The sequence below is a fragment of the Conger conger genome, chromosome 4, assembly GCF_963514075.1.
Source record: "Conger conger chromosome 4, fConCon1.1, whole genome shotgun sequence".
Taxonomy (NCBI): Eukaryota; Metazoa; Chordata; class Actinopteri; order Anguilliformes; family Congridae; genus Conger; species Conger conger.
The window spans coordinates 8,622,783-8,688,612 of NC_083763.1; the positions used below are offsets into that span (position 1 = coordinate 8,622,783).

The following is a 65,830-nucleotide window of genomic DNA, read 5'->3' on the forward strand; positions in this document are numbered from 1 at the left end:
GTAGGGTTATAGCACAGGCTTTGTCGTGATAGTGGTCTATTTAGGACTATAGCATGGGCTGAATGTCGCGATAGTGGTCTATGTAGGGTTGTAGCACGGGCTGAATGTCGCAATAGTGGTCTATTTAGGGTTATAGCATGGGCTGAATGTCGCGATAGTGGTCTATGTAGGGCTGTAGCACAGGCTTTGTCACGATAGCGGCCTATTTAGGACTATAGCATGGGCTGAATGTCGCGATAGTGGTCTATGTAGGGTTATAGCACAGGCTTTGTCGCGATAGTGGTCTATTTAGGGCTATAGCATGGGCTGAATGTCGCGATAGTGGTCTGTTTAGGACTATAGCATGGGCTGAATGTCGCGATAGTGGTCTATTTAGGGCTATAGCATGGGCTGAATGTCGCGATAGTGGTCTATGTAGGGCTGTAGCACAGGCTTTGTCGCGATAGCGGCCTATGTCACAGCCGTCGCTCTCCCCTCTCCTCTCTGCAGCGGTGCTGGCGCAGGTTCCGGACGGCGAGCCGTGACCGGGCCGCCGTGATGATCCAGGCGGCGTGGCGGGGGTCCCGACAGAGGGCCGAATTCCGCCGCCAGCGGTACTGCGTGAAGAAGATGCAGGCGCTGGTCAGGGGCCACTCGGCACGGCGGAGGTACGCCCCAAACCCTTCAGCTGTTAGAATGACCTTTAACCCCGGTCTGTATCAACCTCTGTTACCTCTGTATCACATCAGACTTAAACCTTAAACCTTGGCTGGGAAACTGGGCCAATGTGATTTTTACACTGTTTTAAAAAAGAAATGAAATATAAGAAAAGTCCAGCATCTTCATACCAGATGTTGATATGACACTGTGTGTGGCACTACCCCTGTCCTTAATGAGTATTCTGTAGTTTTGCTCTGAATGTGCAATTGACTGCTGATGGTCTTACACCTTGCAAGATCATCCACAAGTGTGTCTACAACAGCGGTGCACCAATGACCTTCTCGTTACCTTAGTTACTGTTTTCTGACGGCTCTATAAACTACGTCGGTTCGCTCCCGCGTTTGTCCACTCAGGTGCCAGTCCTTGCGTGAAGAGAGGAGGATCGAGGAGGAGGAGGCTGCCAGGAAGAAGGCAGAGGAAGAGGAGGAGGCGGCCAGACTGGCGAGAGAGGCCGAGCGGGAGGCCGCGGAGAAGAGGGCGAGGGAGGAGGAAGAGGAGGAGGAGGCGCGGCAGAGAGAGGCGCGGGAGAAGGAGGAAGAGCAGGCAGCTCTGGAGCCCACTGCTGACGGCGAGCAGGACAAAGAGGAGGAGAGAGAGGAGGCGCAGGAGGAGGTCCCTGTCCAGACTCCGGATGCGCTCGCAGAGGAGGGAGCTGCGTCTCCGCAGCCTGAGGAAGAGGAGGAGGAGCCGGAAGAGGAAGAGGAGGTGGAAGCGCTTCCTGATGCCCTCCAGCCGGCTGAGGAGGAGACTGGGCCCGTTGCCGAGGTGGAGGAGGTGAGGCCAGCCTCTGCCCCCCTGGCCGAGGAGGAAAGCTCGGAGGTGCGGCTTACCCAGCCAGCCCTGCCTCAGGAGAAGGAGAGGAGGCGCAGGACCCCGCAGCCCCAGATGTGCGCCTCCTCCAGGAGCCAGGAGAAGCGGGAGCTGCGGAGGCAGCGGGGCCTGGAGCACAACCAGCGGGAGAGCCAGCGGGCCGCCTCCGCCGGCACGGAGGACCCGGCCGCCAAGGGCCGGGCTCAACCGCGCGCCGACAGCAAGGAGCTGGACCAGTACACCTTCATCCCCTGGAAGAAGAAGGAGACGAAGTCGGCCTCCCCCGGCCCCACCCGGCCCTCCTCCCTGCCCCTGGCCCCCACCTCCCGGCCGGAGAGGAACGGGCACGGGGGCCCGCCCAGCCCCTCCTCCGTGCAGCGCTACACGCACGCCACCATGAAGGAGAAGGCCGACCACTGGAGGGAGAAGAGGACCGAGGCGGGACACCTGGACACGCCCGACCCCAGGGCCTCAGAAGACCGCACTCTGCAGTACGCACTGCGTCTATACCACTGTTACACCGCTGTTACACCACTGTTACACCGGTGTTACACTGCATCTACTCCACTTACACTGCTGTTACATTGCTGTTACTCCACTGTTACACTGCGTCTACTCCACTATCACACTGCTGTTACACTGCTGTTACACTGCTGTTACACTGCGGTTACACTGCGGTTACACCACTGTTACACTGCTGTTACACCGGTGTTACACTGCATCTACTCCACTTACACTGCTGTTACATTGCTGTTACTCCACTGTTACACTGCTGTTACGCTGCGTCTACTCCACTGTTACACTGCTGTTACACTGCTGTTACACTGCTGTTACGCTGCGTCTACTCCACTGTTACACTTCTGTTACACCGCTTTTACACCGCATCTACTCCACTGTTACACTGCGTCTACTCCACTGTTACATTGCGTCTACACCCCTCTCTCATCTAACTTACACTACTCTGCTGTTACACCACTGTTACACCTTATCTACACTTTAACAACATTCGCTTTTATGTTTCTGTGCATCTAATTTTGCCGTTCTCTAATTCAGGATCCGAGCAATGTCCATGGATAACTTGTCCGGACTGAACTCTTCTGAATCTGACAGCTCTGGCGCTTCTCCATCAAACAGAGAGGTACTGAAAACCCGAAAACACCTGGCTCCGACTCCCAGGACCTCCCCTGTCCGTTCCAGTGTTCCCCAGATGCTCTCTGTAGTTAGTCTCCTTCAGTAGCTGTAAGCAGGGTTTCCCTGTTCCTCAAAGCAGAATTACCGAGTTAGCCGGATGGCTGCACAACGTGAAACCCGGAAACGACTCTGTTCACTTCAGTCCGTGTTCCAGATCGGGATCGGGGCGGATTCCGGGTTTTACTCAGTGCAGTTACCCAGCTCACTCGGTGATCCTGCTCTCATAGTCCTGTTCTGTAGGTCAGAGTTTTAACCGTGCCTGAGTTGTGTCTACAGGATGGGGGGGTTCGGGAGGGGGGGGGAAGGGGTGTAGGGCCCGTGGGGTCTCTGAGGAGCCCGCGTCATGTCTTCATTGTGCTTCTCTGGCCCTCGGTAGGTCACGGGGCGGCGCAAACGCCGCAAAAACAAACGGCGGCTAGCCTTCGCGCGTAGCCGCCTGACGTTGCAAAACGACGAACTGGACGGCTCCCTGTCCCACTCCATGTCCTTGCTCCCCATGTGCATTGGGGGGTCGCCTCGGCCGAGCCACGACCCGCAGGTACCGCCTGCCACCCCCCCCCGCCTCGCCTCGGGCCAATCACGGGCTGAGAAGACTGGGCCGAGCCACGCCCCATCCTGCGCCTCACCCCTCTCCCCTGGGCTCCGCCCACCGCTGACCTTTGACCTTTTTGATCCCAGCGTTCACGCAGAGCCTCTCCTCAGACGTGGCCAATCGGGCCCCGAGCTGTGCCGACTACGGCTGTATCCACTGGAGCCTGTGCAGTGGTTTTGGCGGTAGAAGTCGCTGGGAAACTCGCTCTAGTCCTCATTTGGCTTTTTTTTTTGTTCCATTTAACATTAGCTGAACGTTAGATTAATTTTTAATAATTCAGTTTGACTTTTGACTAAACCTTGCCATGTACCAGTGGTTATTGGTTGACGGAGGAGGTGGGGCTTTGCACAAAAACAGCTGAAAAAAGGTTGAAAAGCGGCGGATGCAAAGCTGAATTTCAGACGAGGGGTCAGGGGTCATGGGTCAGGCGTCAGGCACTGTGAAGGTGTGGCAACATCTGGGCTTTCTCAGTGATCGGGTTTGGTCTGGTGGCGAGGAGAAATGGAGAACTGCGTCGGAGTGAATTCCGTGCGGCTGTCCATGGTTTGGCCGTGTGATTTAGCCCAACGAGTGATGACCACCGTTGGGTGTGACTAACCACAATAAGGGTGGGGCAGTGAGGCTAACTCTGGGTGTTGGTTGGGGGTCTGCGTCTTACGGAGGTACTGGAGGGGCCTCTGACAGGCCGAACTGGGTAAACTCTGATGTCTGGGCCCTGCTATCTGTGGGCCCCGCTGTATCTTCTCTCATATGGGCTCTTGCTCTGTAGGCTTTTTTCAAAGTGCATCTCCCTTGCTTGCTTGAATCATCTCTCAGTCTCTTGTTCCCTCTCTCATTCTCTTTCCCTTTCTCTCTCCCTTTCCTTTCCTATTCCTCTTTCTCTCCCTATCCTCATTCCCTCTCTTTCACTCCCTTTCTGTCATTCTCCCTTTCTCTGTCTCCCTCCTCCACTCTGTCTCTCTCCTCTCTCTCTGCCCTCTCTCTCCCCCTCCCTCTATGTCTCTCTCTCTTTCCCTCTCTCTCCCCCTGTCTGTCTCTCTCCCCCTCCCTCCCTCCCTCTTCCTTTCTCTCCCTCTCTGTCTCTCTCCCTCCCTCTCTCTCCCTTTCCCCCCTCCCTCTCAGACTCTGTCCCTCTCTCTTTCCCTCTCTCCGTCTCGTTGGGAGTGTGTGCGCGGTCCTCACGCTGGTGTGTGGCTGTGTTTTGTGTGGCTCCTGCAGGTTGTGTCCCCCTCAGAACTCTGCCCTGACGGGGCAAAGTTCAGCTCCCCCAGGCGGAGGACCAATGAGGGCTCTGGTTCCCACGACAACGCCCAACCACAGCCGTCCACCCCAGAGAGGTACGCCCCCTTTCCCAGTTCCCTTTTTTGGACAGCTCTGCATACTGGTGACCCGGAAAAATCACACCGGGCAGCCTACATCCTAGTGACTTAGGTGCTTGACTGGGACCTCGAAGGTTGGTGGTTCGAGCCCCAGTGTAGCCACAATAAGATCAGTGCAGCTGCTGGGCCCTTATGCCAAGGCCCTCAACCCCACATTGCTCCAGGGGGAATTGGTCTCCGCTTAGTCTAATCCACCGTGAGTCTCTTTGAATAAACGCGTCCGCCAAATAACTGTGATGTGATGTAACTGAGCGCATCATCGTCTCTCTACCCTTTCAAAAATGTCAAGAATGTCTGTCATAGTCCTTTTCTGTTGGTCAGTGTTTTAACCTTGGCTGAGTCTGTTGTTACTTTTTGTCACCTGATGTATCTCGCGTTCCTTGTCACGGCTTCTGGCAATGCAAATGCGAATGCAAATAAAGCGCTTTGCATTTGCATTTGAGAATGTGACCCGACTCGGACACCGTGGCGGTTGGGATGCTGGGCGCGTGCGAGGAGTCGCGTGAGAGAGCGTTTGTGCTGTTGTTCTGGCTCCGTCGTCTGTGCGCGCGTTCCAGAGAGCGCTTCGTTAATCGGGCGGACTGCTCGCCTCCACCCGCCACAGTGTCCCTCTCCCAGGAATTCTGGGTAGTGGTGTCGGACAGGACGGGTCCCTGGGCAGTCACACTCCTGGCCGAAAGCTTTTTATTCCCATATATAGCTGCACCAGAGAGGCTTTTTCGGGACACAGTGGATTCCTAAAATTCCACTTTTATTTTTTAAATTAGCTCAGGATTGGGTGTCCTGCTCCCCGGTTATGGGGCTTTTTGGTTCGTTTATCTGACCGGTGCATTAATTTGTGAAATTAATTTGAATATGTCGTCAGCGTCTGTGACAAACCTACTTAAATCCCAGCTAAACTGATTGGAAATGCCTGCAAAGTCTCTGCGTACCTTCTTATTGCTCTTGTATAATCCACTGCACTGCATATGTAAAGCTATGTAAATGGTAAATGGTTGGCATTTATATAGCGCCTTTATCCAAAGCGCTGTACAATGAATGCTTCTCATTCACCCATTCATGCACACACTCACACACCGACGGCGATTGGCTGCCATGCAAGGCCCCGACCAGCTCGTCAGGAGCATTTGGGGGTTAGGTGTCTTGCTCAGGGACACTTCGACACAGCCCGGGCGGGGGATCAGACCGGCAACCCTCCGACTGCCAGACGATTGCTCTTACTGCCTGAGCCGTGTGTGTGTGTGTGTGTGTGTGCGTGCGTGCGTGCGTGTGGATTTCATTGAACAATAATTACAGCCCCAGTTGTAGCATGGGGAGTGACATACACAAAAATCCTTTATGGTGCAGTCTGTATAACCTAGTGGCTAAGATACATGACTGGGCCCCAGAAGGTTGGTGTTTCAAGCCCTGGTGTGGCCACAAGTTGTTGAGCCCTCACAAGGCCCTTAACCCCACATTGCTCCAGGGGGGGGGGATTGTCTCCTGCATAGTCCTACTGTTCTACTGTTAGTCGCTTTGGATAAAAGCGTCAGCGAAATGACAAAATTATAATCATTATAATTATCATGTCTTCACGGGTGACGGATAGATAATAGCACACGGAGCGTGGGTTTTTGCGTGACCCTGCTGGCGTTTTTTTTGAACGTCGGTTCCGTTTCCTGTCTCGACAGATCGGGGTTCCTGAGGAAGATCCTGAAGAAGCTGCCGCACAAAGAAGCGCAGACGCCCGACGACGGAGACGTCACGCTGGCGCAGAGCCTCGCCGAGAGAGGAGCGGAGGGTAACCAGCCCGCTTCCTGCTTCCTGTCACCGGGCCTCACAGCCCACAGCCTGGGGCAGTGCCGCCCTCTAGTGGCCGCTGGTCCAATTACAATCAGACTTCACCGCTTTGCTCACACTTTGCAACAGCGCTACTCAACTCTGCGTCCTGCGGACCGCGCGCGGTGTCTGCATGAATTTGCGCCTACGGTGCGCTACGCCCAACTGACTTCACTGATTAGCTAATTATCTGAACCGAGCAGGCAAAATAATTTGTGAAATCGGGTGGCGTAGCAACAGGACTTGCAGGACTTGGTGTTGAGCAGCGCTGCTTCGCAATAGGGTTACATTAATTGGCGTTAACTAATGTGGTTCCTCATGAATTAATAACACACAAAATACTCTAATCAAATACAATAATGCACAAATACACTAAACAAATACAATAATGCACAAATACACTACTCTTAGATCATCTTTCAGGAAATAAATGTCATGGTGTCTTGTGGGTTTTGTTTCTATGGCAGCTCCAAAACCTTGTATATTTGTATATGCTCTACCAAACAAGAAAATGGAATGGTCCAAAATAATTATGGACACTAACAGTAACCTCTCTCCCTCCCCCCCCCCCTCCCCCCCTTCACACACACACACACACACACTCTCTCTCACACACAAACACACGCACACACACACATACACATACACACACTCTCTCACCCACATGCACATGCATATGCTCTCTCACACACACACACACACACACTCTCACCCACACGCACACGCATACGCTCTCTCTCACACACACACACTCTCACCCACACGCACACGCATACGCTCTCACACACACATACACTCTCACACACACAGAACCGTCGGGCAGCCGGACCCTGCGGAGGTCACGTGACACCATCAAGATCTGCACACGGGTCTCTGAGCCGTGGAACGCCTCGCTGGACCGTAAGATCACCAACGTCAACGAGCTGCGGCAGCTGGACGAGTTCCTGGGGAACCAGGTGGGTGGCGCTCTGCGGAGGTGCTGCGTCTCCTCACGATCTGAGGTGCTGCATCTCCTTGCGTTCTGAGGAGGTGCTGGCTCTCCTTGCGTTCTGAGGAGGTGCTGGGTCTCCTTGCGTTCTGAGGAGGTGCTGGCTCTCCTTGCGATCTTAGGAGGTGTTGGCTCTCCTTGCGATCTTAGGAGGTGTTGGCTCTCCTTGCAATCTTAGGAGGTGCTGGCTCTCCTTGCGATCTTAGGAGGTGCTGCGGCCGGACCTCTCCTTTCTCCTGTTTTTCTGTGCATTGCTTTCTGTTTCGCCAGAAAGTTTCAATGTGTTCAAAGAGTGGACTCATGGCTCTCCCTCCCTGCTTTCTTTCTGGGCAGGCTTTACGGGAAAGTCTCTGCTTGACTGAACATCTTTGACTCTCTCTCTCTCTCCCTCTCTCTCTTTCTTTCTCTCCCTCCCCCCTCTCTCTTTCTCCCTCTTTCGGTCTGCAGGTGAATGACCTGCGTTCGCAGGGGAAGGATCTGTTGGCAACGGAGCAAATCTTCCTCATGGCCACCAGGGACTTCAGGGAGATGATCAAGGGCATGTACTCGCTCGTGGTGAGTTCTGCGGCCAATCGCAGGGCGCCACGCGCAAAACCGTTTCTGAAGTGTTGTGGTCATAGGAGGTCAGGGTGTTAAATTACGCCGATACACAGATCATGGTGTTCACGGCATACAGACGAGTGTGTGGAGATGGCACCTGTGAAAAATGAAGCATTTTCTTTTAAGCCTTTCAGTCCTGAGTGCGCCATATTGCACTCTCCACCTTATACCCTTTCAGCCAATCAAAATGGCAGCTATACTATTGTTTTGAGCCTGGATTAAAATCCTACTAAATTCTCTCGACTTTCTCAACTGCCCTTGGGATTTGTGCAGAGCCACTTCATACGGGGCTTGGGGACCGACGGGGTTTGAAGTTGACACTGATGGAATGGAGATGACGGTGGCCCGTCTTCCTCTTGCCCTCACAGAAGCCGCAGATCGGCTACAAGGCGCTGATGAGCAGCTACGAGACGAGGGTGGCCCACCTGGCGGGGAACAGGCCCGAGACGGAGAGGCAGCTGGTGGTCAACCTGTTCCAGTCCGTGCTGGACGGCTTCATTCGCGGGGAAGTCAAGAAGGAGGAAGCCGCGGAGGCCGAGCCTCCTAAGGTACCCTCCCGTATAGCTCCACCCACCATGACGGGCATTGCGCCAGAGAGCTGCAGAAGTATTCATCATATTTATGTGTGTCATATATATTCAGTCTTCGCTATTCTTCATAGGACACTGGCCACCACTGTTAATGAACTAAACACGCTAAGGTTTGTAGATCAGTGGTAACCAGCCCTGTTCCTGGAGAGCTGTCTGGTGTGTTTTCTTTTCAACGCTAATTTGGCGCACCTGATTCTGCTAGGTTATTTCGCCAACGCTTTTATCCAAAGTGACTTACGGTTGATTAAGCAGGGGGCAGTGGATACACTGTGGCTTGAGCCCCACTAACCTTCCTGGTCCCAGTCACGTAGCTTAGCCATGAGGCTACAAGGCTGCCCCTAATTAGCAGCTCAACTAGGTTTATACATTTTAAAACGAGAGGACGGTCGATCTCCAGGAACAGGGTAGGGTTGGTTACCACCCCTGCGGATGTTTGTTGTGTCGCTGACGCCCTTCCTCTCTGAACTGTGTTTCAGCCGGCGAAGGCGCGAAAGAAGAGGCGGAAGAAGGACAAGAGCGTAAGTGTTCCATTTTATGGTTAAGCAAATTTCAGTTGATTAGACTAAGCAGGAGACATATGATGATGATAATGTAATTTAATGTAATGTAATGTAAATGAATGAATCAATGGAGCTCTTCTGAATGGGCAACCTGTTTTTGTTCAGATGGAGAACCCGTTGGACCACATGTTCAACACGTACCAGGTGAACATCATGCAGTCATGTGACCACTGCCCCTTCTACATCTGGGGCATGGAGAAGGCCTGCATGTGCACCTGTGAGTACCCGCAATGCCCTGCTCCCTTTCACAGTGGTTCGGAGGTCTTGCTCACTCTGAGCCTTCCCCTGTGGGGAAAAATAGTATATTGAAGAATGCCTTGAGTCAGTGGTCCTCACTCCTCGTCCTGGAGAACTGCAGGGTGTGTGCTGTTTGTTTTTGCGTTAATATCAGGAACCAATTGAGACCCAATTAAACCGGTTAACAGTGTAACAACAAATGCCAGCACATCCTGCAGCTCTCCGGGACCAGGGGTGAGGACCACTGCCTTAAGTATACTGATGAGTGTATAATTTTTTTCCAGACTTGAAGACACAGTTCCTTTGTTCATGCTTTCTAAGTGTACGTTTGGCTTTCTTTCCCCTAGCGTGTAAAATGGTGTGTCACAGGAAGTGCCTCTCTAAAATCACCATGTCCTGCTCCAAGAAGGTACGCATTCTTAAGCTCTTGAAAATGTGAAAGCTTTGCGGTGGTCATTTTTTGGGGACGCGTGGCTGAGTTTTTGGTTTTTGTGTTTGCGGCCCGGAGCAGTACGAGGAGTCTGACGGGCAGCACTTTGGGGTGAGCGTCTGCCGGCTGGTCTGCGAGAAGACCCCCGTCCCCGTCGTCATGGAGATGATGCTGGAGCACGTGGAGATGAACGGGCTGTACACGGAGGGCATTTACCGCAAGTCCGGCTCCGCCAACCGCATGAAGGAGCTGCACCAGCTGCTGGAGGCCAGTGAGTCGCTCCCTGCCCTGCGCCTCCTCCTCAACCCCCGCACTCCACTCCCACCTCCTCCACCTACTTACCCTCTTACACCTCCTTAACCTCCTCAACCCCCGCACTCCACTCCCACCTCCTCCACCTACTCCACCTCCTTAACCTCCTCCACCTACCCCCCTCTACTTAGCCATGTCACCCTAATTACCCTAGTCACCCTCCTCTACCTTCTCCACCTTCTCCACCTACTCCACCTTCTCCACCTACTGAACCTTCTCCCTCTCCTCCCCTGCCTCCCGCGGTAGTGGCAGCAGTCGTGGGATGAACGTGTGGGCCTCTCTAACCGCCCCCCTCTCTGCTTTCAGACCCGCACACGGTGTGCCTGGACGACTACCCCATCCACACCGTGACCGGCCTGGTCAAGCAGTGGCTGCGGGAGCTTCCTGACCCCCTCATGACCTTCACCCACTACAGCGACTTCCTGCATGCCGTGGGTGAGTCTCCAGGAGGGGCTTTTGCAAATGTAATGGGTAAATGGTCAATGGACTGCGCTGACGTATCGCTTTTATCCAAAGAGTTTTATAATTCATGGATGCCTCTCATTCACCCATTCACACGCACACCAACGGTAACTAGCTGCCATGCAAGGCACCGACCAGCTCATCAGAAACAATTGGGGTTTGGTGTCTTGCTCAGGGACACTTCGACACATCCAGGGCTGGGGATTGAGCCAAACAGGACAACCCTCCTACCAGACGACCGCTCTTACCTCCTGAGCTAATGTCACCTTAATCCTGCTGGATTGAGGTATCAGGGCCTCGTGCGTAGATGAAAAACAGGAAGGTGTTTAGCATGTGAACGCCAGGCTGTTCATTCTGACCGACTGCTACCCCTCTGCAGAACTGCCTGATAAGCAAGAACAGCTCCAGGCCATCTACAAAGTGTTGGAGCAGCTTCCCCAAGCCAACTTCAGCACTCTGGAAAGACTCATCTTCCACCTTGTCAGGTGGGGCCCGTTCCTTTGTTCCTGCATCACATTATGTTTAGTGTTCGTGCTCGTGCACAGTCAAATAAAAGTCAGGTTCACCGTACTTCTTGGCCAAAGCACTGGGCTCAGAACTGGAGTTAGGTCCCTGGGCACACTGGACTGTGGCTGCCCACTGCTCCTAATGAACTAGGAATCAGTTCAATGTTGAGTACAAATTTACCCCACAGGGTTCAATAAAGTATGAAGTATGTCTTAAATATGAAGTTGTGTGTTCCGTGGAAGAGTCTGTGTGTCTGTGGTTAGAGTCTGTGGTGACTCCCTCTGTCCCATACAGGGTGGCGAAGGAGGAAGAGCACAATCGCATGTCCCCAAATTGCCTGGCCATCGTCTTCGCCCCCTGCATCCTCCGAAGCCCGGACACCGATGACCCCCTTATGAGCATGAAAGACGTTGCCAAGACGACCACGTGAGTGTTCCGCTCGGTGGAGGATCTGTGTCGAAATGTGGCTGGTGCTTTAAACGGATGAAGCAGGTGGAGGAACTGTGTGCAGCATGTAGAATTCATAAATACAGTCAGCAGTTGGGCTTCACACTCAAGATAGAGGAGTTTCAAAAAGGCAGCGATAAGTTAAGTGGCAACTTTGTCATAAGCTTGTATAAACTTCCTTTGTTCGCGGGAAATGTTTTTCATTATGAAATTATGAAAATGTGGCTTTACAAAGGCGTTTGGTTGATTTCAGTTTTAAATTAGAATTCGGTACATTTGAGTTTGCTGCATTTGAGTTTAAGCTACAGTTTGGTACATTTGAGTTGAAGTTGAGCTTCGTTCATTTGAGTTTGAACTACAGTTTAGTGCCTTTGAGCTTAAGTTAGAGTTTGGTTCATTTAACTGACACTACCGTTACCTTTTGGCGCAGGTGCCTGGAGATGCTAATCGTGGAGCAGACCAGGCGGTACAATGAGAAGATGGAGGAGATTGAGCAGCTGGAGTGTGCAGAGGCCCTGGCCGTCAAGCAGCTGAAGCTAAAGAGGCAGAACACGGTAATATTCGGGGTCAGGGGACACCCCAGAACCTCAAACCCGGTCTCCCCTGTGCTGTTATCAGAAACACCTGTATTGTCTCATTTCTGTGTGATTCAGGTCATTTAGCCAGCATCACCGGCAATGGGACCGCCGTCCAACTAACTGCGTGTTACTGTGTACTGTGGTGGTGCAATCAAGTTTTTCTTTGTTCGGCAAGAAACAAGAAAAACTATTTGATCGGGGAAGGGGGGGGGCGGGGTGCTGTGCTTGTGCTTTAGCTTGTCCAGTGTTTAGGCGGGATTCATAGATGGATCAACAGTGCGTATCCTAGCAGCCCCGCTGCCGCGGTCTATGAATGGTGTTGGCCCTGCCGTGAGAGTAACCATGTGCCCCGTTTCCCCGTTCTGCTTTCTGTTTTTCTGTAGCACTGGCACTTACCGCTCAGGTTTTCCTCTCCTTGCATAGGAGCGGTGGTAGGTACCCACGTTGCCTTGGTTCCCATTTTCCCCGAAATTTCCCCAAAAGGGCCTCCTCTACTGCAGTTTGCCATCTTCACCTTTTTTTTTCCCCGAATGCATGATCTGGAGACGTTAACCTCCCCACCCCATACCCGTTACTAACCCGTGGCCTGGTGCACGTTTATTTAGATTCTGTTTTGTGTTCTTTTTGGTTTTGTTTTATTTTGAGAAGGGGGGATTCTTCAGAGAAAAGAGAAGGTGTTGGTAAATCCTACCCTGTTGATGTGGCTCCTATGTTGGAATCCATTTTGTGGGGGGGACAGAAAACGGCCATTTTCAAAGCTTTTTCAAGCATAAAAGTGACCTTCATGCTGCCTGACTGAAATACATTTTTACAAAAATAAAATACAAATAAAATAAATGTTTTACCTTACTAAATTCCTTGGCAAAAGTGCATTCTTCATATTCTTTGCTTGTATTTAAAGCTTTGAAAATCACCAAATGTATCCTCTTGTTCGATTTACCTGCTATGTGGGAGGTGTTGTAGAAAGCAAGCTCTACATTGTTCTTTGAATGGCTTTTTTTTTTTTTTCCTTCCCAGTAGCACTGTTTCATTCAGGTCACATGACGTGCATTTTGGATAACCGTGACATCGTTCCCTGCTCATAATCTGTCTGGCTTTAGTCACCTCTAAGACCTCTAAACTCTTTACGGTATCGGCACGGAGCCACACTGGAGTTTGATTTAACCGGGGGTATGACTCACCTTCATCTACTAACCGCGGTGGTGCGGTCGGCACCAGGGGACTGACGCGCTCTCTGCTTCTCTCCCCCCAAGATCCACGAGAAGGCGCGGCGCGTCGACCTGAGCGCGGTGCCGGAGAACGAGCCCGTGGACTCGGACACGGAGGGGGAGCTGTCCCTCATGGAGCGCATCAAGTCCATCAAGCAGGAGAAGTGAGCTCAGAACCGGCACTTCGCGGGTCGGGTTGTGGTGGGGGGGGGGAGATATCTAGCTGGTGAATGAGGTGTGCTTTAATAAGGTTGGAATGAAAACCTACGGGACCGTAGGTCTCCAGGGAACAGGGTTGAGCAGACCTTGGTTCAGGGGTGATTAGGGACGTCGTTGGCGGATTTCTCCACACCTCGTTCCTGGAGATCTACCAATCCTGTAGGTTTTAATTTCGACGCTAATTTGGCGCACCGGATTCTACTCATTTTCAGCTGAATGAGATCTCTAGTTGTTGAGTGGGGTGTGCCTTGTTGGGGTTGGAGTGAAAACCAACAGGACGGTAGATCTCCAGGGTCAAGTCCTTTGCAGCCCTGCTACATGCACAAAACCAAACATCAGCCAAGGACATCCTAACTTTTTTTCACAGGTTTTAGTAGTCCTGGACAGCAATAGATGTCATTGGCTGATTTCAGGTTTTGTGGTGATGGCATTTGGTTTACCATTGGCTAATTACATTTTCGGAGTTCACAGCATTTGGTCGCCAAATTTTGGGTGCCATTTTGATGGATTTAATATTGGGATGGCTGCCATCAGCTGATCTTCTCTCTTCGTGCGGCAGGGAGGACTTGGCCTGCAGGCTTCCTGAGCTGGACCAGCCCGGTTCCGACCAGGAGAACCTGGACTCGGAAGCGTCCGTCAGCTCCGAGAGCCTGCTGGAAGATCGGCCGGTGAACTCGGACACCGAAGGTCAGTATTAAGGTACAGTTGCCATCTTTTTCCTTCCGTTTTTGGGTCTGGTTCATGCTCTCTGTGTCCTCTTCTCCCCCCCCCCGTCTCTGGTACAGGTCTGCAGAGGCCGGTGGTGGTGCAATTAAAGAGGGTGATGGTGCCAACTGCTCTGTAGCAGGTCCTGAAGCTCCAAATACCGGGTGTTTTTTCAAGCACGAGTGCATGCGTGACCCTGTGCCGTGGTTAACAAGCCCACCTGGGTCAAACACGTATTTAAAATACTTTAACACTTCAGTCACTGCTGAACTTTGGCAGGTCACTGAGAACTCTCAACCAAGTGGGTTAAAAACCCAACACATTGAATTGAACTGGTGGGCGGCAACTGGTCACCCCCAGACCTCAATTTATAAAAGAAAACATACAGTGGCCACTGAAAGTTGTTGGTAATCTGTTGGCAATTTAGGCAGGTTTGAAGGGTTAAAGTATTTCAGATAATAATTTCACCCAGGAGCTTGCGGGGAAGTACTAATCCAGGGTGCACGTGAGAGGGGAGGGTGGGTACCGGCATGGTCTGTGTTTAACGAGACGAATGCGTTTGTGTTCTTTTCCTGGAGTTGGGCTGGGGTGTACCCTTCCTCTGGCCCCCATTCCGGTGCTGCGGGGGTGGGGGTTACGGTCGCACGGTCGCTAACCTGGTTGTCCTCACGGCAGGGAGGAGGACCGCGTTGCAGCGAAGGCTTTGGCCGGCCTGCCGCCCCGAACCCGCCCACCCGGGACCCCCATCGAAAACGGCGAGCTGGCCGGCCGCCGTGACCCGGGAGCAGCTGCAGCGCCGCCATCCCATCATCCCCGGCACCGTCAGGCTGCCCCACGGGGTGGCCTCCCTCGCGCAGGCCCCGGCCGCACGCTCCGTCTCATTGGTCAAGAGGCGCGACCAACCCGCGCGCCGCAAAGACAGCATCCAGTCCCTGTACATCGTCCCGGGCCGGGGGCTCTACCCCCCGTCTCCCCCCCCCTCCTCCTCGTCCCCCGCCTCGCCCAACGAGCGCCAGGCCGGCGGTAAGGTCGCCCGGCGCTTCTCCGACCCCGACATTCCGTACATCGACGACGAGGCCTAGCCGGGCGGCGGACCCGGAAAGCCGTTTCCGCGCCGCCCGCGTCCGCGCGCCTCATTGCGACAGGATTGTGATTCACGACAATAACGAGAACCCTCGTTGTCTCACCAAGCACTTTTTCTATACTATAATTGTAAAGTTTTATGAAAAGACGGATTGAAAATTGAGCTGCATTTTAGGCAGCGACTAAGACATTATTAATATTAATATGGACCTTTTTGTTTTTTTTGGCCGTCTTTTTTCAGAAAGGGACTAATGTTACTTACAGTGAGGCAAGTCGAATTGCACCTTTTCTTTACTTACCTTGCATTGACCACTGAGTCAGGGGACCAAACTGAGTTCTCATCTACTAAATTGTGCCTTACTTTTTTTTTTTTTTCTGTATAAATGCATTGTCTGCTTATTCATTTTAATTGGCAGAAGTGGCAGGGTTTGTTTTCCATGCTGTAGGTACAACTGAATCGACTTGTTCCTATGTTACGGTAATTTTAGTCTTAAGACGTTTTTTTCCCCTTGTGTTGCTCTGGTGCGTTGTCTACGATGGTCTGCCTGGTTCCTGCCGCCCCCCCGCCCCCCGTTCACCGCTGAAAGAAGAAATGACACGGACAGATTTCATCACAGGCAAAACGGGATCTATGGTGGGAAAAACCTAGCCACGCCTCTCACGGATACGGAATGACCAAACAAATGGCGATTTGCTGCTTCTGTGTCTACATCGCTTGTGTCACAGTCCCGCTTATGGAAAGGGAGATGGTTATCTGTTTAAAAAAAAAAAAAAAAAAATGTGTTAACCATCCACCCCTTTTCATTGAATTTCCCACGAAGACAATTCAGCTTCTCTCGTGTTCCTTTCCGGCCAATAACCTCCAGGTTATATAAAGCAACTTCAATGCCAAGCGCAGACTTTCAGTATGCGATAACCATTTATTGTTGATGGGAGCAGGGTTCAGCGAGCTTTATTTGCATCAAAGCGAGTTGAAACATTCCTTACCATAACCGCACATGTCATCCATTTCCATTCCACACTACTGTAATGTTCCCTTGCGTTCCACGAGCAATCAAATGGTTGAAACGACTTATTAGCAGTGTATGTATATAGTGCCTTAAATGAAAGGCGCACATCAGTGCAGTCTTTTAGATGCTGTGTCTTTAAAAAGCGTTAATACAAGGGTCAATTTGTGTCGATGGTCGATCGAGAAGTTCTCCGATTCGTTATTCATTAACTTTTTCCTGGATGTGTCACTGTCCTGGCGTTTTCCCTTGTTTCTACTGTTCTACTGCTCTCCATAATCCTCCACATGAAAAATATAGCAATAAATTGACATTGTATTTAATTATTTAAAAATCCGATGCTGTTATGAGGCTTAACATTGGCCGAACTTTTTTAATCCGTGACGATTGAGAATCCAGAACTGAAAAGAAGACCGCGCGCGACCACTTGACTGAAACCTTTCTCAGACTGTTTTTAAACGCTTGCTGCTTTGCGTCGATTCCACGGACGAAATCGTCCGTTGAGCAGCCGCCTCAAAAGATTTATGAACATTCACTGTGCACAGTGTAAACGGTTTCTGTCCCGGAAACAAACTTTGATTCTGCGTCCTCTGTCTGTGTGGAAAGTGCGCGAGACTGCTGTAAAAATGTGTTGAATGTCTGTGTTTTGTTTGCCTAAGCATTTGGTATCGGGGTACACAGCGTACTGTAACAATGCTACCGGAACAGATTGAGCACCCGTGCTTAACGAAACCATAAGATATGTCATTCGCAGGACATACTGTTAACGCGGAGCGCATCTTACTGAGGCAGAAATGGATACATGCCAGGACCGCCTTTAGTGTAGGGCAGAGATCCTTTTTTAATATGTACTTTCGTTGATTTCTATTTTTATCTGCAAGTGGCTTACAGATGTTCTGAATGTGGTCTAGACTGCTCTTCTCTGGTGGACTTTGAATTTGGAATTTGATGCGGTTGTTTTGAAAAGAATGAGTGTTTTGACCGTAATGTATGGGCCTGTTTGACAGTAAAGTAGTGAGTAGATTAACTGGTTTATTTTCTTTCTTTTTTTCTGTTTACTGTATGTATGCTATTCATCTTTGACAAGATTGTATGCGTTTTTTTTTTCTTGCGAGGACAAGCAAGAATAAAGTTTCGGTGCCAGTGTCCGTGTTTTACAAGTTTTACAAGTTTTTACTCTAGAGCACCATTCATTCGCAAAGTGACCGTCATGTCTGTTGTATGTTTTAGGACTGTATCAATTTTAACCCAAGACCTACATATTCACAGTAAAGACTATGGCTCTCTGAGTGTTTTATAAGCCTCTGTTCTTGATGGAGGTTAAGTTTAATGCAGGTAAGTGTGCGTTTCGCTTCGGTGGGAAGGAACGCTATGTTGAGCATTGCCAGATTCGATCATGCTTCTGAAAGTATTTGAAATATGTGCCTCAAGTTATTGATGTGTACAGTAGCTGTGCTCCAGAGGTAATTATCACCACATAAGAACTTCTCAAAACACAAGTTTTGTTGGGCCTATTTCATTACTACTTTACTACAGTGAACAGACCAGGTCATCATTTTGATCGAACCCACTATATTCAACAATAATTAATTCAGATGTCTGTACAGTGTAATTGATCTTAACTCTGAAGTTCAGTGCATTCAGAAGTTTTAGCAAAAGCTGTAGCTTCAGTACATTTAGACCCCTTCACTTTTTGCACCCTTTATTGTGTTGTAGTTTTTGCCATTTTTCCCATCAAACACTCCATAACCCTTAATGACAAAGTGGAAATATTTTTTTTATAAAGGTTTGTACTAATAATAATAATAATAATACATTTTATTTAAAGCGCCTTTCACGTCACCCAAGGACACTGTACAGTAGTGGCAAGTGGCAGTCATAAAACAACATATAGGGACAGACACTGTACACTTATTAAAAGACACTATACAAAAATGTAGACAATAAAATAAATTAAAGTATATATGTGTACTGTATGTGTAAAGTCTATGTGCGATAGTGTTTGCTGGGTCCTCCCTAATCCTTGTTTCTGGAGGACCCAGTGCAGGGTGCTGCAATGATGGGACATGATGGGCTTACGGATACGGTTTGGCATTGAGTTTGAAGCAAAAGAGAAAAACGGGAATAAAACTGTTTTGAAAATTCAAACCAGTAATTAATATGATTCTTAACATATGTTTGAAAATCTGCACAATCTTTATTTGTACCAGTTAGACTCTTGCCCCGCCCACTGGCTGTGTCCCTATACTCCCAGCATTCAGCGAGTTACCACAGCAATGTGATCTTCACCACACCATCCTGACTGGAAGATTCCTGTGGATTTCTGCTGAAGAGTGCGAAAAAAGAGAAAGTAGGCGGCTTGCCTGTTTTCCAGGCAGTTAAGTAGATGTCTATCTTTTTGACGGCTCAATCTCCAATCCAGCATGTCGGTGTAGCTGTTGAGGAGTGTCCTGCACATTCTTGGCAAGTGTCCCTGGCATTAACCTGCTTTCACTGGAGAACATCCATATTTGGAAAAAAAAAAACAGGGCAGTGTAAGTATCCTAATTTGACCTCAAATTACTGTGGTTGCATAATGGTAGGTTTTTGAAACCTGGGATGAGTCACCTCTTCAGATTCTTCCTAACCTCCTAACTGACTTCTGTTCACAACAATCTTCATGTTTTGCTGCCACAGCATTTTCATTCTTTAAATACATTTGAGTTGAGCTCCTATTTTCTACTGTAATATTGATCTGCCCTGAGACCGTTGTGCAGAGTTCATTTACTCCTCTTTGTTGACTTCTGTAGTCTTCTATACAGTAGCTGTGCACTAAATAACTATCGTGTTGTGGTGGTCTCTTCTGCTGGTAATATTTCCCTTACCATTACCTGCCACAATGAACTCGGAAGTTGCTTCGAAAGAAGGCATCTGCAAAATGAAGAAATGTTATTTTTATCCATAATGTGGCATTAATATTTAGTGAGATTAATATTTTCTATTTTGGTATTTTTGTTATATTTTCTGTATTTGTTCTGGAAAATATTTTATATAACTTGTATTTAATTAAGTCTTTATCGAGATTTTCATAAACGTTTCTGCCTTAGGGTTCCATGAACCAGGAATCTGATGCTCATCACTATAGGGAGAGCAAAGGTGTAATTTATGTCTGATGCTTACAGAATATCACATTGGGCCAACATGATTTAGTCATTTTGTGGTATGATTTGCTAAATATGCAATATTAAAAATATGAATATGCTCACGACTAAAAATGACGAAACTATATGATAAAAAGTACAGAACAGTACACTAAACTAGCATCAAATTTAGATGCCATCGAATACTATAGCCAAAAAAAAAAAAGTTTTAAAGACCTTCAATTATCCTTAAAAACAACATGCGTCATACTTATCTGAACCTACAGTGGAGCCTAATTATGACCTGTTAAAGCATAATTACTCAAATCATAGAAAAGTGGTATACAGTATGTTACCACAACCCATGAGAACAACATTAGATTGCTATCCTCATAGTAACAAAAATTAAAAGAGCTACAGTACCCTATGTCATTGACAAAAGGATGGGTGCTAAATACAGGGAAGGTCTAAATTCAGGGAACAAAGGTTAAGCCGGAACAGATGTTTCAGATGGCGTTGGAAGAAGGAAGGTTATTATGCCATTCCGACAATTACAATGATTCATTCCTGCAAATGAGGAAAAGGGAGAGGTTAATTATAATGTCAGTAGACCATATAGTATTTTTTTTGGGCCCACTGCCATGGGTGAACACTACCACAATTCCTCTGATGGATTTAGAATCAACACTCCAGTGACAATATCGGAGGAAAGATCGTTGTGTTTTAACCACTCGATGTTTCCAACTTCTCTCCAAGACTTCTCTCTTCTAGTTTCTGTACAATTGTGGTAACTGATTTTCTCTTACTCATCTACATTTGACATGCATATTTGGATTAACCGGCCATTATCATACATTTTCTGCAATCTCCCTTTCGGTGTCGCCCAATAAACGAGGGGATTATTCCTGTGGCATGACAGATTCCGCGTTGGTCTCTGTTTGAAATGTACAATGGCCCGCTGGACAACTCAAATCTTCCAACATAAAACACGTTCAGAAACACTTGTTGGTGGCGTAAAGGAGGCGGGGCTAACGAAGATGGCGGACCCATTCTTAGACCGTAGAAAAAAATGAATTGATGACTTCTGCGAATAAGATTCGCAGGCTTAGATGACAAACGCAGCTCTCCACCAATCACGTATGGATAAAATTATGTTTGCCCTTCGCAACTCCCAATCGTGTTCATGTGTTGTGTAGGTGGTGAGGGTTCTGGGCTGTTCAGGAAGATGGGGCAAAGTGAGGTGGAGAGATAGGAAATCATTGACATCGTTTTACGTTTTTGGAGTCCTGAAATATATGTTCCTTTTCTGCCAACAAGAATGGATACAAGTTAACAATGACTGGAGAAAAAAAGAAGAAAAAGCGGCTGAACCGCAGCATTCTTTTGGCGAAGAAAATTATAATAAAAGATGGAGGCAGTGTGAGTTAAATATTTATTTCTCTCTGGTAGCTAGCTAACAACACATTAACGGTTTTAAATCGCATGATAGCTGCTCGGTTTGTTTTCTCGATGTTTTATTTAGCTGACAAGCTAGCTAGCAAATCGGCGAAATTTCTGCTGCCCTGTCCAAGAAAATCGTCTTGGAGAGAATATGTCTTGGTTGCTAGCAATGGTTACAGTAGCTATATAACGAAAGTAGCTAGCCAGCGCTAGCTGCACAGTGCATCAGATGAATATTAGCTACCTAGCTATACCGTTAGCCGTAGCTGGTTGATTAACGCTGGCTAGATTTATATTCACAGAAGAGGGTGGGGATATTTTGTATCGACTCGTGCTGGGTATCATAAGTTAGCTGCAAGTTCCACTTGCTAAGTAGCATAAATTATTGAATAATATTCCCTAACGTTACGTTAACAATTAACTGACTTGTAAGCTCTCCAACGTTAGCTTGCTACCACTACATGCATATCTTGCTGTTTTTCTAGTAGGTAGCTAGCTAGCTAACAAACTTAGCGCCTGATTGATGATTGCATTAGCTCGCTAAACCATATGTTGGCAGTAATCGCCAGCTAGGCTAACCAGAAACGTTAAAATCTCACAAATATCCAAGTTTATTCGAAAATATAGTCTAGCCTAACTGGAATGACGGCGTTTTAAAACATCTTGCTAGATGTTCTTGGTTTAGGCAGCAGGATAGAATCGCTCGTAGATCACCAACATTAGCTAGTTTAGAGCCTAGCTGGATTTCTATCTTGCAATGCACTTAAACTGACTATCGTCAACTGAAGTTTTTATTTTCAGAAATACAGCAGCTGCTGTAATTTACATTTAATATACAGTAAAGTACTAGTTAGCGGTACTTGTCCAAGTTACTTGTACTATTGGCAATTTATTTAGACCTTGTTTTGTTGGCTAATTAACTGGCTGATACTTTCTCCATTTCAAATATTTTAAAGTACACATGCTATTTAAGTAGCATTATAGGAGGTTAATGGTGGAAACTGAGCTGTCAACTAGTTCCTAGCCCGTTAATGTTATCTAGTTATCGGTGCAATTTCTGAAGTAACATAGCTAGCTAGCTAACGAGCTTGGTTGCATTAGGATAGTTGGTGGTGTGATTAGGATGGGCCAAGAGGGTGGACTTGTTTACCCTCGGTAACTTCGCTAGCTACCTGCATGCGAATGCTTTGTTCCGGTTGACGTGGAGCGTATGGATAAGAAAAACTTAACAATTACTCACAATCGCTACATAAGTGTGTGAGTATGCGATTATTTCAGCGCCCTGTGGTAGGTATCCACTGTCAGCCGTTCTATTTCACAGGTTGTACGACGAAATCAAGTGGTGCTCAGTGCATTAAGCACAATGGGAATATTCTGACAGGTGCTTATTCTTTCTGCTGCGATTACTGTCATTCCCGAGGTTTCCAAGGATATACACCCGTTGTTAAAGCCCTCTTAACGATTCTACTCGTTAGAAAAGCTCAACCAGACTTAAGCATAGTTGCTTTTAACATTTTTAAGTCTACGTAGCGCGACAATCATGCGCTTACTAGTTTTTTTTTCCTCTCTTGGATTAACTTTTAATTTAGATTTCTGGGATTCATTCAGGTGTGTTCCCCTCAATTCACAACTTCACATTGAGCAGTACACTATACAATAACCCCGTCCAGTTCTCTACTTGTCATTAACGTATTCGACCCTGCTCGCTTTGTTCACAAAACATTATTGTTAACTATATTACTTTATAGACAGCATTCCTCCTGCAAGTCATATTTTATTGTGAACATTAAATATAGCCTATAGTTAACCTTTGAACATGGTCGCTGTTTTTAAACTTGTTGCGTTTTACGTAATTCACGCTGCTTGGTTTGGTTCACAGAGCATATTGTTGTTAACTATATTTCCTTATAGACGGCATTCCTCCTGCAAGTCATATTTTATTGTAGACATTTAATACAGCCTATAGTTAACACGGGCACTATTGTTAAACTTGCTGCCTTTGGGTGGAACACAATTGAGCGCTACTCTCCGTGAACTGGAATGTTCCATCATGGTTGGAAATGACACATTTCCTCCTGAAAAGAGCTCCTACAGTGACGCTGTCATAGTCCCCCGTTCTTCTCCTTTCTAATTGGGCAAGATGGCCAGGCCTTTTCTGTCTGGGCCCAACACCGGGCTGCCAAGATTTCCGTCGCATTATCAGCGACCCTTTATTCACGTTGTTTTATTTGAAGTGCTTCCTTGGCCCATTAGAGCAGAATGGATTGCGCTTTTAAAAGCAAACAGTTTAGCCAACGGCCCCGTGCGAATGACATCCAAGTTACGGAGAGCAAACAGAGCCTGTTCCAGAAACACCCTTGGCTGAAGTGTATTTACAGGGTGGCTTCAATACGGGCAATTCTGCTCCCTGAACGCTTGGGAAATGTCGGCTCAAAAATGATGATGGTGTCCAGTCCAAATGATGTTTGACATTCCAGCCAGCTACTTGTGATTTTATTTTTGTTTTGATTTGTTTATGCTACCTTTTTATCAGTGCTGTAAGTGTGTTTGAAAAGCATTATGCTATAATTATATGCTCATAATTGTCATTAATGTGGTGTAAGTAAATGATAGGTGAGGTCGATCAAGTGCTTGAGGAAAGTGCAGGGCAGGCATGCTCAGTCTTACCCAGAAAGGTGTGGGTGCTGGTTTCTGTTCCAACCAAGCAGCTACACACCTGATAATACTAATCAAGGCCCTTAGCCAAGACTCGAATGGTTGATTAGTAGAAGCAGGTGTGTGACTGCTTGGTTGGGACAAAAGCCTGCACCCACACCGGGCCTTTTAAGGAAAGATTGAGTATCCCTGTTGTAGGGTATGGTGGGAAGCACTGCTGAGATGGTAGCCTCGGTAGTGAAAACAAGCCCAACGCTAGGCCGGAAAGGTTTGCGTTTCCCTGAAACGGCTATGGCTAGCGCCGACGCGCGGCTGGCTGCAGTTAGCGCCCGCGCCCGTCTTCCTCCCTGCTAACAGCCTGTCTCTCCTCCCACAGCCACAGGGGATCGGCGAGCCCAGCGTGTATCACGCCGTGGTGGTCATTTTCCTGGAGTTCTTCGCTTGGGGCTTGCTCACCACGCCGATGCTTACGGTAAGCAGTGCCGCTTGGCTCCCTGCCTGCTGTTGGCGTGCATCTCTGAGCCTTCTGTTAGCATTCAGCTCCCATCCCACTGTTAGCGTCCCCTGTTAGCATCCATCTCCCATCCTGCTGCTGGCGTCCCCTGTTAGCATCCATCTCCCATCCTGTTGTTAGTGTCCCCTGTTAGCATCCATCTCCCATCCCCCTGTTAGCATCCCCTGTTAGCATCCATCTCCCATCCCCCTGTTAGCATCCCCTGTTAGCATCCATCTCCCATCCTGTTGTTAGTGACCCCTGTTAGCATCCATCTCCCATCCCCCTGTTAGCATCCCCTGTTAGCATCCATCTCCCATCACCCTGTTAGCGTACCCTGTTAGCATCCATCTCCCATCCCCCTGTTAGCATCCCCTGTTAGCATCCATCTCCCATCCCCCTGTTAGCATCCCCTGTTAGCATCCATCTCCCATCCTGTTGTTAGTGACCCCTGTTAGCATCCATCTCCCATCCCCCTGTTAGCATCCCCTGTTAGCATCCATCTCCCATCACCCTGTTAGCGTACCCTGTTAGCATCCATCTCCCATCCTGTTGTTAGCATCCCCTGTTAGCATCCATCTCCCATCCCCCTGTTAGCATCCCCTGTTAGCATCCTTCTCCCATCCCCCTGTTAGCGTCCCCTGTTAGCATCCATCTCCCATCCCCCTGTTAGCATCCCCTGTTAGCATCCACCTCCCATCCCACTGTTAGCGTCCCCTGTTAGCATCCATCTCCCATCCCGCTGCTAGCATCCGTCTTCTGGTCTAATGTTAGTATCCCTCCCCCAGCCTCCTTACTGCTTCAGCGCATGTGTGCATCTTGATTCTGTAGTTTATTACCAAACAGCGGACAATTTGATCCTTGAGCTTTGACCCCGTCGCTGGCTCAAATGTCATTGAAACCTTATTATGGAATGTTCTCATGTGATTATCTTTAGCGAAGTCAACTAGCTTCAATGTCTTCAGGTCACTTGACTCGGTGTTGCGTTTTCAGTTCATGCTTTTTATGAGCGACCCCTTTATTTAATCTTGGTTCATGTATGAGGCGGAGCCAGCACCTGTTACAAAACTGTGACATGAATCCAGTGTGAGAGGCTTGTCGCCTTTTAACATTGTGTGTGTCATACATTTTATGTGGACATAAGGCCTCTTAAATGCACATACACAGCTAACCTACCGGTGCCCGTATGTGAGCATCTTCCCCTGCTTTGCTGTCTGAAGACATGGCCTCTTGAGAGCTCCAGAGAGCTCTTTGTCTGGCTAAGGCTCCTGCTGCGTTGATGCTGTGTCTGAGCCGGGTCTTATCTCCTGTGGGGGCCAGGGCTGGATTCACATTTCAGGTTGTTCAGGTGGGTCTCAAGAGCCCTGGCCTCGCCCTCTCCCAAAGCCCCTCTTCACGAGGAGCAGGGAAATCTCTCCCTCTCCCAAAGCCCCTCTTCAGGGCGAGCAGGGAATCTCTCACACACAAAGGCTCTGACTGCACTATTTCAGTAATGGAGACTGCTTTGAATTATTCATCATTTTCATTTTGTTTAGCTCGACCCCTGCCCAAGACGGTCGGATGTATATTTTGTTTAGTTTTCTTCCCCCCTCTACTTGTGCAGGTTGAGTCCTTGTCAGTTCAGATCTGAGAGCAGCGTTTGTTGAAGTGTGGGGTGTGCCCCCCTGGGGTGGGGGTGGGGGTGTGCAGAGACAATGGAGTGGCCCAGTGAGGCTTGAGGGTGGTTGGGGCGGGGGGGGGAGAGAGCCTGTTAGTAACCGAAAAGTCAACAACATTAGAGTAAACCTGGAGTTGTTGCGGTGGGCTAAAAACAGGAACTGTCCTGTATGTGGCGAGGGTTAAGTTTCAGTTTGAAAATCCCATCCCTCAAGACTCCCATGTGTGGAGAAACGGTGTGACCGGCTTAGTCTGCAGGGAGGCCCGGATCCACACGGTACACAACGCTTTTAAGGGTGTGAGAATCCTGTCCGAGTGCAAACTGCAGGCACCGTTACGAATAAAAAAACTGCCTGCACCCACTCTTCACACAGGGCTGTCAGTGGCTGCCCTGCATCTGGCTGTGTTGTTCATGCTGTTATTTTTCTTGATGTGATATTAGTCCCATTCTGCCGCACTGTCCTAATCTCCATGTGTAATGACGGAACCGGCACGGAGCTGGGAATGATATGAATTGTGCCATCTTGCATATTCCTGCATATGCAGGAAAAGCTCTCCCAACCCTGTGCCGGAGTCTGGAGGCTAACTGACCCTGCCAGAGCACACCATGGCCAGGAGTCCCTATGGGTCATTTAACAGTAGCATTATCATTAGCGGTAGCAGTAGCATTATCAGTAGCGTTTGGGGCTGCATCGTCACCGTGTGCTGCTCAGTAACGTTTTTGAACAAACGCTTCAGAAATTCCATGTCGAGATTAAATTCTCCAAACGTAAATTTGATTACTCGAGCTAACAATGTCTTGTGTGTGTCTAGAGCGGGGCTGGCCGACCCTATTGACAGAGATCTACTCTCCCTTGTTGGTTTTCACTCCACCCCTGATAAAGTGTGCCAAGTAAGGGCTGAAATGCAGACCCACAGGATGGTAGTTCTGCAGGAGCAGGGCTGGGCAGTCCTGTTGTAGAGGGTCGGAAGTGACCGGAAAGGAAGTGTTGGAATTTTGCGCCGTCCGCTTGTTTTTGGGAGGGGCGTGTGCGCGTAGCAGGGGCTCGGACGGGAGACCTCCCGCGCTCTCCGTCCGCGCCGTCTGAGCTGGAACAGGGCCGTCACCGGCCCGTGACATTTCTCACCGCCCCGCTGAGACGCTCTCCGCAGTCACAAGGCCTTATTGGAGGTGTTTGATTGTGTTCTTTAAAAAGGCCCCGCAGTGCTCCGGCTCTCTGTGAAAGACCCTCGGTCTGTAAACTCTGTCGGCCGGACCAGGGAGCTCCAGAGGTGTGCCGAGTGTGGGCACGCTGAGAGCCGGAGAGGGTCTGGTGTGTGATTTGAGCGCAGAGGGGAGCTCAGGCTGTGTGATATTTCTGAACTTCCACAGCTGCGAGGCCAGGAGATGTTCCAACTTCATTTGACTGTTAACATGCTTCACCAGTTGCTTATTAGTCAGGGCTCTCTCTGCCTGTGGGTGTGCCTGTGTGTGTGTGCCTGTGTGTGTGTGCCTGTGTGTGTGTGCCTGTGTGTGTGTGCCTGTGTGTGTGTGCCTGTGTGTGTGTGCCTGTGTGTGTGTGCCTGTGTGTGTGTGCCTGTGTGTGTGTGCCTGTGTGTGTGTGCCTGTGTGTGTGTGCCTGTGTGTGTGTGCCTGTGTGTGTGTGCCTGTGTGTGTGTGCCTGTGTGTGTGCCTGTGTGTGTGCCTGTGTGTGTGCCTCTGTGTGTGCCTCTGTGTGTGCCTCTGTGTGTGCCTCTGTGTGTGCCTCTGTGTGTGCCTCTGTGTGTGCCTCTGTGTGTGCCTCTGTGTGTGCCTCTGTGTGTGCCTCTGTGTGTGCGCGTGAGATCCTTCAGCCGATGATTGAGCAGAGTACACTCTCCTGTCATTCCGGTGAGAAGCTGCACCTCGTTGTGCGAGTGTGGGTGACAGTCGTAACTTATTTTGGTGCGAGCCGGGGCCCTCCTCTCTCTGGGGCACCGCTCACTAACGTGTTGCTGCATGCCTCGGATTTGGCCTGAGGCTCCCTTTGACCCTGCACTCCCATCTGTAGTCATGGGATTGAACTCCTTGTTGAGGTTACTGTCTTCTTGATGTTCGTATCGCGGCAGAGTTTAGCCTCTTCCATTTTCGCTAATGAGGCTCCATCTCTGTGACTTCCTCTGCCCTCATTAACGGCATGTCTCCACCAACACTCACCCTAATTCGTCAGACTCAAATTAATGTAATCTTCGCTGCTAAAATTAACCTTGGCTCACAGTGGCACGCCCTAAAATGCTTTTGTTTTGAACTCCCGTGCAGTTTCAAAAATCGTTTTGTTTGTAGTCTAAATGTTTGTTTGTTTTTGTCCGCAAATTTAAAACTGTATAAAATTTTAGTTGTGCATATACCCAACCAGAATGAATTAAGGGGTACTCTGTCATTGTGGTGGAACAGACAGGTCAAGGTAATGTTAGTAGACCCCCCTGCATGCACAGTAGACAGCATTAGGATTTTGGTGGCCCCAAACAAAAATAGTAACATAACATAATGACGAACAGCCCATTCAGCCCTGCAATGCTCGCCTTTCCCTACCACTAAAGTGTACCTACTGCTTAGTCTGCCTGACAGCTAAATAGTGTCTAGCACCGTATCAAGTCTGGTCTTGAAAACCCCCAGTGTTTCTGTGTCCACTACATGTCCTGGTAAGCTATTCCACACGGGGACTGCTCTCTGTGTGGGGAACAATTCCATCCTCATGTCTGTGGGGAATTTATATTTCCATTCATGCCCCCTTGTTCTGCTAACCAAACTCAACCAGAATGATCACCTGTAGTTCACTTTAATCCCTTTCAATGAGTTTAAAAACCTCAGTCAAATGTTGCAAGGACCCATCGCCCTGAGAGACATGAAGACGAATACTGTACAATTGTACTGTACAGAAAAACATCTCACAACTTGAATTGTTGCGCTCAGGGGTAGTTGTGGCATGGCGTGCTCACGCCACCAGACTGTCCACATACTCATTACTCCAGCGGCTCTGCTGACAGTGGCAGCCTGTAGCGTAGTGGTTAAGGTAAATGACTGGGACATGCAAGGTCGGTGGTTCTAATCCCGGTGTAGCCACAATAATATCCGCACAGCCGTTGGGCCCTTGAGCAAGGCCCTTAACCCTGCATTGCTCCAGGGGAGGATCGTCTCCTGCTTAGTCTAATCAACTGTACGTCACTCTGGATAAGAGCATCTGCCAAATGCCAGTAATGTAATGTAATGACAGTGTGTCAGTCATGACGCCTCCATTTTGTCTTCCAGGTTTTACATCAGACCTTCCCTCAGCACACATTCCTGATGAACGGACTGATTCACGGGGTCAAGGTAAGCCCAGAGCCTTCTGTCCATCACCGCAGAGCGCCTGGTCATAATTGACCACCGACGACCACATTTGTTAGTGAAATTACTCTCTGGGTGGGTCATCCGCACACGTTTAAGGCTCAGACAGGTCTGTTCAGACGCATCTGCTTTCTGGCCTGCCGTTCTCTTGTTGTTCGTGAATAAGGGGGGGGGAACTCCTGCACTGTGTATTTTTTATGCTTTCTGTCAAACACCTGTGTTGCTATGCAAGCTGCGAGCACTTGATTTATTCTCAATTCTGTCTGTTCTGCGCAGCAGAACTCAAATCCGCCCAGACATGCAAATGTTCCTCGTTTTATTTTTCCTGTTTTACTAAGTTTGCATAGCCTTTGAACCCTGTCTTTTGCAGGCTGTGTCTAGTTGTGCAATGCCTTTCACAGAGAAATTGGGCCTTGTTACAGAATAGGATGCATGCACCCGAGTCTCTCCAAGTAATGCCCTTTGTGCACCAGAATGTATGGAAGGAAAGTGAAACAGTTGGCGGTTATGGGATATTTTGGTGTTATTAAGGGAGCCCGTTTGTAGCACATTCACCTGCAGGGAAGCTGTTGCATGTATTGGGGCAGGACAGGGGAGGTCTCGCCCTGCACCCACGCTCACGGGACGCGTCCGTCCGTCTGTCTGTCTGTCCTCCAGGGCCTGCTGTCCTTCCTGAGTGCCCCTCTGATCGGGGCCCTGTCGGACGTCTGGGGCCGCAAGTCCTTCCTGCTGCTGACGGTCTTCTTCACCTGCGCCCCTATCCCCCTCATGCGGATCAGCCCCTGGTGAGCAGCCAACTTGCATCACAGTTATTCAGCTGAAGCTGTTATCCAAAGAGACTTACAGTTGATTAGACTAAGCAGGGGACAACCCCCCCCCCCCGGACAAATCTGGGGTTATGGGCCTTGCTCACTCTAATCCGGTGACTGTGACTCTCCTGCACTAACCCAGTGACTCTCCTGTGTTCTCCTGCAGGTGGTACTTTGCGGTCATCTCCATGTCGGGGGTCTTTGCCGTCACCTTCTCCGTGATCTTTGCGTATGTGGCAGACATCACACAGGAGCACGAGAGGAGCACTGCTTACGGCCTGGTGAGTCTCAGGGGGCCTACTGTCTAATGAGAGGCTGAGTGGTCCCAGTGCTGGGGTGGCCCTACGGTCTGGTGATTGGCTGAGGGATCTCAGCTGTGAGGTCCCAGCTGTGGGGTGGCCCTACGGTCTGGTGATTGGCTGAGGGGTCCCAGCTGTGGGGCGCTTGGGGCCCACGCTTGGCTCTGAGGGAGCTGCGCGGGATGATGTCATTTCTCTGTGTAATGGTGGATTGTGGGTAATGAGCGGTGTCAGATCATAAGTCACACCACGACTGTGAGCATGCAGCGGCATGGCAGTTTTTCAGCGTCATTAGAAACAGGCTTATTTTCAGACTGTGTGTGTGTGTGCGTGCGTGCGTGCGTGCGTGCGTGCGTGCGTGCGTGCGTGCGTGCGTGCGTGCGTGCGTGCGTGCGTGCGTGCGTGCGTGCGTGCGTGCGTGCGTGCGTGCGTGCGTGCGTGCGTGCGTGCGAGAGTATGTGTGTCTACGTATGTGTAGGTACGTGTGTGACAGTATGTGGGTGTGTATACGCTCGTGTGCATAAGGGCGTGTGTGTTACTGAGTAATGTTTTCTCAGTTCTGCCTGATTTCATCCGTTGGTCTCTTAAGTGAGGGGGATTAGGGGAGCTTGGCACTCGGCTGCTTCTGAGACGGTCGAGGCGGCCACGGTGGAGAATCCCTCCCCAGAGGCCACACCTAGCCGCAACACAACACTGTTTACCCTCCTTCCTCATTGTGCTCTGAGGGCGAGACTTATTGTTGTGTGGAGTCAACTGATCTCATGCGTCTGCCGGACAAATGACATTCTGTCTGCATGAGTGTCTATTTACATTTAGGTCTGCCCACTGACTTTTGAAACTGGCTTAAAATAGCCACCGTGAGGGGTGTGATGCCAGACCTGGGTCAAATACTTAATTGTTTCGGATTCAAATAACCTTTCTTTGCTCGGTTGATCATGCCTGGGTGTAATTGAGCCAACCAAGAGGACCTGAAGGCAGGGTTTTTAATAGGGGTTGAAAACGGCATAGCTGTAATTGTAACTGGTTGAAAAGGTATAAGGTTGGGAGCCGCGGTGGCGCAACAGGCTAAGACGCAGCAGACTTGCGGTTGCAGTTTGGCCGGCTCACGTGGGGCCGCAATAATTGGCTCGCTGCTCCAGAGGGAGGGACTTGGCAGGGTTATTAGATCGCCGCACAATAAGCACCTCGGGCGCCTCGGAATCACGGCAACGGGCACGAGACGAGACGGCTTGAAGAACGCGTGTCGCTCTCATTCGGGCCGCCGAGGGACGGGGTACGGGCGGTACATCTAATACGACTACCTCCAATTGAATCAGACGAGGTACAATTGGCTACCAAATTGAAAAAAAAAAAAAAAAAGGTATAAGGTTGAGAGAGCACTCTTGGGGAATTTTGCGGTTGTTACGCTTGAGTCTTGGGACTGAAAGGGCTCATCGTGGGCAGCTGATAGGTCATAGATCAGCGCAGACTGACTCCTCCTCCCTCCCCCCAGGTGTCAGCGACGTTCGCGGCCAGCCTGGTGACCAGCCCAGCGATCGGGGCCTACCTGTCGCGGGTGTACGGGGACACGCTGGTGGTGATCCTGGCCACGGCCATCGCCCTGCTGGACATCTGCTTCATCCTGGTGGCCGTGCCCGAGTCCCTGCCCGAGAAGATGCGGCCGGCCTCCTGGGGGGCCCCCATCTCCTGGGAGCAGGCCGACCCCTTCGCTGTGAGCCCCCCCGGCCTGCCCGCTGTCCGCACAGCGCATTACAGCGCATTACAGCGCATTACAGCGCATTACAGCGCATTACAGTATATTACAGTATATTACAGCGCATTACAGTATATTACAGCGCATTACAGTATATTACAGCGCATTACAGCACATTACAGCGCATTACAGCGCATTACAGTATATTGCAGTATATTACAGTGCATTACAGTATATTACAGTATATTACAGTGCATTGCAGCGCATTACAGTATATTACAGTATATTACAGCGCATTACAGCGCATTACAGCGCATTACAGCGCATTACATGACATTTAATTACATTGCATTACATTACATTCATTACACTTTATTACGTTAATTTAAATTCATTACATTTTAGTACATTACATTGCATTTCAGTACATTCCACTTCGTTGCATTTCAGTACATTCCACTTCATTGCATCTTATTTAGCAGACACTTTTCGTAACACTTCCTTTGAAGGGTCCTACTGACTCAGTCATAAGGACTAAATCGCACTTTCCTAAGCACTACAAAAGCATTCATAAGTGCCGATGTCGATAACCCACCATATGCCTATTTGAGGTTAATGCAACATTGACAGTGTGTACTTTTACTTGGTACAGCGTGTCATGTGGCTGCATCTATCGAATGTTGACATGGCTAACACACCATATGCCCGTTTACAGTTATTGACATATGCGCTTATGTAGTGCTTAGGACCTATGTAGTTATGTATGTGCACACCGAAGCCATTAGAACAAACTACAGAACAGTTCAGATAAGGTACAATTTACATGGGATCAGTTGTACAGTCGTGAACATTATGTCTAGTACAGACCTGGCTTAATTACCATATGTATGTCAGGAACTACACTGCCGAGATGAACACAAATGCAACAGTTTTTGATTAAGATACAAAGTACAGGTGAAACGCGAGTGGTGCTAGATTAGGGTACTCCGTACTCCTTCATGCCCCCCTGCCCTGGTCTGGTCTGAATCGGCACACTTGCCTACTACTGAGTGTACATAGTTCTATTCTGTTCAAGGTAAAGCAAGAGCTGTAGCGTGATTTGGACACGGCCACTCTCGTAGACCGCAGCATTACGTTTCCTGGTTTAGTCTAATAGCTGTTTGCTATTGCTTGTAGCCAGTGCGTAAAAAGACATTTAGTTGATGACATTAGTGCAACAATGAATAATTAAAGACCCACCCCCCCCCCCCCAAAAAACTGAAGCGCAGTCGAGTCATAAACAAGTTTCTAGAAACGATACAACACAAAACCACATTTAGTGGCGGGACATTAGTGCTTGAAATGTAATCTAAAACCGTGTTCAGTTAATGAAATTCTGGAGAAACGAAATCAAACTGGACGCTGCAAAGCAGTGGAAATCGCCGATAGACATGCTTCTGTATCCAATAAAGGGGACTGTTCCCTACACAACAGTTGCTCTGTGCGCCTGTACACATGCATTAACACCACTAGTTCTAGGCCTACAGGATATGGAGCAACCTAGCTGTACTCCCAAGTAATTTGTAAATAACATGAAATGTATCAATGTTTTGTTTTTGGGTTTTTTTTGACTGTACATTCCTTTTAAAAGTTCAGCTGTGTGCCCTTGGATTTTGGATGAGCGGTTTGTGGGAGTGAGGCTCGGTGGTGAGATAAGACCGTGTTTGGTACCGTTTGCGAGTGCTGTCGTTGCCCAATCTGCGGTCTGACCAGGTGTTCCCTTTCCCGCCCCCCTCTCCACAGTCCCTGCGCAAGGTGGGCCAGGACTCCACCGTGCTGCTCATCTGCATCACCGTCTTTCTGTCCTACCTTCCGGAAGCTGGCCAGTACTCCAGCTTCTTCCTGTACCTGCGACAGGTGAGCGCTTCCGCCCCTGTTCCCACCCCGTTCCCACCGGAATCCGAGAAATATTTCCAGTTCTCATCTTCCTCCAGCGGCTCCCCGGCTTGTTGAGTTTCCGCGACGGTGTCATGGAAGCCTGGGTCTGTACGAGGCAGGAGGTGTATGTTAGTGTGTGTTTGTTGACCTTGGCTGGTTTTGAGCATCTCCTGTGTGTAAAGAGGACTCATTCTCTGATTTCCCATGAGATTTAATTTCAGTTCTCTAGGCTTTAATTTCACAGTGTTATTTTCTCACTGTTATAAAAACTTCACAAACAAATGTTGGAATGCTCACTTGTTTCCTTAGACCAGCCCCATAGCTCCCTGCCTATGTAAAGCACCCACACCCACCCACACACACACACGCCCTCCTTTCACGCTTGCGCTGCTAGCCGGCATTTCGTTCCACCGGCTGAGCTGCGCAATCAGTGCCCTGAGATACCCTTCATGCGCAGCTGGAGCAGACTAAACGCAGGCTCCTGATTGGCCAGAAGAGCTGCTGGCAGCCTGATCGTCTCACTGACACCCTCCCTCCCTGGACAAGGCTTTAGCCAATCAGGCGTCCCTCAGGGTCCCCCAACCTCTGCCAGCACTCATTCACTGGTGATTTTTATCACTGTGCTGCGAAAAATAAATAAAATGGAAATATGAATCAGAAATAGAAGAAGTGAGTTAAACTGAATTGGACTGAACTGAACCTGTCAGCAGCAGAGCTGCCAGATGTGCTCTGGGGAAAGAGGGTGGGGCTGGCATTCCCATTGGGCCAAGCTCCCCCCCGAGGGCAGTCTAATGCGTTTTCATTGGCTATTGGGCTCAGCTAGGTTGTACTGTAGATGAGAAGTGGGCGGGGGCTCTGTGGGGGATTGACAGACTGTTCTGCAGGGTTCGCATTGGAGACAGCTCAGTCTATACTGCGTTCTCATTGGCTGTGCTGGAGATAAGTAGGTGGGGCTCAGTTGCTTGGCGGGGGTTGGGTTAACGGACCTTTCTGCAGGGTAACTGCTCGCACTGCAGCTCCATTATGGCTCAATACGTCCCAGTTTACAGGAACTGGTACGGCCAGTGGGACGCAGTGTCTGGTTTCACCACATCTCCCTCCTTAAACACTCTGAGTGTTTACTATCGGAGTAGCTTTTCAAGCCACACCCGTGAACACACACGACTCCAGGGAGACTCCAGTAACCCTTATCCAAACTGTTTTCCTCCTTGGAGGCATTTGGGTGAATGCATTTACATTTTTATAATGATCATGTAATCTCATAATTACATTAAGTTGCACTTATTTCAGCAGTTCTATATTTAATCCACTTGAGACGTTTCTTATTTATTTATTTTTCCTGATGGTGTTTTGGACATATAAAAAAAAAAAAAAAAAAAAAAAAAGTAAATAAAATCTGTTGATCTGTCACCCTCTGTTGGTGTGTTGGAGTAATGCAGGCATTGTGGAGGAAGCCTCATTTCGTTTTCCTTTTGCTCACAGGTCATAGGATTCACCTCGGAGACGGTGGCAGCGTTTATCGCAGTGGTGGGGATCTTGTCCATCTTGGCACAGGTGAGTGGTTCGAATGAGGCAATGCACTTTCCAATTAAATCGGAACACTTAAAGCCATTTACAATGGTGAACAGGATGTAAGCGTGTTTTATTAATCACCCAGCGTCGTGATTGGCTGGAATGAAAGCCTGCATACCCTCGGCACTAAGTTTAGGTGTGTTGAGAAAGCGTGTAGTGGTGGTGTAGAAAGCACAATGTTGAAGCTGAGTGGTGACTGGGATCTTCACTGTTGAAGCTGAGTCCTCTCTGTGCAGACGGTGGTGTTGGGCAGTAAGGGTTTTACTCAGTGGGGTTGGAGAAAGTGAAGCTGACTCCTCTCTGTGCAGACGGTGGTGTTGGGCAGTAAGGGTTTTACTCAGTGGGGTTGGAGAAAGTGAAGCTGACTCCTCTCTGTGCAGACGGTGGTGTTAGGCAGTAAAGGTTTTACTCTGGGGTTGTAGAAAGCGAGTCGGACTGTTGAAGCTGACTTCTCTCTCTGCAGACGGTGGTTTTGGGGATACTGATGCGCTCCATCGGGAACAAGAACACCATCCTGCTGGGCCTGGGCTTCCAGATCCTCCAGCTGGCCTGGTACGGCTTCGGCTCACAGCCCTGGTGAGTCCCCCCGCCGCCCGTGCCCCTTTCCCTCTGTCAGGGTGGGCCGCCCCGGTCCTGAAGGACCGGTCCAGACCTGCCACCAGTTACCCTGCTCCGTCCGCTAATTAATCATAAACGCCCACAGCCATTGGCTCGTTGTTCAGACCCCAATGAAACGCTACACAGGCATACAGGTACATTCATCAGCATGTTATGGACTGGAGCTGAAATATCAGAAGATGTAACTGATAGGGCTATTAAAAACTTAAAAGCAGAAGTTTGACAGAAATAGAGAAAGGGATATGGCCCTTCTTGTCCGTTCCAGGTCTCTGTGCTCTCCCCTGGGGCGTAGTGTCATCTTACTGTACAGAATTTCTCATAATAACATATGATGTCTCAGGCCTAGGAGCTCACACTGTACGTGCACATACATGTCTCGATATAAACCTCTGAGACCCGGATGCACTCTGAGCAGATGTGTTTCACAACACCCGCCAGTTGAACCGCCGCACGTGTTGAAATCAGAAGCTCGGTTTTGTTATTGACGTCTCATGATCAGTCAGCACTGCTTCAGCTCAGCAGAATTTTCAAAAATAACTGCCACACTGGCACTCTTGCTAAAGGTGCGATTAAATCCTGTGACCAAAGATCTTGCTAAAATTGCTATTGCTCACCAGCATTGAACACGACTGAGGTCTGCTTGCTTTCCGTTGATGCGGTCATTGCTTTTCAGCCATAAAACCAACAATACCCCTCCACACAAAAACTCTGAACTCTTCAGACTGGACTTTTCACTCAATTTTAATTATGTTGAAATCGTTCATTCATATCTAATTAAAGATTTGTTTATTTGTCTTCCTGGCTTAAATGAATGTGCCCAGAGCACATCACATGGTACAGGTCATAGGTCATACGGGATTTCTGTTAGATTTGTCCCTAATGTGTGAGCCCATCAAGGTCGGTGGTTCGATCCCCGGTGTAGCCACAATAAGATCCGCACAGCCGTTGGGCCCTTGAGCAAGGCCCTTAACCCTGCATTGCTCCAGGGGAGGACTGTCTCCTGCTTAGTCTAATCAACTGTACGTCACCCTGGATAAGAGCATCTGCCAAATGCCATTAATGTAATGTAATGTGGCTGTACTTTGAGCTCAGACCTGATAAATCAGTGCTGTCATGTGTGGCTGTTGCTCAGAAAAGCACCGTTGTTGTGATCAATCCTAGAGAGACACGCGTGCCCTTTGAAAATGTCAGCTCCCCCACCGCTGTCATCTCTTTCACAGTATGATTTCTCATAAAACCCTGTCAGGACAACCAGATCTAATATTTTTCTTCCCCCCCCCCCCCCAAGTACAAATTTTAAGATCCACCTACTCGGGTAGCAGAACTATTAATTGTGAGTTGAGACTCAAAACAGACCATATTTATATCTGGAAAGAATCCCAACTACCCAACACAAATATAAAAGTGAATATTTTGTTCCCCGCCCCTCTTTGGCGTCCTCCACCCGTCATATGGACTTTCGTTATGGAGGGATGAAGACGGAATGTGGCGTTAGACGGAATGTTCTAGAATGCAGCCTGCGTTCTCAGAGGCTCCAGCTGCTTCCGTCTCGTACAAAGAAGCAAGCTTGAGTTCAGTGTCATGTCACTCTGATACGGTTGCACTAAGTTGTTGTTTTCATTTGTCAGTGGCGTCTTAATGAGTGGGCCTGTTCTGGTCACTCTTATCCTGCACTGTGTTATTGCAGCAGCTGTCACTGTGACTGCGTCCATTCATAACCAGCTGAGTTTCCTCATTTTGTGCTGGTGTACATTACAATACCGTTAGTTAGCTGATGCTTTTATCCAAAGCCGCTTGCATTGATTAGACGAAGCAGGGGCCAATCCCCCCCGAAGCAATGTTGGGATAAGGGCCTTGCTCATGGGCCCAACAGCTATACTGATCTGATTGTGGCTACACTGGGGCTTGAGCCACCAACCTTCCAGGTCCCAGTTGCTGTACAAACAGTAGTAGTGTATTCTGTAATGAGAGCTTTAAATAAAGATGAGTACCTGGCCCTTGATGTGTGAACAGGCTCCAGTAAGCGTGGTCTTCTCATCTAATGACTAATGTGGGCTCCACTGTTTGGCTCCGCTGTGGGGCTCCACATTTTGGCTCCGCTGTGAGGCTCCACATTTTGGCTCCGCTGTGGGGCTCCACATTTTGGCTCCGCTGTGGGGCTCCACATTTTGGCTCCGCTGTGGGGCTCCACATTTTGGCTCCGCTGTGGGGCTCCACATTTTGGCTCCGCTGTGGGGCTCCACATTTTGGCTCCGCTGTGGGGCTCCACATTTTAGCTCCGCTGTGGGGCTCCACAGTTTGGCTCCGCTGTGGGGCTCCACAGTTTGGCTCCGCTGTGGGGCTCCACATTTTGGCTCCGCTGTGGGGCTCCACATTTTGGCTCCGCTGTGGGGCTCCACATTTTGGCTCCGCTGTGGGGCTCCACATTTTGGCTCCGCTGTGGGGCTCCACATTTTGGCTCTGCTGTGGGGGGGGGTATGGTGTCCACTTGCCCTGACCCAGCGCTCATAAAACACTATAAACGGCCCGCTTTGCGAAACGGCGTTTTATTTATTGCCGTGCCGCTTGTAAACGTCCACTCCCAAGCCCGTCTCCCCATTGTCTCATTTCCACGGTGTGAGTCCAGCGCAAACGCAGCTGTCCGCGGCGCATAAAACATCCTTTCGCCCCGTATCTCCCAGACGCCGCCGTTCCAGTGCTTTATAAACCGGCGGACTGTTCTCTGGTCTGGGAAAGGCTACGGAAAGCGCTTGTGGTCAGAGCGTTTCCGTATATAAAGCGTGATAGTGTAGTTCAGTGCAGCGTTGACTTCATCACGGGCTGAATTCGCATCCAATGTAAAGGTTAAATAAATAAATTGGCTTAAACCGAATCTGACTTGCAGTCATTAATCATGAAGAACCTTTTATGCAACATGCATCATTGATCATCTTTCTTGTTTTTAACATGTAACAATGTCTTCTTGTATTGTCCCTGATGAATAAACGCATGAATAAGATGGAGTATGGGTTTATCGGATAGTGTTAAAGCGGGGTTTCTCTCTCTCGCCCCCTACAGGATGATGTGGGCAGCGGGAGCTGTGGCTGCCATGTCCAGCATCACGTTCCCCGCCATCAGCGCCATCGTGTCCCGCAACGCCGACCCTGACCAGCAGGGTGAGTCAGAGAGCACGTCTCCTTTTTTTTACCATTGTGTTTAACCCTTTAAGGCAGTGGAAACCAACCATGTTCCTGTAGATCTACCATCCTGTGGGCTCTCACTCCAACCCCAACAAAGCACACCTCATTCAACAGCTAGAGATCCTGTTGAGCTGCTAGTTAGCAGAGCCGGGTGTGCCAGACTAGGGCTGTAAAGAGAACCTACAGGAAGGTAGATCTCCAGGAACAGGGTTGGTTACTCCTGCTTTATGGTACAAGATCACAAATATGTAATTAGTGAATGTCCTTGACTGAACATTCTAATGCTGATGTCACAATCGCTACTGGCAGTGGAGTTCTAGAACAACGACTGACTAGAACATTCCAAAAGGACCGAGGCTTGAAACCACATACTTCATTTCAATGAAAATGAGCCTAAAATTTAGTAGCATGCGGTTTGGAACTCAAGCCTGGTCTCTGTGCTTTCAGGGGTGGTGCAGGGCATGATCACAGGGATCCGGGGCCTGTGTAACGGGCTGGGGCCCGCGCTCTACGGGTTCGTGTTCTACCTGTTTCACGTGGAGCTCAACGAGATGGACGCGGTGGAGAGCCCTGGCAAGGACACCAAGCCCAACATGGCCAACCCTACTGACGAGGTGAGCGCCCTCCGCCCGCCCGAACCACCGCACACCGGCTGTGTGCTTGGTGTGGTTCTGCAATACACTACACAAAAAAAAGTGTCTTCGGTCTCTTAGTCTTGTAATGAGATGTAAAATTGTTTTGAGAACAGATGATGTCAGTTTGTCATGTGACATAAAACTGTCACACCGCTGGTAAATGTTATGACCGATGTTACCGTCGTAAAACGTAGCGATAAAAGTATGGCAGTTTGACATTACCTGCCATCTGTTGTGCCGTCCTGTGACAGCTGTTACGTCGTGTGTATGTCAGTGATATGTCAGCCTTATGGCAAGGGGTTCAATTGCCCATTAGGTCAGGGAACTCTTGATGCCATAGGTAATATCGCGAACATAGTGAATTCTTGGTGACTCACCCCCACCCTCTCCCTGTCCCTCTTTCTCTCCCTCTCTTCCTCTCCTTGTCTCCATCTCCATCTCCCCGTCTCCCTCTCTCTCCCTCTCCCTGTCTTCCTCTCCCTCTCTCTCTCTCACCCTCTCTCTCTCCCTCTCCTTCTCTCTCCCTCTCCCTCTCCCTCTCCCTCTCTCTCTCTCTCTCTCTCCCTCCCCCTCCCCCTCCCCCTCCCCCTCCCCCTCTCCCTCTCTCTCTCCCTCTCCCACCCCCTCTCTCCCTCCCCCTCTCCCTCCCTCCAGAGTGCCATCATCCCCGGGCCTCCCTTCCTGTTCGGCGCGTGCTCGGTGCTCCTCTCCCTGCTGGTGGCGCTGTTCATCCCCGAGCACAGCGGGCCCAGCATGCGCTCGGGCAGCTACAAGAAGCACAGCAACGGCGCGCAGAGCCACTGCCACAGCCCGCAGCCAGGGGGCGCCGACGGCAAGGAGCCCCTGCTGGAGGACAGCAGCGTATAGCCCCGGCTTCCCCCCCCGCGGCCCCCCTCCCCCCTCCCTCCCTCTGGGCCGCAGTGCCACAGCTCGGCCGGCCCCGCGTGGGCGAGAGACACTGAGAGAGAGCGAGAGAGAGAGAGAGAGACTGGGGCACCAGGACAGCAGCAGGGCAGGACGATCAGCCCGGTGGGAGTTTGCCCTCGGTCCTGTGAGGCAGGGTTCAGGGATGAGGATTCTGGGGGGGGGTTTGTGCTGTAAGGAACGCAAACACGCGTGCACACATTTCGGTTTGGCTGAAAGATCCCCCCCCCCCTTTAATTTTTAAACAAGCTCTCTGTACGTATTCTTTTTTGCTTTTCTTTTTTTTTTTTTTAAGCTGTAGTCATTTTCTTTCATGGCAGCCAAGACAAAGGAGAGTCGCAAAGTTCTCTGTCCAAAGAAAGTAAGTCACAGAATAACGGTTTTGCCTCTTCTGTAGATGGTGCTGGTTACAAATTCTTTTTTACTTTGCTTTTTATTTGTGTGTGTTTTTCTCCCAGTGTAGGAGATCGGCCAAACCCAGTTGCCACGGTTTATTTTTTTTAATAGCTCAATCTTTCAGAGTAAGGGAAGTGTCATCGTCCTGTACCTGTGCACGTTGGCTTGGTTTCTGTGGGACGGGCGCGGATCGTTCTCGAGGAACGTCGACGCCAAACCCTCAGAGTGCCCCCCCCCCCCCCCCCCCCATCCAGTTCAGATGGACTGAATCCAACATACTGTATTTATTTTTTACTTTCCTTTGTGGAGACGAGCAAAAGCTACTTTGTACAGAGTACATTTTCATCGATCGACGCTCGCAGAACAGAAAGCCTTTTCACAGAGGTTTGAAAGGCTGTCGCGTCCAAGGCAAAAATGCTGCTTTCAGATGTACCAGTCAATTTTTCATTTGATTTGTCTTTTATTTTCAGCTTTGCCACATATTCCCCAGGTACCGCTCTGGATGTACCTGCCATTTCTGTTAACGAGACGATAGTTGTGTTACAAGGTTTTATTTACGGTAAAAGAATTGCCTTCAAGTGACTAATATTACCCAACCCAAATGAAGAACGTCCGTTCTGAATAGGGTTAGTAATTTTTAATACTGCTCCCATTGGAGCCTCTATTTCAACATTTCAAATGTTAGTTTTTTGTTTTTTTTTGTTTGTTTTTTTGTTTTGTCGTTTGACTGCTTGTCTGTTTCAGTCTTGCATTTCTAACACTTCATCTTTGTGAAGGTTGGCAGCACAGATCTGCAACCCTATAACAGAAGAGTTGTAGAACACTTTATAAACCTGTGGACAGTCTTAAAAAAAATCTAGATGTGGTATCAATGTAAGCACTGATTTTGTTCATAGAGAATCTATATCAAATTTAGATTATTAATTAGGTTTATGACTGTAAATTGAGATATACATGTGCACTGTTGCATTAGAAAGGGTGGGTTATATACTATATTTAAAAAAACAAAAACATTTTATGTGCTATTGTAAAACAGACTGCCAGTGTGGTAATTAGTATTATGGTTTGGCTGTCGACAGTTTTGAAACATCTTAAGGATTTCCTGGGAGCTCTGCGTTTTCAAAACACTGTCGGTCTTTGATTATAAAAAGGAATTTAATACGTAGGCATTTGGAAATACATTGGTTGTTGTACAATGAAAACTGCTGTCTTTCAATTATCAGTCACAAGTGCATTGAGATGACCAAATCCTAGAAGTCCAGTGAGGTAGAATGGTTAGTAACATGCTCTGACTACTATTTCTTTGTATACATTGGGTTTTTTTTTTTTCTGTGCCATATGTATATTTGATTCATCATTTTTCTTGTTTGTCTGTTTTTACGGTTCGCTGGTCTGTTGCAGGTGCATTGGCCAAAAATGGACTTTGGACTTTCAACGCAGTGACACACAGACTTGGGTTCGAGCTACAGGGTAGTGGCTTTTCACGCACAAACTGTATAACTGTTTGAGCGTCCGGGTGTTTCTTACCTTGATAGGAAAAACCCCTAACTTAATTTAATCCCTGTCCGTTCATGTTTTGGTTTTGCGCACAGGCTATTTATTTAGAAGTTGTAATTGTAATTTAGCGTTTCTCTTCTGTCTTCATCCTGGGTGGAGGGTACATCAGCTGTTTGATCCCCTGTTGATCTGATGTGTAAACGGCTGGCTTGCAGGCAGCCTGTTGGGCTGTGTGTCGTGCCGGTCGATCCTGGGCTGTTGCTATGATGTGGTTTTTGGCCTGAGGAAAAGAGAGAGCCTCTTCCTTTATGTGCCTAAAATTTAGTTTAAAACAAAAAATAAAATAAAACATGAGTGTGTAAAAAAAATGTAGATATGAAAACTAATGTCAAATTTATTTATTAAAGGTGTATTGTACATGATCGGGTACATATGCTCAGTTTTATTTATTTTTGGCAGTGCTGATAATATTCATGTTTAGATAAAACATAAGATTGGTGTAACGATAGTATGGGTACAAAAGAGAAGAAGTGAACTCCATGGTAAGAGGACTCAGGAGAAGGGCTGTGACCTTTCTTTACAGCCCAGGGATGCAGAAGGATGAGCCAGGTTGCATGGATTTCCAATTAGCGATTACATGAAATACAGTTGTGGGATATCCGCTATTCCCAGTCTGAAATGCATCTCATATATTCCATTATAATGTAATATTTAGCCTCCTGCTTATCTCTGTGTTAAATATACTGTACTAGGGGGGGGCTGCCCAGCCCTGTTCCTGGATCAGGTTTTCGTATGAACCCTTAATTTGGCATACCTGATTCTTCGAATTGGCAGAGGTGGAAAGTGCAGAGGTCAGAAAGTAAAAGTCCTGCCATGCGTTTCTTCCACCCATGAACTCCGCTAAAGAGAGCCAGCTGATTTCACTACTTATTTCTAACTCCTGCCTGGGGAATTGTGCCAATTGGTAAATCCAGGTGATTGGAACAAAATACTGGGGAGGACCTTTTTTTTTTTTTAACCTGAATTTTCCACCTCTACTAATTGGCAGCGCAACAAGATCTCTAGCTGTTGAATGCGGTGTGCTTTGTTGTGGTTGGAATGACGACCTACGCAACGGTAGATCTCCAGGAACAAGGGCTGGGTGGCCCTGCATTATACTGTATGTATGAAGAATGTGCAGTGTGAATGGGGCAAAAACTCTTTAAATATTATCTGGTGGCGAGCCAGAAAATAGATCATCCCGTCTGCTGAAAAGCTGCCCCACGTTCTGCCTGTAACTGGCCCTCAATTTGTTGAAAGATGACCCATTGATGCTTTCATGCCGCTTCCCCATTCAATCAGTAATACATTTAGGATTCTTACGGATTTTTAGAGTAATCTTTGATTCACACAGTTCCATTTAAATTGCTGAGCCCTAAATGTTTCCTAATAAATACGTTCAGATGTGCAGAAGAATATCAGCCCAGGCTTGTCACCTGACATCATTTGACTCCGTGTGTGCCATGATTGCGTATTATGGTGCTCAATCGGTAATACATTTAGGCTGTTAGAAAGTTTAGAGCAATCTGATTCATACAGGTCCATATAAATTTCTGCGCCCTGACCTTCTCCTAATAAATAAATGGAGATGTGCAGAAGAATAGGTGTATTCACCTGCATCTCTGTACCGTGATTGTGTATTATTACATTACATTATTGGCATTTGGCAAAGCAGGAGACAATCCTCCCCTGGAGCAATGCAGGGTTAAGGGCTGTGCGGATCATATTGTGGCTACACCGGGATTAGAACCACTGACCTTGCGTGTCCCAGTCATTTACCTTAACCACTATGCTACAGGCCACCAGCATTATGGTGCCTTGTCAAGAGTATGAGATCTGTCTCTGATGTTTGGTCACTAGTGAGCCAGGGAATACTTCTACACAGGGACCTCTCTTACAGTGCACTTCCAGCTCTCCGTTCTGCCATACTTAAGTCAGTTATTCCCATATTCTATACATTAGTTATTTAGCTGACAGTTTTATCTAAAGCGACTTAACGGTTAATTAGACTACGCATTTTGCACCAGAAAGCTCACCACACACCAGCAGAGGTGGAGAGTGAGATTCTTTTGCCAGTTAAATCTGAGGATGATTAGGTGGCAGGTTGAAAGAGCCAGGTTCGGAATTTAGCCAAGACACTGGGGAATCCCCTACTCTTTGCAATGGGATCCATAATGACCACCGTGAGTCTATATTGTATAGCCGTATATCCAAGAATATAGATTTCATTTCAACTTAGGGCAGGGGACAACAAAGAGGAAATGTTTTGGGAGTGACTCTACCTAACCAAGTCTACAATGCTTTTTTTTTTTTTTTTTTTCTCCCCCCATTACAATTGTTATATTTTAAAACGGGTTCTCCCTGTAACAAAGTAGGTTAAGAGATTTTCTTCACATATCCTATATGGTCAGACATAACATAGCAAAACAGTCCAGCGGCTCTAACGGGTACTAAGTATTCCACACACAAGCACATACAGTTCAGTGCGCAAGTCTGGAGTACCAATCAGATCTACAAAGTTGTGGATCTTGATCTACTACACCACTGAACGTTTCTCTGCAGAAGAAAGGTCTGCACCATAGAACTCTACATGAGTGGTAAAAGTCCCACCCTTTCCGTTTGGGTAAGCTAAAGGACTTCCGCTGTTTCCTCAAACATGGCGACTTCTAGGCTAGAAATTAATTTTATCAGACTATTATCGCGCTGCGAATCTATCGCTTCGGAGAAACGGGGGGAAACAGAATGGAGACTAGAAAAGGTGAGACCGTAGGACATGCAATTTCAATAAAAACCGGTAAATTATTTGTCAAGTTATCTATGGTCGATGCCAAGTGAGCCACGTCAGAATTACTTGGCCCCTGTCAGTGACAACTAACGTTGTTTGTTAGCTAGCTATCTAACGTTAGTTAGCCCGCAACTGGCTAGTAATATCAGCGTTAGCCTTAATATCAGTGCCTTTTGCCATGACTTTTCTGATACATTGTGTTTTAAATATGTTTAAGCCAATTCAAGTTAGTTTGCTTGTTATGCGATTCTGGTCGACGATTGGGGAAAATAATTAACTAGAAGAAGGAAAGCTAGCGATCTGTGTCACATAAGGTAAAGTGAACCATTTGTTTTGTTTTAGTATGTTGGTGCACTTGAAGAGATGTTGGTGGCTTTGAAGAAGAGCTCAAGGTAACGTATGTTCGTTTTTCATTGATAGCATGACAGGGCAAGCTCCAGCACAACTAGCTAGCGACGCCGAGTAGCTAATAGCCAAGGTAGTGTAACGGTACTCACTTTCGTTTTGAAGTCTACAAATTCAAATAGTGTTCAAATTAAGTAACGTGCGGCAGTCAGAATCCAGTTCACTATGAATATCGGCTGGTTGATTTTATTCGTGATTCAGCAATTGTACAGCAAATTGACATTGTCATGATGCAGCAGCGATAATCATGCAGTAGGATTGTGTATTGTGTGGGCTGGCATGGGACGGGACCTGCAACTAACTTATAACGTTGCAAGACATATTGTAGTGGTATACGCTATTTAACCTGTCCAAGTTGCTTTAAAATTGAATTATTATGCATGCCTTTGAAGATGACTTCACCTTCTAAATCGTGAATGTTTTCACAATGGTCATCTGATGCTACTAGATTTTTATTTTATTTATTTTATTTTGTGAATTAGCAGCTAACCAACGAACATCTGTATTCCAAGACTTACCAGGCGCCAAATACCTAATGAAAAGGAATCCTTGACCACCAGCCTTATATGGGTTGGGGGGGTTGAGTCATCCAACTCTGAGATAATAATTGTCACCTCTTTTTTTTTAGTAAACCCACCCCAGAGGTTTTGACAGACTACAGCCGGAAAGTGGATTTTCTTAAAGGACTTCTAGAAGCTGAGAAACTAGTAAGTTTGATTCCTTTGGACTCACTCATTTGCACTCACAACGGCTTTGAAAATGTTGTGTTTAAATCATTTATAAATGGGATGATTTGCATATTAACGCTTAATTAATTTCCAGGTAATCTTGTTTCCTGTATGTACACATGTCGAAATGAATATTGTCATCTGCGTTTGGCCTTTGTGTACAGACGTCCACAACGGAGAAAGCCCTAGCCAATCAGTTCCTGACCCCTGGTCGAACGCCCACCATAGCCAATGAGAGGATGCCAGCCAGCAAGACGGTGCACATGCAGACCAAGGCGCGCTGCACCGGGGAGATGAGGAACGAGCTTATGGGCAATGTGAGCTGCTCTTCCACACCCACGGCATTGTGGTCTAGGGCAGGGCTGCCCAACCCTGCTCCAGGAGGTCTGTCGTCATGTAGCTTTTCACTCCAACCCTAACACAGCACACCTGAGGTCTTATAGATCAGGTAATTTAGTAGAATCAGGTGTGCCACATTGGGGCAGAAATGAAAAGCTGGAGGATTGTTGATCTCCCAGAACAGGGTTGGGCAGCCCTGTCTCAGTTTCTAGGTGCCTACATGATAGATAATAATGATGATTCATGAATAAAGATCATGTTGGAGGCCAGCCAGCTCTAGCCGTAGTAATGCAGCGATACTGAAATGTCTAGTTCCAGTAATATTGATAAAGCTTAGATTTTGTTTCAAACATGTTGTTTTATACTGTAGGGGGCACTGTTTGTAACACTCTTAAAAATATGATTATTGTTGTTTTGCAACAGGGGTCATCAAGCACAGGTAAATAATCTGTCTTCTTGGTTTATGAAAAATACAGATAACTGATTTTAATTCTTTCATAACTTCTAAAATAAATATTTTCCCTCTATTAACAGACGGTAAAGAAACAGACTTACGACAGAGAAGGTAAGAGGCTCAGACAAGGATGTCAATTTCAAAAAACAGGAGATTATCATTAGCATTTTTTTTGGATGGGACAATGACCATAAAACCCGAATACAACATGATAATTTTGGGTTGAGCATTTGTTGTTTTGCTTAATTTGGATTTGTGTCTGTTTATTGGACTTTTAAACAGCACATTTTTAATACTTCTGCTGCTGTAGCCTATCCACTTTGAGGTTTGATGTGTTGTGTGTTCAGAGATGCTCTTCTGCATACCACTGTTGTAATGTGTGGTTGTTTGCGTTACTGTCAGCTTCAAGCAGTCTGGCCCCTCTTCTGACCTCTGTCATTAACAACACATTTCTGCCTGCAGTGTTTTTCACACCATTCTCAGTAAAAAAAAAATAGCCTGTCTGGCACCAATAATCATGAAAAAATCACAGAGAATCACCAATTTGCACCAATCAATGGTCAAAATCAGAGATCACATTGTTCCTCCATTCTGATGGTTGATGTGAACATTAACTGAAGCTCCTCACCCGTATCTGCATGATTTTATGCATTGTACTGCTGCCGCACAATTGGCTGATTAGATAATCGCATGAATAAGTAGCTGTACAGGTGCTAATAAAGTGATAAGTGAGTGTGTATATATACTGTATATGTATATTTAACTTGTGTACCGTTTCAGACACGTCCCAGATGTTCCTCTGAGGCGTAGATAATTCAGACTCGCCCCACCGCGCCCCTCTCCTCTCGCCTCCCCTCCTCTCCTCTCCCCTCCTCTCTCCTCCTCTCCTCTCCCCTCCTCTCTCCTCCTCTCCTCTCCCCTGCTCTCCTCTCCCTTCCTCTCCCCTCCTCTCCTCTCCCCATCTCTCCTCTCCCCTCCCCATCTCTCCTCCTCTCCTCTCCCCTCCTCTCCCCTCCTCTCCCCATCTCTCCTCTCCTCTCCCCATCTCTCCTCTCCTCTCCTCTCGCCTCACCTCCCCTCCTCTCCTCTTCCCTCCTCCTCTCCTCTCCCCTCTCCCTTCCTCTCCACTCCCCATCTCTCCCCTCCTCTCCCCTCCCCATCTCTCCCCTCCTCTCCTCTCCTCTCCCCATCTCTCCTCTCCCCTCCTCCAGGGGTCTGCCGGTGGATGAGAAGCAGTCCGCTGCAGAGCTGGACGCTGTGCTCCAGCACCACCACAACCTGCAGGAGAAGCTGGCGGAGGACATGCTGAACCTGGCCCGCAACCTGAAGAACAACACGCTGGCAGCCCAGAGCATCATCAAGCAGGACAACCAGGTGGGCCCTTCTCCCCCGGAAATACCCTGCTTTACAGACGCCGGCAGCTGGGACTCCTGTTCAAATGTGTGGGTTTACATCAGGGCTGCCCCGGCCCTGTGCCTGCATATCTACCGTCCTGTACATTTTCACTCCAACCCTGAGAAAGCACACCTCATTCAACAGCTTGAGAGGGCTGCCCAACCCTGTTCCGGGAGATTTACCGTCCTGTACATTTTAGTTCCAAACCTTACAAAGCACACCTTATTCAACAGCTAGAGATCTCCTCGAGCTGCTAATTCGCAGAGTCGGGTGTACCAAATTAGGGTTGAAATGAAAACCTGCAGTATTGAAGATCTCCAGGAGCGGGGATGGGCAGCCCTGATCTATACAGGGAGAAAGACATGAGAATCCAGCGGCAGACTGCTGCTTTGTTGTCACGTCAGCTGACTTCTTCTCCCAGACACCGCCTGTTTGCCATCTGGACACCAGTCCTGCACTTGGCAGGCAGTGTTCCTGTCTACGCACACGAGCAGCTGATTACAGTAGCTTTACCCATTAAGTTTTATACCGGACCGCAAATACTTTCAAGCATTTTACATTTAGCAATTTGCCAGACATGCAGTGGGTATATCACCCGCTAGTCAGTAATGTCTAAGCTGCATTGGTTTCTTGCAGTAAATGTTCCGGAAAAATATTCCAATGTTCCCGAAGCAGGAAGCTAGGATTTAGACCACTTAAGGGAGATTTTTGCTGTGAATATACAGGGATTCTGGGGCTTCTCCATGTGATGCACTGCCAAGAAATGGAGTTAAATGTTACTGGCAGAAATATTATGTTTGTGCAAGTATACCGTTGAAATAATTTCACAGAATGCTGGAAATGAGACCACAAAGCAACTACATACAGCTTATCACAAAAACACAGAAATGTTTGTGTGTTATCAGCAAGGCTGTTGATGCAGTAGAGGGTTGTACCACCCAGTCTTCATGCATTTACAGTGCAGTGAGGAGAAATGAAACAAGAACATGCAACCATTTGGCACTACTCTTTTTAGCGTTTTCTTGTCACCAACTGCTTTTTAGTTAGAGGACTGAATTAAATACGTCTCATGTTTTCAGTGGTTTCCATGGATTTCTTACCTAATATAACTTCCACTGTATCATATCATGTTGTACATTGGCTCCTATTGAAGAATACATTTATTTTCTAATATTAACAGTATACCACAGGCCGCTTATGACCATTATAAGACTATGGGTAAGTCATTTAGAACATTCACCAGTGACCCTGAATTCTCCTAACTCCTACTTCTAATCCCAGTTTTGCCTTTGAGCAAGGAAACATGAATGAATCCTTTGCGCAAGTATTTTCTCGGAAAGCGTGGTGTATAAATGGTCGACCTGCGGATCCACCTCTCCCCATCTGGCACGTCTGTGACTGACGTGGCTTCGAACTGACGTTTGAAGGAGCAAGAACATTCCATTTGCCTAATTCACATTTTTCTCAATTTCCCCGTCTTCCCTCATGGCCGGAGCTAGGAGCAGAAAAAAATAGCAAGAAAAAGAAAGTGGAAAAATAAGCGATTGGAGTGAGCCCCTTGTCGACTTGAGTCAAGACTCGCCCCGCAGTTCAGCTTTCCCCCAGCAGAGGGCGGCATAACACTAATAACGCGTCAGGTATGCAGGGTTTCTCTGGTGTTCGAGAAATGTCCTCAGCAGACATATGGCAGAGCAGCTGCGGCTGAGGGAAGATTTTCCCCTCTCCTTACACAACACATGCACTCGGAGCATTTCTGCAGATATGTTTCAAAACAGAGTTCAGCGCTCAGCTGAGCTCCCTTACAGTTGTGTGTAAAAAATTAGCCACGGTTAAGCAACTCGGGCGATTGCGCTTTCGTGAAAAAGATCAACGTGTACAAATATTAATCCGGCCCCAAAATTTGCTCAGCGAACGCTGCAACGTTTTTGGACACACCGCCTCTGTGTTCTGAGCTGAAACGGTTCTTCCGCATTTTCAGTCTTGGGTTGAAAATAAATGTTCTGCGAGTCTATGATAAGGGTAGATATGTCTGCCCAGGCCGTTCGGACGTCACCACACCCAGGTTCACCCATGGAGGATCAGCTGTGTTTTCACACAATTCAGTGCTTTAGACCTGGCATCTGGGGAAAAACAATTTTTAAAAAAACACACGCCTATTATAAACATTACACTGAGCTTGTAATTGTGGAGACGTAACTTGACATTTCTTCCATGCTTCCAGAGCGAAAACATACAGTATTTTGGATTCAAATGAGTTATGCGAATAAAAAAATATCGAGTCCGCAAATGAACAAACGGCAAAATGTGTTTTTTGAGAATATTAATGTTGCTAGAATTAGTAATGCATGTTACTTTTATTACATTTTATCCGCTCCACAAAGCATTATATATTTAGCTGTTAATTGCATGCATTTCAGAGCCATAGACGATTTAGTGCCATAGTAACATGACGGATCTTCTCTAATTCGTGGTAGCTTTCTGTAATTCCATTTTCCCATGGTAGCGTTTATTGGCAAACCCATTTAAAATGTAAGGCCTTTTTCTTTCAATAACATAAATGACCAATTTTCTCAATTGGTCTCTGTGTTTTCCTCAAAAATGAAAATGGAGAAGAGAGGAGTCTATTCTCTCTGCAAAGGCCGCCCAACCCTGTTCCTGGGGATCTACTGTCCTGTTGGTATTAATTTCCATCTGACCGGCATACCTAATTATGCTAATTTGCAGCTCAACAGTATCTATAGCTGTTGAATGGGGTGTGCTTTATTAGGGTTCAAGCGACAACCTACAGAACAGTAGGCCTCCAGGAACAGGGTTGGGCAGCCCTGCTCTGGCTGTTGAATGAGGTGTGCTTTCTTAGGGTTCAAGTGATAACCTACAGGACCGTAGATCTCCAGGACCAGGGTTGGGCAGCCCTGCTCGATGCCTTGAGTTTTGATTGACATCCCCGTCCCCCGTCCCCCGTCCCCCTCCCCCCTCAGACCCTGAAGCAGTCGATGCGGAACGCGGACCAGAACTTCGAGAAGCTGAAGACCGAGTCGGAACGCCTGGAGCAGCACACCAAGAAGTCCGTCAACTGGTTCCTCTGGCTGATGCTCATCCTGGTCTGCTTCACCTTCATAAGCATGATCCTCTTCATCAGACTCTTCCCCAAACTCAGATGATGGTCCTCGCCCCGACCCCCCCCACCACCCCTCACCCTCCCCGTAGCGCAGATCACCGCTGCGTAGACCTCTTCTGACGTAGGGAGCCAGGCGAACCAGGGAACGGCAGGTGCCACATGAACTCAACGCCACCAAACGGGGATAACGGATAGCCTTAAACGGTCGTCCGTTGTCGTCCGTTAGCGGTGACTTGGCTCCGTCTGCAGTCAGGATTAAGCTGTGATTGACTGCAGACGGGGCGACTCATCTCATTGTTCGTCCGTTTCGGCGGAAGGAGACCGTTGGGTTACCGCCCCACATGCCTGTCGTGCCTGAAAATGGTTCTACCCTCTCCTGGAGCACCCGTAGGACAGGTTGAGCATCAGCTTAAATATAGCCTACCTCCTCTAGTATGTGTTTCATTGTGATGTCCCTCTTTGATTTCTGCCACTATTCATAGGGAACGGAATGCCTGTGCGATCTTATTCTTGCTATGACTGAGCTTATTGATTAAACGTTAACACGAACGACGCCACGTTGGACTAGCGTTTCTGCCACTGCATGTGCAATTGTGTTTATGACACTCGACCATCCTGCAGTCTGATATGGCGATTTATGAGAGGAAAATGGACATGAATATCACCTGATTTTTATTTATCTCGTTTCCTGTAGTGCTTTGTTTTTTTTGGGGTTTTTTTTGGGGGGGGGGGGGGATATTTTGCAGTAGGGAAACTTGAGCCGTCGGCACATCAGCGGTTGATGGGGTGCAGTGGGTGGAGAGCCAGCGTGCCCGGGTGTAGCTGGCAGGCCACACCCCGCCCCCCCCCAGCACCCCAGATAATACAGCGACTCCCTGACCTACAAAAGGAAAGCAGTCTTGCCTCCTCCGTCAGGGGGACGCTGGGTTATCGGAGCAGGGGGGGGCTTAACGCAGGACCGCGGCGGATCACAGCGGACGCTGAAGATGTAATGGAGGGGCGGACGTTTCCGATAGCCAGGCCGTCCTGAGAACGCCCCGCGGGGGCCCGGCGAAGGGGTTATTCTGGGATCACGCTCACTTGTCCGGGCTTGCTGCTCGGGCTCCTGGCTGGAGCTGCCTATGCCCTGCAGGAGAGAGGGAAAGAGGGAGGGAGGGAGAGAGGGAGGGGGGCTGTGTTCCAGGGGCTGCCCGAGATATTTTTGAAGTACCCGCATCTCTCAAAATGGCGTCTGACACCACAACTGCCTTCCACCATAGAAGCTCGCCCATAGAGCATCCACCATAAAACCTCTTGCTAGAGTGTCCACCATAGAACCTCCAGGCCCAATCTACTGTGACGGTGGTTTGCTCGGTTTAAATACACTACATGTACTCAGGGGAAGTTTGGTTATCAGGACAACAACCAGTTCCATGTAGCAGTCATTCCTCTACAAACAATATACCTGAGGTTTAGGACACTGTCTGCAAATGAAAGAATAATTGTCTCCCAGCATGCTTTGTTTAATAGTATTTACTTCAGGTCCCGCCCCCCCCCGCCCCCCCAACCCATGATTGGCTTTGACAGTAGGAAATGTTCATTGATGTGAAGGTGAGTTGATAAATCTATTTAAATTTGGCTGTTTCCCTGCATTCCTGGTGTTTATTCTCCATGTTTGCCCAATTCTGCCGAATCCACAGTTGTGTTCTGCATTTACTGGGGACTGGGGGCAGTCCGTAAAGCGGTGAGAACTCGACGTTCTGTCAAAATCTAATTGTGTTCTGAAACTACCTTATTTTAATAAATAACTTGAAATCCCCGGGGTGTTTGTGGCTCTTTGTGTTTTGTACCTGGCGCTCGGACCTCCTGACATTCTTCTCTCTTGCTTCGGCTCTGATCGGATTCGTAGAATAGATAGCGGCCGGACTACAAATTCGGCTGCTGGGTCTTGTGGGAACCGGAGCAGGTGTGTCCTTCGTCTGAGAGCTGCAGGTCTCTAAAGAACACGGGCCTTCTTTCGTTTGTTTTGTTGGCTTGGCTACGGCGGGGATTTGGATTACCGACGGAGTTACGGGCAAGGGGCTGGTGTTCCGCTTTCGCTTAAGCGTCGCCGGGAATGCCAGACACAAAAGAAAACGATGTTGAAGTTCATGCACTTCATTTGCATTCGTGGCTACACAGAATGTCAGCAGATTTTATCCCAACTCCAGAACCCAAGAATACTTCCAGCCACATCTTCTCTCCCTATGCCTCACTGCAAGGCCCATCTGCACATTGAAGGGGTCTCGCATGCCCGTTGAGTGCTTTTGACTGACTGACAGTTTATGGCTAGTTGGATATATGATGTGGGATATTCAACGAGCGAATGGACCCCCATTATATATGTTCGCATTACATTAAATTACAGTTATTTGAAGCTGTTGCTTTTATCCAATGCGACTTACAGTTGATTGGCCTAAAGCCTGATTTATACTTTTGTGTCGAATCTACGCAGAGGCTAAGGCGTAGCCTATGCGTAGCCACGTTCCTTACGTTGTAGCCTAAGGCATAGCCTGACGCGCACCTCCCCAGCAATCTAACTACACATCGTAGCCTCTGCGTAGCCTACGGCGTAGGGAACACAGCTATGTGTAGGCTATGCTATAGATTTGACACAGAAGTATAAATCTGACTTTAGCAGGACAAGATCACCCCTGGAGCAAAGTGAGGTTAAGGACCTTGCTCGAGGGCCCAACTGCTGCAAGGATCTTATCATGGCTGCACCAGTCATGAACCCTAGCCTACAGGCTGCCCCAGATTTGCACATATTTAATTGGATACAGTCCTTTGTTGTTTCTAACATTTTTAAAATGTTGTTCCTTTTTTGCTGTGAAATTGTGTTACTTGTCTTCGCTGGTAGGGGTTTGTTTTTTTTGTTGTTTTTTTTGCTTGCTTTTGTTTATCCAACAGCAAATCTCCCTTTGAAATGCAGGGTTCCTCTTTTTTCTGCTCTGTAATGATGTCAGTCTTGCATATATGAGGTGACTGGGTTGTGTAAATAAGCTGTGTATCTGGTGACCTTCTCGCTGTTGGTCAGCAAACCTGATGCAAGCTTGAGGCAATTTCACAGCAAATTGAACTCTGCCAATAACATGTCAACAGGACATTCCTGGAGACCAGGTATACACTCAGTGAGCACTTTTTTGGGGTATTCATTAGACCTATTTATTAGACTTATTAAGTTTTCTGCTGCTGTAGCCTATCCACTTTGACATTTAACACATTGTGTCTACAGAGATTCTCTTCTGAATACCACTGTTGTTATGTGTGGTTATTTGCATTACTGTCACCTTCCTGTCAGCTTTAACTGTCCTCTCATTCACAAGGAGTTTCTGCCCGCAGAACTGCTGCTCACTGGATGCTTTTTGTTTTTCGCACCATTCTCTGCAAACTCAAGGGACTGCATCAAAATCCCAGGAAGTCAACAGTTTCTGAGATACTCAAACCGCCCTGTCTGGCACCAACAATTGTTCCACAATCACATTTCTTCCCCATTCTGACATTTGGGCTGAAAAACCGCTGAACCTCTTGATCACATCTGCATGCTTTTATGCATTTGCCACATGATTGGCTGAATAAATATTTGCATTAACAAGCTGGTGTACAGGTCGACCTAATAAAGTGCTCACTGAGTGTATGTGTCCTTTGTGAAATACCATTGTCAGAATATGGGGCATATTTTAGGGGGAAATACCACATATAAACAAAACAAGCTTTCTAAGATTTCTAATCACTACCTAAAAACCAAAGAAAAGGGCCAATGAAGGATTTTGTTAGGTTTGTAAATCAGGGCTGCACATTCCCTGAGCTCACATTTTAATCCTTCTTTACTGTTGACCGTGTCCCTTTTAAACATGAAAAACATTTCACACTGTACAAATAATAATTGATATACATCTTCCCAGAGTTCTCAAAATATTCTCTGCTGTCTCCGGGAAAGGCTTTGCATGTTGCGTCTGCAATATTATGCAATTATAAGAGTGTATGTTTCTAATTGGTAGAGTGGGCATCATCCAGTCAAGGTGGGCGATGGACGGCTAGGTTTCAGGAAGACAGGGAGATATGTCACCCCCAATGTTTTCATATGAATTCATTGTGAGACGAGGTAGTGTACTTATGAGACTTGACTCTGGACTATGTGTGTGTCCCCCCAAATTGAAATGACACCTTCGCCTATGCGCCAGATCTGAACCGTCTATTCCTCATCCTGTCTGAACCTTATTTAACCTTGTGTGTTGTCACACTGTCTGCCTTTGGACTTAAATCAAATTTTTACTTACACCTGATGTTCACAAATTGTACCCCGGGGACATTTTAGGCTTTTCAGACACCAAGCGGTAGAAATGACGTCAAATCAATCAATCAATAACTACTACTTTCCCCAAGCCTCATATTTTTTAAAATTCAATCACCAGATAGGTCAGAGATTTGAGATCTGTGGTTTGTGTGGTCTCCTGCCATTTTAAATGTCAATTTTGCCCCCGCGATGAACGAGACCGGTTCGTCCTTAACGGGTGGAGTCACGAAAGCAAAATAAAGGTAAGGGTAAATTGAGCCATTTGCACATTTCCTTTTTTAACTGAAATTTACCGCTAAGTCTTATCCCACAGCACCTTGCCAAGGTAGGCTTTTCCTACCCATGTCAGCTATAACACAGCGTCCCTGTCACCGCTTCTGTGCTTTTATTTTCCGTCCAATTTAAAGAGAGGATTGCTGGTTGACAGTTTGTCTTTTGGATCGGTGCTGCACCAGTTTATGCAACGGCATTGCAATTCATCGGGAGGCTAGTGAGGAAAGGTTCCAGAACGACCGTTTGAACAGACCTGCGATGCATTACATACACACACTCACCGTGCTGTAGGACGAGTCCAGCTCGCTTTGTTTCGCCGCAGGAGTCGACGAGGGTCAATACACATTTCCTCTACCCTCCTCTTTGCCAGCTGCTAATTGGTGCAGGGAGCCTCTGCAACATGGCCGTAAACCGCAGGAAGAAACAACAACAACCTTCTGAGCCGCCTTTCGCCAGACGCGGGAAGCGTGTTTACAAATAAAACACGACAGTGTTCCGCTTCTCGCGAAATTGGCAGGGATCATTTAGAGGTTGAGCAGAGGCTGTCTGCATCCTCCTCAAGCTGGAATATAGTACTTTTCTGTTGTAATAATAATAATAATAATAATAATAATAATATTTGTTTATCCAAAGTGGCTTACGGTTGATTATCTCTGGAACAATGCACAGTTACAGGGCTTGTTCAGGGCCCCTTACCTGTGCAGATTTTCTCATGGCTACACCGGGGCTTGAACCACCAACCTTCCGGGTCCCACTCATGTACCTTAGCCACTAGGCTAGCGGCTGCCCCACCCAAGTTGTTCCACACTTAGTTTTTTAAATCAAACTTTACCGAAAAGCAGTCACAGTGACATAGTTATTTTAGCTTTGTGAATGTTGCAGTTTTTGGGCGTGTAGGTCACGGGGGGCACATACAGTATTCAGCCAAAATCTGTGGGTACAGTCTGTACAGGGCTGGTATTTGCAGTCCTGGTACAACCCAAGACAGGCGAATAGAAATAGTGGCAGATGAATTTCTGTTGGACGCTGCGGCTCTTTGAAAGGGTAGATCATCGGCCCTCTCCCGCCTTGGGCCTCCCTCACTGTGATTTATGGGTAGTGGGGTTTTTTTTCCCCATCTGATCTTCGCTGCTCTCAACCATCTCTGTTTGCTCAGGGTGACCAACACGTTTTTATTTTTTGCACCCCCGTGATTTACGCTGTTGCGCGTGATGGATTCGCGATGGATCTATAATGTCTCCACTGTACGGCTCTGGTCGGGGTGTGAAGTAAAATGGGGACGGGCAGGGTTTTCGGAATCACGTGGCCCAGCAAATTGTCGCATTTGTACCCATTTTAAAATAGCCTTGTTTTTCTGACACAGAATCCGCTGTAAATGTTTCACTCAATTACCCCAGTTATGACTAATTCTGGTGACCCATGAAGATCTCAGAGAGACCTACAGCTTGGATATTGTTATACATCCCAAATTTGTGCCTGCTGCAGGAGCAGATATCTATTTCTAACCATCCATCCATCCATCCGTTATCTTATCCACTTATTCCTGGTCAGGGTTGCTGGAGCCTATCCCAGCAAGCATCGGGGTATACCAAGGGGTATATCCAGGGTTTAGACTCTGCAATTAACCTAACATGCATGTCTTTGGACTGTTAAGAAACCCAGAGTAAACCCACACGGACACGGGGAGGACATGCAACCTGCGCACAGAAAGGCCCAGCCCGGGACTCAAGCCCAGGACCTTCTTGCAGTGAGGCAGCAGTGCCACCCTCTGCACTGCCTGACGTCCGATCTATTTTTAATTAAAAGTGATTTCATTTTCAGTGTGTGGCAATAAAAAGCCTTACATCAGATCACAACCTTGTGATTTCATTACTAATGGTGCTTCATTAAGGGAGCACTTGTATGGGTCCCCATTGCCTTCTCTGGCGAGGGCACTCCATTTCGCCTCCCATCCGTGGTTCTCCATTTTGGCTCTAATCATTGATGTTGACCGAGATGAAAGGGGATCTGCACATCGCACGAGGAAGGAAGACCCGGTCCCTCTGATTTGCCTCAAATTGAGTCCTTTTTTTTTTCTGACCTCCGCAAGAGTCAGTTTCTACCCACTTCAAACATCAGTTGCCCATCATCCCGCCCCCTCGCCGACCCCCAGCGCTTCAGCCTCTGAATGTACGACAGAAAAATCAAACGCTCGTGTCACAGAGTGGCTTTTTGTGGAGTGGAGTTTGAAACACTCACTGGGCAGATGAGAAATCAATCTTGTGGCCATTTCATTTTCAACTGGGTTATGGGTTTTTCACCTTTTTTTGTGTTCCTTTTTTAAAACAAAAAAATAAACCAATGAAAATAACAGAAAAGTACAATCTTAAGAAATTGAGAAAAGCAAACTACCTTGGGGCACTGAAAAATGAATAAAAAAAACAAAAAATTATATTATTAATAACATATATGCTAATATTTAAAAATACTGACTTGGTCTCTATGGGAACATTATATATGAGAAAAAAAAACATTATATTTACTTAATGGCACTGGTCCAGAATTAAATAAATGACCATGTCAGGACTCAGAACATTTGCAGAATTCACATGTACAGTGAGTGTTAACATGAGAACTGACAAACAGAGCACTCCACGCATCAACGCTGCACTGAAACATGTGAAACCTCAGGATTGCCAGCGCCTCTTATATCACTCTCTTATATCACTGCGCTGCGCGGAAACCCGAAAACCCGACGGCTGCCGAGGGCGTTTTCCGCTCCCCGGTTCCCCCGCTCGGTCCCGCGCCGTTTTGCGGTCGGAACTTTCCGGGCAGCGGCGTCCGTCGTTGTGCCGCGTGCTCTGTAACGGGGGGTTTGTAGGGGGAACACCTCTGAGGGGCCCCAAACCACCCCTCCCCCCCCAGGAGGCCCCAGCGGGGGCTACAGGCATCCGAAAGCGGCCCGGAGGTCACAAACATTAGGAAACGCCGAGGGGTACGCGCTGCCCTCTCGCTTCCTGGATGAGCCCGGCGTCAGGCGTTTTTCATGTACACGCTCGCCTCACCTTTACCGGCGCTCTCCCCTCTCCTGTCGTCTCTGAGATATACGGCCGCCACTCCAGCGCTCTGCAGCCTTTCCACATCGCACGCAGGCCCCTGCATGTGCTGCGCATAACATCGCAATTATCTAGTTCCTCTCGCATCTCCTTTTCTCTCTCGCCCCCCTTCCCCGGGGGCTTCTGTGCGCCCCCCCCCACGTCCCCCACGTCCCCCACCCCCACCCCCCCGACCTGGGGTTCACACACTGCTCCAGGCCCAGCTCTCTCCTGGCTCAGGCACACACCAACGAGTCAACCTGGAGGCCTGAATATATCATCTTCTCTTCTGGTCCGCATATTATTATGTATGTTTTTGTTTGGATTTTCTCTCTTACTAGCTTAATGGGCTATAGTCTGTCCAACCACAGTAATAATTTACTTTACTATTTGATAGATTCCCCATTAATCACCGGTCTTAATCACCATTGAACCTAACTTTTAGTACTGACACCCTGTGGCCAGTTGAGGATGGGCCTGCCTAGTTTCCTCCCACCAAGTATTATCCTTGGCACTGTTTAAGGTTTCAGGTCTGGTGTTTCCCAATTTTCCCATTTTCTGTTTCCCAATTTCATGTAAAGATTCTATGTGACAGTGTCTCTGTGAAAATCTACGCACATGAAATTCGACTGAACTGAGCTGGAACGCCTACTGAAAATTCTACATATGTGAAACGCCCATGCCATGTACAAATTTGCATTTGTGGGAACATTCAGAATATTCTGGCTCCATTAAAACTGTTACAAATGTACCCTAATTATTGTACAGGAATTTAAATGCCTAACATGTCGATCGTTAAGACACTTGAATGACTTCAATTAATTAATAATTAATTAATGAGAAAAAACTCAGCATTTTTATATTGCAAGTATTGTATCATTACGGTATCTGCAATGTATCTCCTATTGGCAGAAATAACGTCGATACGATGGTGAATGGTATGCACGCCTGATTGATTTGGAACCTGACACGCCTTACATCTTAGCACACAGAAATGCTGGGCTAGGCATTTGGTTAAGTCATGGAGGGCCAGCGGTGGGGGTTATTTCTGTCCGTCCATCCATCCATTTTGTAAACCTCTTACTCCTGGTCAGGGTCACAGTGGAGCGGGGGCAGGGGGGTTATCCCAGCATGCATTGGGTGAAAGTCAGGAATACACCCTGGACAGGTCACCAATCCATCACAGGGCTCACACATTCATATGTGAAGGACAATTTAGACTATGCATTTCAACCTAACCTGCGTCTGTTTGGACTGTGGAAGGAAACCCGATGATTTCAGCAACACTGTCAGTTTGCCAATGACGGAAAGTGACAAATGATTAAAATGTCAGCTACAATAAGGCTGCCTCCGTGTCGTTCACCTTGAGCTGTTTCAGTCCTCCTCACAGAAGTATGTCACGAAACTGTTACAGTATTATTTCATTGACGTCATATTTCAGGCTTCATTAGGTGAGAACTGTAGCTGTGTACAAACACTGCTGCTCATACTATAAAGGTCCTTTGTTATGTCCAGTTATGCACATTATGGTGAACGGAATCATTATCTCTGGACTTTGAAACAGGAATCATGCTATCTAAATTTTATTTAGAATGAATTCACTCAAGTACCATTTGCCACATTTATTAACATTGTCAGTTTGTGCAGTTTCAGCCATTAGTTACAATTAGAACAGAAAATGTTGAATTAGTCATACGGTGTTGTGACAGAATATCGAGTCTCTGCCCTGTAAATATTGATGTCATTCAGACAGCCTAAATTGATGTTGATGCCAGCAGATTCGATAAGAACCGGTCTGCCCTTTAAGTTATGTACAGTATCGATTATCTCTGTCTCAGAGGGCCTACAGGTCTGTGGGTAGGTAGGTATCCGGGCACCTGCTGTGGTCGTCAGTGGGGGGACGAGTCCACCAATACTCTTGGAGAATAGAGCTTCAAACGTATTGACTGTGGACATGATTTATAGGGGGGTTAGGCAGGTTACAATCCCCCCCCCCCCACCCAATATTACACAACAGGAGGAATAACCCATATAATAATGTTGCCTGATGACGAGAACATTTGAACAAAGAATGTGAATCATGTTGTGATTAGGATGTACTGATCAGCAGTCTCCTGTTTTCCTGCAGAAATGATCATTTCACAGCTGTTCTTTTGAAAGATATCTACTGGCTTGGGGAGGGGGGGGGAGGGTGTAAATCCTTAACACTCTGAAGGGTCTAGAGTGTACCGGGTCTCATGGTCTATGCATTTCAACACCCCCAAAAATTCTAACTACACCCAAGTCACACGCCACGGCATCGACGTTCCACAAACCACTCTGATCAGGCTTGTGGGTCAGCAGTGGCTTCTCTCCGCAGCAGAGACAGGGAATGTCTGGACACCAGGTGCGGAGGTCCGGTCCCGCACCTGCACCTGCTGTTGACACAGCCGGAGTTTGAAAATATTTTCATACCCATGTAATCTCACTCAGTGTTCAACGTGGAAAAGAGCGCTATCTATACATTTCAGACAGTTTTATTGTACAGTGTATCGACCCGAAACAGCGATATCGCGTTACAGTAACCTTTAGTACAGTGCAGTAACAAGACTTGCCACAGCGATGTGGTGTGATCCCTAACAAAGAGAGCATTCAAAAGGAAGCCCAGAAATGTGTCAGAAAGTTCACGCGATACGTTCACTCGCGTCGTCATAAAATGTTAAATATATCCATAGCCAAATTAACCGCTCGTATTTACTGTGCGCGTATCTTTTTTAAAACCGGCCGTTGACTTTGGGTAGCGTTGGCACAGTGAGAAGCAAGGGGCAGGGTCCGCGTGTGTCTGCAGCGTTGTGAGGGGTGGCGTGGTGCCAGGGAGCCGGGAAGCGGGGCTCTTAGATAAGCTCCCGGTGCAGGTTTTTGAGGCAGCTCCACGCAGGGCTGGCTCCGAACCTTCGTAGATCTGGACAGGTTTCCGTAGCTACGGGCGAGAGAGCGGGTGCAGCTGAGGCCAGCGCGCGCCGGCTCTCCTTCCCGTACGCCGTGGTGTGAAAATGTCAGTGTTCTGCAAAAACTGCACCTCTCACAAAATGTCACACCGCCCTCCAGCAGCATAGAAGATGAGCTTCAGCCTCTTCAGTTTTTCCCTCTCCCTCTCTCTCTCCCTCTCTCTTCTCTTTCACCCTCTCTCTCCTCTCTTTATCCCTCTCTCTCCCTCTCCCTCTCTCCTCTCTTTCTCCCTCTCTCCTCTATTTCTCCCTCTCTCCTCTATTTCTCCTCTCTCTCCTCTTTCTCTCTTTCTTTCCCTCTCTCCTCTTTTCCTCTCTTCCTCCCTCTCTATCCCTCCTCTCTCTTTCTTTCTCCCTCTCTCTTTCCCTCTCTCTCGCTCCTCTCTTTCTCTCACTCTTTTCCTCTCTTTTCCTTTCTTTCTCCCTCTCTCCTCTATTTCTGTCTCTCCCTATCTCTATTTCTTTTTCTCACCCTCTCTCCCCCCTCTTTCTCTCTCCTCTCTCTCTTCCTCTCTTTATCTCTCTGCTTTATTTCTTTCTTTCTCTCTCCTTTATATTTTCACCTTTATTTGTTTTTTTCTTTCTATATCTGTCGTGTTTGGAGGAATTCATCACAATAATGCATTAATTGTGTCAGGAATAGGACCTGCTTCAAATGACATTGAATACATACAGCTACAGCTGCACTGCAAAGGTGTGAAATCCATGCCTTCTGCTCAGAGTCTCTCCGGTCTGAGCCAGGAGATCCTGCATGATCTGTGTGAGATTCTGATCTCCTGTCTGAACTGGGATTCACAGGCAATGCACTGGGCTGCTTCTCCTCCTACTGACAGATTTCCCTGGCCCAGAGACGAGTAACATGTACCCTATCATTCAGCGTTTAGCCTTTTTCCATCTTCCTGTCCTTGAGGTTATTTTCTGGCTGTTTTCATCGTGACACTTTTTCGATGATGAGAGAGATTTCACCGTCTCTCATTGTCCGACGCCCTGCTCTTCACGGAATTCTGTGTGCCTCGCTGACGCATATGCCTGGATGTTCACCCGTCAACGAACGCTCGGCCTCCCCGAGTTAGAGGCTCTGGCTTCGGCGTCTCCAAACCGCACCTCCTGGCACACTCAATGACAGGCAAGCATTTCACCATCTCCCCCTGGCTACATCCACAACCAACTCCGTCCCTTAACCCGAAACACATCACGGTAATAATGAAGAAACAATGATAAGGACGCGGCCTTGCTTGCGGTCCGCCTCATTGCGGGTGGACCCGCCCGGGTGCAGGCGCGGCAGATCGGACCCCCGGCTGTCCTGTCCTGACCGCTGCGGAGCCCTCCTGGACAGACGACCTGCCAACGCGCCTGAAATCCTCCAAACCGTCCAGACCATCGGCCCATCTGGTCTCGCTCTCCGGCGACTCTTTTTCCGCCCTCCGCTGATTGGTGGTTGCCGTTGGCAGCTGTGCTGCAGCTCGAGGGCCAGCGTATCGAACCTTCAGACAAACACTGCTGCTTACCTCCACACACACACACACACGCTCAGGCACACACACGCTCATGCACACACACGCACATGCTCATGCACACACGCTCATTCACACACACACACACACACACACTCGTGCACTCACACGCACATGCTCACGCACACACGCTCATTCACACACACACACGCTCAGGCACACACACGCCCATACACACACACACACACACACGCACACACTCATGCACACACACACACACGTTCAGGCACACACACGCTCATGCACACACACACGCACGCACACACGCTCATTCACACACACACACGCTCAGGCACACACACGCTCATGCACACACACACACACACACGCCCATACACACACACACACACGCACACACTCATGCACACACACACACACGCTCAGGCACACACACGCCCATACACACACACACACACACACACACACACGCACACACTCATGCACACACACGCTCATGCACACACACACACACACACGCACACGCTCATGCACACACACGCTCATGCACACACACACACACGCACGAGATAATGACAGAAAGAGAAATAAAGAGAGGGAGAGAGAGAAAGAGAGCAAGGGGAGAAAAAAGAGGAAAAGAGAGACAGACAGACAGATAGATAGATACACATCACATTGAGGTAGGTTGGGGGTAGATGACAAAAAAGTAAATAAACATGAAATAAAATAAGGCTACTTCAAGGAGGGATTGTGGAAGGGTTGTTGATTTCATGACCCATTTCCAGTGCATTCCTCTTGATTAATATGGGCATGAGTTTTTAAGAGATCTATTTTAGACTTTTAGATTCACCTGGCAACAGCATTCACAACATCAACAGACCCCATTGTTCTAAGGAACATTGACATTTGGCTTTTCTCATAAAATTGTTTATGATGTGCTGTAAGATTAGATGTAGGGACTGAAGAGGAGACAATGATATTGATTGTGGTTTAAGAGTTTGTAAATTCACTTAGCATAATCAGATAATCCACAATTAATTTAGTAAGGATGGGAAGGAAATCCATATTAGCGAACAGAAAGGCATGCGTTTTCTGAGAGCATTTTGATGCACAGGAACGTGGGTTTCTGGGAAGACTTGCTTTGCATCCATCGCTGGGAGCGAGGGAACACATAATTTCCAATTAGCCCGTGATGAACCCTAACGGTTAACACATGCCTTAATACACTGCCCCCAAAATAAGCTTTTCAGAGAGCAAATTTTAATCTAATGAATATTTTCATGTAAAAATACCCTCTCATAAATCAAAGTCATGGTGAAACGGCATAACAGAAACAAGGCTATTTTCTTCTCCTTGCGTTCTCAAAGTGTTTTATTTTTAGCATGATTTTCTTCACAGAGCTGTCTCGTTGGTCCGTCGAAACAGCAGTCGCACAGCTGTCAGAGGGAGCATCGGCCAGGGCCCCTCGCTTGTTTATGGACCAGAGGGCTCTTGACCCTGAAGGAATTTTTCAGCGGTCACTGTTTTTTGCGCCTTTGTTTCTCGACGCGAAGAGAGAAAGAAATACTTTTGTTTATTGACGTGGCGGCGAGAAGACACGGCGTTGACCTCCCCGCTCTCGCCGAAGCTTCAGCACATCTGTATTTTAGCGGCAGCCTCTCTATGTTATGAACGGGCGTAGAGAGAGAGAGAGCAGGCTTGGGAACTGACAGGGGTTGCGGAGACCGCCGTCAAACACACACCCCTGGACGCCGGTAAGGGGATGGAGGATGAAGC

At 48.0% G+C, this 65,830-nt stretch overlaps 3 protein-coding genes across 11 annotated transcripts in view; all 3 read left to right on the forward strand.

Annotated features, from left to right (window-relative positions):
• si:zfos-588f8.1 overlaps window positions 1–17,568 on the forward strand; it is a 72,934-nt gene extending 55,366 nt beyond the window's left edge. For 3 of the 9 annotated variants that reach the window (XM_061240869.1, XM_061240867.1, XM_061240872.1), the window contains 21 exons: window positions 490–647; window positions 1,053–2,000; window positions 2,563–2,647; window positions 3,077–3,238; window positions 4,511–4,629; window positions 6,342–6,451; window positions 7,300–7,445; window positions 7,925–8,032; window positions 8,446–8,625; window positions 9,144–9,185; window positions 9,333–9,444; window positions 9,812–9,873; window positions 9,973–10,165; window positions 10,513–10,641; window positions 11,048–11,153; window positions 11,470–11,601; window positions 12,053–12,176; window positions 12,584–12,631; window positions 13,454–13,572; window positions 14,187–14,314; window positions 15,008–17,568. In XM_061240869.1, the coding sequence (XP_061096853.1) occupies window positions 490–647; window positions 1,053–2,000; window positions 2,563–2,647; window positions 3,077–3,238; window positions 4,511–4,629; window positions 6,342–6,451; window positions 7,300–7,445; window positions 7,925–8,032; window positions 8,446–8,625; window positions 9,144–9,185; window positions 9,333–9,444; window positions 9,812–9,873; window positions 9,973–10,165; window positions 10,513–10,641; window positions 11,048–11,153; window positions 11,470–11,601; window positions 12,053–12,176; window positions 12,584–12,631; window positions 13,454–13,572; window positions 14,187–14,314; window positions 15,008–15,414 (3,618 nt within the window). In that variant the 3' untranslated portion in view covers window positions 15,415–17,568. Of the gene's footprint in view, window positions 1–489; window positions 648–1,052; window positions 2,001–2,562; window positions 2,648–3,076; window positions 3,239–4,510; window positions 4,630–6,341; window positions 6,452–7,299; window positions 7,446–7,924; window positions 8,033–8,445; window positions 8,626–9,143; window positions 9,186–9,332; window positions 9,445–9,811; window positions 9,874–9,972; window positions 10,166–10,512; window positions 10,642–11,047; window positions 11,154–11,469; window positions 11,602–12,052; window positions 12,177–12,583; window positions 12,632–13,453; window positions 13,573–14,186; window positions 14,327–15,007 lie in introns of all 9 variants that reach the window. The other 6 variants (XM_061240876.1, XM_061240871.1, XM_061240868.1 and 3 more) reach the window with 5 other exon arrangements.
• A 3,178-nt stretch (window positions 17,569–20,746) lies between these two features.
• On the forward strand, window positions 20,747–41,402 carry mfsd14a1 (major facilitator superfamily domain containing 14A 1). The gene is made up of 12 exons (XM_061238800.1): window positions 20,747–20,960; window positions 24,013–24,108; window positions 29,054–29,116; window positions 29,789–29,916; window positions 30,107–30,221; window positions 31,732–31,950; window positions 33,715–33,828; window positions 35,332–35,403; window positions 35,885–35,997; window positions 39,097–39,194; window positions 39,666–39,832; window positions 40,508–41,402. Exons 1-12 carry the CDS (start codon window positions 20,877–20,879, stop codon window positions 40,718–40,720), a joined length of 1,482 nt encoding a protein of 493 aa, XP_061094784.1. The 5' UTR covers window positions 20,747–20,876; the 3' UTR covers window positions 40,721–41,402.
• A 3,889-nt stretch (window positions 41,403–45,291) lies between these two features.
• use1 (unconventional SNARE in the ER 1 homolog (S. cerevisiae)) lies at window positions 45,292–53,731 on the forward strand. Its single transcript, XM_061240929.1, has 8 exons — window positions 45,292–45,467; window positions 45,837–45,886; window positions 46,528–46,606; window positions 46,792–46,944; window positions 47,390–47,405; window positions 47,501–47,531; window positions 48,632–48,794; window positions 51,794–53,731. Exons 1-8 carry the CDS (start codon window positions 45,366–45,368, stop codon window positions 51,974–51,976), a joined length of 777 nt encoding a protein of 258 aa, XP_061096913.1. The 5' UTR covers window positions 45,292–45,365; the 3' UTR covers window positions 51,977–53,731.
• The last annotated feature ends 12,099 nt before the right edge of the window (window positions 53,732–65,830 follow it).

Coding starts and splice junctions, on each gene's coding strand:
- mfsd14a1 (XM_061238800.1), top strand. CDS start 20,877: ATGACTGGAGAAAAAAAGAAGAAAAAGCGGCTGAACCGCAGCATTCTT. Junction 29,117..29,788: donor GACTGATTCACGGGGTCAAG/GTAAGCCCAGAG, acceptor TCTGTCCTCCAG/GGCCTGCTGTCCTTCCTGAG. Junction 29,917..30,106: donor CTCATGCGGATCAGCCCCTG/GTGAGCAGCCAA, acceptor GTTCTCCTGCAG/GTGGTACTTTGCGGTCATCT.
- use1 (XM_061240929.1), top strand. CDS start 45,366: ATGGCGACTTCTAGGCTAGAAATTAATTTTATCAGACTATTATCGCGC. Junction 45,887..46,527: donor GCTTTGAAGAAGAGCTCAAG/GTAACGTATGTT, acceptor CTTTTTTTTTAG/TAAACCCACCCCAGAGGTTT. Junction 48,795..51,793: donor TCATCAAGCAGGACAACCAG/GTGGGCCCTTCT, acceptor CTCCCCCCTCAG/ACCCTGAAGCAGTCGATGCG.